The 72,089-nt window shown below is 34.7% G+C and overlaps 2 protein-coding genes, 1 long non-coding RNA gene and 2 pseudogenes across 3 annotated transcripts; 1 reads left to right on the top strand and 4 right to left on the bottom strand.

The window, feature by feature from the left end:
• Positions 1–14,941: 14,941 nt before the first annotated feature.
• Positions 14,942–17,153, top strand: LOC143576207 (uncharacterized). The gene is made up of 3 exons (XR_013142905.1): positions 14,942–15,090; positions 15,276–15,474; positions 16,005–17,153. It is a non-coding gene; the product is annotated as an uncharacterized LOC143576207 (long non-coding RNA).
• A 123-nt stretch (positions 17,154–17,276) lies between these two features.
• On the bottom strand, positions 17,277–21,023 carry LOC143576197 (uncharacterized). The gene is made up of 5 exons (XM_077060347.1): positions 20,441–21,023; positions 19,855–20,349; positions 18,960–19,094; positions 18,388–18,872; positions 17,277–18,067 (listed from the first exon to the last, which is right to left on the bottom strand). The coding sequence occupies exons 1-5, from the start codon at positions 20,676–20,678 to the stop codon at positions 17,423–17,425; spliced, it is 1,998 nt and encodes a 665-aa protein (XP_076916462.1). The 5' UTR covers positions 20,679–21,023; the 3' UTR covers positions 17,277–17,422.
• Positions 21,024–36,152: 15,129 nt separating this feature from the next.
• LOC143576198 (uncharacterized) lies at positions 36,153–45,277 on the bottom strand. Its single transcript, XM_077060348.1, has 5 exons — positions 44,617–45,277; positions 44,029–44,523; positions 43,328–43,462; positions 37,873–38,357; positions 36,153–37,202 (listed from the first exon to the last, which is right to left on the bottom strand). The coding sequence occupies exons 1-5, from the start codon at positions 44,810–44,812 to the stop codon at positions 36,558–36,560; spliced, it is 1,956 nt and encodes a 651-aa protein (XP_076916463.1). The 5' UTR covers positions 44,813–45,277; the 3' UTR covers positions 36,153–36,557.
• A 1,144-nt stretch (positions 45,278–46,421) lies between these two features.
• On the bottom strand, positions 46,422–47,042 carry LOC143576203 (secreted RxLR effector protein 161 pseudogene; annotated as a pseudogene).
• Positions 47,043–54,407: 7,365 nt separating this feature from the next.
• Positions 54,408–55,920, bottom strand: LOC143576206 (alkane hydroxylase MAH1 pseudogene; annotated as a pseudogene).
• Between the last annotated feature and the right edge of the window lie 16,169 nt (positions 55,921–72,089).

The raw sequence follows: 72,089 nt of genomic DNA, 5'->3' as shown, positions 1-72,089 counted from the left end.
TCATTAGTATACATCACGATCGAATCAAGCCATCAATCTAATCTTGAACAAATTTAGGATCTTGATTATTTTTCCTTTTTATTTGAACAAAAGTTTAGTATCCGATTATTTTTGATATTTTGAGGTGGCCAAGAAGAGACAATGGTAGAAGCAGACGCCAAACAACTTCAAGAAGCTGTACTAGCTTCTCAAAATTCGACACGTAGATCATCTTCGAGTTCATTGTTGAAGCGAGTGATGTGCGAAATCTGCTTTGAGGACCGCGAGTCATGTCAAATGTTCAAGAACTCAACCTGCTCTCACTCGTTTTGTAACATTTGCACTTCCAAACACGCAACAGCCAAAATCAAAACCATTGCATGCCCTAGGATTAATTGCAACTCCATACTGGATTCCAAATCCTTGAGACTAATCATTCCTAAACAGACTCTCATCAAATGGGATGAGTATTTATGTGATTCCGCAATTCCCGAATCCCAAAAGCTCTACTGTCCTTTTACTAATTGTTCGGCATTACTAATTAATAAAAGGAGTTTTCTACAGTCTGTCTGGTCATTCATAGGCAATAGCGCTAGAAAACTCGACTGCCCAGTACGGTCATTTTGTATGGTTTGTCAAGTCCCATGGCATTCAAAGTTTAGCTGCAGAGAGTTTAGGAGGAAACTGAAGAAAGATAAAACAGGTGATAAGATGGCCGTGGCGCTTGCGAAGAAGAACAAGTGGAAGAAATGCCCGAAGTGCAAGTTCTTTGTGGAGAAGGTAGACGGGTGTCCGCATATAATTTGCAGGTGTATGTATGAGTTTTGCTATGCGTGTGGAGCCAAATGGAAAGATAAACATAATCGGTGGTGCATACGCCGTATCATTTAGCAGTAAGAATCGTGTCACTAAATGTATTTAATTTGTTCTTCAGCTTATACATCTTTTATTCATATTGAGATGACTTTAATTATTGCTAGTAGATTGATTTAATTTGTTAATACAGAAAACAAGCAATCACTCTGGGTTTGGGTTGATTTAATTAGTTACATGTTTGATAAGAATAAGAATGAGTGTTGTGGTTGTATTAATCAAGTATGGAGCAAAGATTTCAGGGAAACACACACCTATTCGTCTTAAATTAACTCAACCAAAAAAGTAACACAAGTTGTCATTAAACACACACCTGTTCAGTTTCTAGATCAAATTGGTTTTTGTTTAAGAACATCCCAAACCGGTTTTAAGAGCATCTATAATAACAAACTAACACAAGCTGCCACGTCACATTTCAAATTGTTCTTAAAAACCCAACTCTCTCACAACAACAAACCTCCACAAACCTAATAAATAATATTAAATGTGTGTGTGTATATATATATATATAATATGTATGTACGTGTGTATGTGAAGGAGGTTGCCACATCATCGTTTGTTGCAAGTTTGCAGCAACAAACTTCTTAATGCAAACTTGGCTCCACAATGATGTAGATTGTGATGTTGTTGTTTGCTGCAGTGTCACATCATTCAACCGCGGGAAATGGTGCATGTTGTGGATGCTCTAATCTACACCTCTACTCTCATTAGGCACTTTTGGTTAATGTGGGCCCGGGTTTGCACAAGTTGGTTTTGCGTTTTGGAAGTTATTGTTTTGGTTTTTTCAGGGTTCGATTGTGGTATTTTTGGTTTACCATTTGGGTTTGAAAATATTGGATCAAAATAAAATTGTCTAAAACACTGAATATGAAATGAAAAGTTATTTTTTTCGGTTCATTCAGTTTTTGTTCAGAGTAAAATAGGACCCGAACTGGAAATTATGATTTTTTTAACATAAAATCAAACCCCGATTTTTTTAATCCTTGTTCCATAAACCATACCCGCCTCTCTCAGGGTGGACTAAGTGGGCCCGGACGGGTTTGGGGTTCGATACTGACAAAAACACCACCTCGCCCATCTCAGTTCTGATTTAATCTCTTCTCGATCGACGTAGTGAAGCCGGTCATCCCTAAATGCAATTTGTAGATCTTTTGTAATTTTGACCACTATATTATTATTATATTGTAATTATTACTATTATTATATTGTTATTATTATTGTTTTATTTTTATTTATATGTATTATTGTTATCAAGATAATATATTTTTAAAACGACCTAATTTACATTTATCTTTTTTCAGTTTGAACTTTGAAGTGAGCATATTTTACAAAACTCGAATAATTTGAAATTATTTTTTTTTCCCATTTAACTCATCTAAATCAAGGTGTATTCAAAATATAAAATATACTGTCTTTTGCTCGTACACGGCTTTCGTTCGGATTTGATTACAATACTTTATATATCGTTCGGTTTGATTACAATACTTTATATATGTACTAGTTTTAGTGCCCGTGTAACACACGGAATGATGTAAATACTTAAGTTACAAATAAAGCAATACATAATGTATATAGAAAAATGTGGTACATCTATTCTTGTATCATTATATAATTTCGACGAATACTTCTCATATAATATCAGGTTTGAACTACACCATGAAAAACATTTTGATACGTTTGAGGGGCTTTCCGACTTTTCTAGTTGACAAAAAAACAAAACAGGTTAACACGTTCAATTTTGTGAATGTTTTGCTTCACTTGAGCATAATTTTGTACGACATGTTTCACATACAACATTCTGATCACTATTCAATTAAAGTCAATATTGACACAAATGTTTTTAATTTGATAAAAGTTAGAATCATTAATAGGCCAAGAGGTGGCATGTCAGAAGTGTTTGTAATTTTTTCTTAAATTTTAGTAGCTATGGGAAAAATACTCAATGTCCATAATCCCGAATCTTTTGATTATTTCCAAATATGTCCTTAAAAATAAATTTGAAACTCAGTCACATTTAAAATTCTAACTTTCATTTATTTTACATTTTCAAGTCAAAACTTTGAACCCATATTAAATTTGACGATAAATCTATCTATTTGCATTCTCAAATATTAAAATATTTAGATTACCCATTTTTACCTGTAATAAATTTGAGCCAAATATAGTTAATTTGTATCTATTTACCAACTTATAACCAATAACAATCAAATTTAAGTTCCACAAAAACCCGAAGCAATCCATGATAAAAAACCCAAGAAACTAAATTTGATAAACTTTATTATATTCGAAAATGATTGGTATGCAATCATTACAATTTAACACATATATGTATAGTTTTATTAAATTAAGCGAAAAATAAATAGATAGATCTAAATCATATATTTATAATTTATAAATTTATATGACAATTTACAAAAAACCCAATAGATAAATGGATTATTTTAAAAAGATGGACCAACTTTTAAGCATATATTTATAATTTAATGATTAAAAAAATTACTTCGTGTATTAAAAGCATATTAGAGTTTTTTTTTTAATTTACAATATTCAACAATATACATTGTATAATATGCTAATAATAACATTTAAAATCATATTCTTTTCAATATTTAATGAATACGGTTTGTTGTTGTTTTTGGATTTCACCAAGTATGTTGTAAAATATATTCTTACAATGTGCAGTAGTATAATATGTAAATATTTATTTTAATAAAAGTGTATAGATATAATACAAATAGAGTTTAAAGAAAAATGAATAATATAAATGAATTGTAAAAGTAAAATGAATAATTATTGATTTTACGTATATTAGTTTTGAAGGGAAAAAATTATAAGGATTAACCACAAACTAACACGTGTCTATAATTATTTTACTTTATTAGAATAGATAGATTATGCTGTAGTTTTTAATTTGTTAAAAGAATTTTAATTCTAATAATAATGTTAACTTAGTTTAATGTTATATGTTTTATATAAAAAAATTAGCATGTCTTGCATTTTTATTATTTAAAAGAATGTTATTTTTATTTTATCGTAAGTTTTTTATATTTGAAAACATCCTAGTAAATATACTTGTTTAAAATATATATTGAAAATAGAAAATGAGATGAAATTGTGAAATCGTTATGCCTATTGTAAGCAGAGAAGGCTTAGATAGTTTGGGATGGAATGGCCATCATCGACCTTTATTAAGAGGGTGTTTGGTTAAAGTTTTAGCCTTGTAGTAAGCGCTTATTTGCTTATTGAATTTTCAAAAAACCAATAACCTGATAACCCATTTAACACTTTCAAAATTCAAAAGCAAATAAAAAAAGCCATAAATCAATGAACATTTCTGAAAAAGTTAATCAAAATTCAAAACACCTTTCTAAAACTTATTTTGAGAAAGCCGTAAGTCAATAAAAATTATGAAAAAAAAAAAACTTTTGAATTAAATAAGCTTACCCAGACAACCAATAAAAAAATAAGAAAATTAAATTTTAATAATCCAAACTATTAACGATTGGCCAATAACAATACCAACTAATAATCTAACAGTGATAATCCCAACTTTCAACTTTGTTATCAATAACGATCCAAACTAACAAACTACTAACTCCGTTAATTTATCATGACATGGCATGTTATGTGGCAACTACTTGGAAATGACATGGGTTTCTTCATTTTATATAAATATAATAGTTATAGTAAAATGTAGTGAAATGACGAATATACCCCCTACTATGTGTTTGTCAATTTATAAGTTACAGACACTTAAAATTAGACCCACAACCAACACCATTGATCTTTCTTCTCCCCCGTCGTACCACCTCTAACCACCACCTGCAACCACCGCCAAACACCAGTCACCGCCGCAACACCTCTACCAAAATCTATAACCACTGTAATTATCTCCCTTAAACGCCATCACCATCTCCACCATTCGGCCACCACCACCATCTTTGTTTCATGCCATATTCACCACCACCATCTCCAGCCACCGTTTGCAACTTTTTATTTATCTCGTTATCTCTCTCTCTCTCTCTCTCTCTCTCTATCCCTCTCTCTTCCTCCCTGTTACTCTATACCTTCACTGTTTTCGGCGACCATCACCATCTCCAGCCACCGTTTGCAGCTTTTTATTTATCTCTTTCTCTCTCTCCCTGTTACTCTATCCATTTCTCTTTTTGTTTTCCAAATTCGGCCGGAAAATATCGGCTAAACATTCTGGCAAGTCTCCTTTCTCTGCGACTCAATCTATTTCTCACCAAATTTGAAATGTAATTGCTATCTATGTTTGATTGGTCCACGCTGGAAGACAACGAGTGGGAATGAATACAAGGAGGTTGTGGCCGATGAATTTTAGGTGATGGTTTTGTGGTCCGATCGGGTGACGATGATGGTAGCCGGAGAAGATGACGACGACAATTATGGTGCTCGTTGGAGGATTTGGTTTCCGGACAATGATGGACTTGATTTGGCCGAGGACTTTATCAAGTGGTGGGGAGGAGGATGGTGGAAGATGGTCATGAATTAATGGTTTTTTAAAGTTTAAATTTAAACATGTATTTTAAGTGCAAACATCACATAATATCAAAACTTCTAATCTTCAGATGCCGGCTTCTTTATTCATCTGCCATGTGTACTCCTCAAGCCATCTGTCTCATCCAATTTGCCTGCGTATGTTGCATACTAAAAGTCAGATATGATGAGTGAGTTCTAGTTAATCAGACAACATATATTACCTTTCGTTCATACACATACTTTCATATTTTCATATTTTCCTTCTTTCTTGCTTTATCTGTAGCGCCCCATTTTGTTATTAGTCTTTTGTATTTACTTATGTTATAAACGTTGCATCTTAGTTAACTCGTCGATTTATTTCCTTTGTATGTTTAGGCATTAGGTTATGTAATCAAAGCCCATTTGTGCCCATATATGGAAATGATGCATGATATGCTCAAACCTATATAAGGTTGAGCATACTCGTGCATACAACAACCTTTTAAAACACATCTTATCCATACTCACCAACTCTCTCCCCCTCATACTTTCTTCTTAACCTTTTCGGGTAAATAACATACCAAACAAGATCCGAGATCTCGGTTCCTCACTAGTGATTTCCGCTAGCTAGTGTTGAGATTGATCCAAGTAAACTAGTGTTTTGTTGTTTGATCGATCCAAAGGACTTACAATTGGTATCAGAGCTTTCGGGCTCTACTAGTTGTGGCTCATGGGTCTCAATCTTGGATTTTGATCTTGTTTGTGTGATAAAGACGGTTTTTCAAGCGTTTTGTGGGTTTACGGGTTCATAAAGTTGAAGATAGTTCTTTTACAAGCTTAAAAGTACAAGTGTTCTTGCTTTGGGTTTGAATTTGTGTTTGTTTGTGTGAATTTGTGGTGATTAAAAGGTGTATATTACAATATTAAAATGGTTAAAAGCTTCAAAATGGATGTTTCTTAGATCTACAAGTGTTGATGTGACTGAGGTGATTTTCCTCAAAAGGAACGGTGTGAAAAGAAGTGTGGAAAGTACAATCCATACTTTCCTGAAAAGTAATCTAATCGAGTCTCAAACTACTCTGATCAGATTCTCAAAAGTATTCTAATCGAGTTATACAAACAACTCTAACTGAATCTTCAAAATGATTCTAATCAAATCCCTAAGTATTATAATCGAATCCTTAAAGTATTCTAATCGAATCCTGAAAAGTATTTAAAAGAATTTCACAAACCATTCTGATCGAATTTCCATTCGATTAGATTATTTTATTTGATTAGATTAGTTTTCTATTTAGACTAGATTAGTTTCTCTATTCGATTAGATTACCTTGTCATTCGATTCCTTTAGCTATTCAATTAGATTAAAACTGCCATTATGTTAGTTTAAACTTACAATCTTTCATAGAATATGTTTGGTCACTCGATTACTTTGCCAATCAATTACTTTGGACTTTAAACCTTGGTTAAGCCATGACAACTGAAAACGAAGCAATAAAGAACTACATGTTCTTTAAGAATGAGGCTGGGACAACTAGTAAGCCTCCTAAGCTGCTTAAATGGGACAATGACTTTGAAGAATTCAAATGACGTTTTAAGAACCACATTACAATCGCTGATTATGGGCTTCTTAGACCCATTAAGATTGGTCCACATTTTCCCATGATTACCACTGCTGATGGCCAAGTTCCCAAGCATGTGATTTCATATGACGATGAAGACAAGAGGATGTTAAGTGAAGATCAAAAAGCCAGCGGTGTACTTAGTGTTTGCCTTTCACTAGAAATTTCTCAAATCTTGAGAGACCAAACCACTACAATGACTGAAAAGGAAAGATCAAAATGGGGTTCTAAGATTGAAAAGTCAAGAAATCCACCATAAAGAAAGATGAAAAGAAGTCCAAAGATTGAAAAATCTGATGATTTTGTTTTAAAACAAAAAATGAGACGATCCAAAAGGTCTTGTAAAACCAGGAAACCTGCATCTGCATGGGTTCCTAAGGATTATTCTTCTAATTCTGACACACCACGACACTTCGTAATTCGTGACAGGAAAATAAAATTTGGTAACTTTGTGGTTGATTTTCCCGAGACTACTAAGTCTTGGGAACCCGTGTCTAATTAAAATCTTAATGTGAGTAGGGTCAGTCAAGACGGCCCGTCAATAGCATTTGGTACCTAGACAGTGGCTGCACCCAACACATGACGGGAGACGAGTCCTTACTGTTTGACGTTCAACCGTTCGATGGTGGACATGTTTCTTTTGTCGGTGACATGGGAGGAAATGTCACAAAGAGAGGAAGAGTATCAAATGGAATCTTGAGTTTTTCCAGCATATCTTTCATTCCAACAGTTAAAGAGAAGCTCTAGGACGATTTTCCACCGTTCCGAAGTCTTCGGTTCATTAGTTTATCGCATGCTTTCATCCTTTCATCAGATAAGCGAATCTTTCATGATGCCGATGTTAGGCTAAAACCATTGTATTCACTTTAGGCTAGGGTTTTGTGTATCAAACTTGGATCAGATTCTATGTTTTGAATGATTATAAACTAGATTGAATGTTCTTTAATCTTGTTTTACATTACAAATTGATTGTTTAAACAGTTTGTGCTTGTGACTATCAAACTTTGCATCACTTATCTGGTTGTTTTCATCAACATTTAGGGTTACTTCTTCTGTCACTGAACCAATAATCATTAGTCATTCCTTACACTTGATTTTCATACATAAAACTGGTAATTGGGTAAACCAAGTTTATGTAACATCCTAAAATTTCAGATAATAATATTTATATTATTTGCATGACGGAAAGTTTACTTAAGGTGGTAAATAAATAACTAGTAAAATGGTAAAAAGAGAAGGAAAAGTAGGCTAATTAAATAGAAGTAATTATGGACCAAAAAGGAAAGATGGGTCTTAGGTCCATGGGCTTAAAGGAGTATAAATACCCCTTAAACCCTAATCCTTTCCATTTCCATCCATACATTCCACCATATTCTCTCTATAACACTTAAAACACACACACAAATCCTTCCATTTCGGCCGAAAGCAAGAACAAGAAACCGAGATCAAAATCAAACCTTTCATTAATAGATCTTTGGGATACAAGTTAAATACAAGGTCAAGGTTCATAACTAAAGCTAGCCGTAACCTAGAACCGTCAAAAAGGTATGTTCTTGGTCTTAAAGCTTGCTTTTTTATGAACGGTTTGCCATGAAACTTGAACATAGACTAGATCGGGTCTAGATAAATCATAAAGTTTCAAACTTGATGATTAAAAACGGACTTAATGGATATAAGGTTGTATACGGCTCATAGATGAACCCTAAATCTAGCCTAGAACGTTTTAAATGTGTAAAGGTCCAAGCTTTATGCCTAAAACGGGATAGATCTTGAAGCCGTGATAATAATGGGTGTAAAACGATTATGAATGATGATGTTAGGAGGTTTAAAAGTTCATGATTTGAACTTTAGATCTGTAACTGGGCATGTAGAAACCATAGAAATGGAATAATGAGCTGAGCTGAGAGTTCTCGGCCAGAACTAAGGGTTCTCGGCCAGAACTGAGAGTTCTCGGCCAGAACTGAGGGTTCTCGGCCAAAACTGGGGGTTCTCAGCCAACTCATGTTCTCGGCCAGGACCAGTTCTCGGTCAGACCAGAGAGTTCTCGATCAACGTGATGTTCTCGGTCAACACAAGTTCTCTGCCAAAGAGTTCTCGGCCAGTCTCTGTTGGGTTTGGGCTGAATGTACAGTTGGGCCTAAACCAACTAAGCCCACCAGAATGCTAAGCTCTTATCCTAAATTAAGACTAAGCCCATTATCTTAAGTTTAACAAACAAGCCCAATTCAGATAATTGTGGGGTAACTAAAATACCAACTTTAGTAATAATGCGGTTAATTAACGGATATATATTTAACAGTTAGCCGTGCTCAGTTAAGGAAAGGGATAACAATTAACGGCGAACGCAACAGGATCCAGGTGAGTGTCTAGCCCCATTCCTTGTTATGTTTTTTGGGGCTGTGTGCATACTCGATGTGATTAGTTAATATACTTACCTTAAGTGGTAAGTGTATGCCTATTATTATATATGTGTTGATATAAAAGAATGCTTGACGGTACATGAACAATCTTCGGATATTGCATGTACTGTCAGGGGTTAGTTAAATAAAAAGATTGCTTATGTATGTGTTATATGTATCTACGTTAAAGAATATATAAGTATGAAAGGAAGTATGTAAAATATATAAATGAAAGGGAATTGACGGATATGAAAGGAATTGACGGATATGAAGGAATTGACGGTAAAGGGTGGTAGACCCTAATAATATCTGTGAAAGGAGGGTGGCAGACCCTAATAATATCTGTGAAAGGAGGGTGGCAGACCCTAATAATATCTGTGAAAGGAGGGTGGCAAACCCTAATAATATATGTGAAAGGAGGGTGGCATACCCTAATAATATCTGTGAGGTTATAGGGCGAAAGGCTCTTTAAAACGTAGAATTATATATGTAAAGTAGGATAAAATCTGAAAGTAATAAAGAAAGAAAGTATGAAAGTAAAAATGATGGTATATACTTACGTATGTACGAAAGAAAGTAAAAGAGGTTAAGTATGTAATATAAGAACGTATTGTATGTTACTTGTATTAACTAGAACTCACTCAGCGTAGCTGACTTTTAGTATGCAGGCAGGTGAATAGATTGAGGCAGTTAGCTTGAGGGGGACACATGGCAGGATCGGACGAGGCTGGCATCTGAAGATTTGTCATGATGTTTATTACTATATTTTACGTTATGTTTTAAAAGACAAGATTTTGGATGGTTGTAACGAATGTTTTAAGTTTTATTATTTCCGCGAAATGTTTTAATTAACTCGGATATAATGAACTGCGTTTATGAGTAAATCCAACGTCCAAATGTGAGGCACCGGTAACGGGGCCTTACAGTTTAGTTGTGTGAACAATTCGGTTAAGGGATCGTTTGTCATCCCAACCCGACTATTAGGTTTTGTAATTACTGCGCAATTAATTTATATGAATATGCGATTAGTCAGTCATCACATTACCTGAACCTGAAGTGAATCATTTTCTCGTAATTTTTTACAACTCTTAAGTTATAATCATGTGTTCTTACAAATCAGTTTCTCTAAGCCGCTTGACATTGGCTATCCGCATATTTTAATAAGTAATTAATATGAGTTTTACATGCACTTTCCATTGATTTCCTGTGGAGATGACCTTACTTACCTATACTTGTTATAGGTATTTAAGTTTCATAAATACTTGTTTTTATTATAGCACGTAATCTACATCACAGAGCCCCTGGCTTGGGTTAAGACTTCATTAAAAATTCATAAGAAAAATGCATCTTCAAACGAATCGAGTCGAGTTTTACAAAGAATCAAGTCGACTTTCCAAACGAATCAAGTTGAATTTCCAAATGAATCCAGTGGAGTTTTCAAATTAATCGAGTCGAGTTTTCAAAGGAATCGAGCCGAGTTTCCAAACGAATCGAGCCGAGTTTCTACATGAATCGAGTCGAGTTTTCAAACGAATAAAGTTGGTTTTCCAAACGAGTCGAGTTTTCAAACAAACTGAGTCGAATTATAGCAATTCAATCGAATCAAATTTTCATGAAGTCGATTCGAATAAGTTTTTCCTGCTCTTTCGCTATAAACATTTTCTTTCCCCATAAGACCCCTTTTACCGACATAACGATTTTTGGGTCTTAACAACTTCACCTACCCATTCTCCCTATATCACACCCAAAAATCCGTTTGTGGAAAAGTTTGGGTTTTTCTTACATGATATGATCCGATTTGCCTTAGTATCAATTCTTATGGCAAATGGACCTCAAACATTTAACCTTTATACTAAAAACACACCTTTTGGGATTCGGTTTTGCTTCGGATTTTAGTTAACACGTGATCTAGACGGGGTTCTTGTTGTTTGGTGATGCTTAAGCACGAAATCTGCCCTCCTTTAGCTTGGATGTGGATCCGGATTTGAAGGTTAGTGTTTTTGAGTGTGTAGGGTGGCTTGGATGGTGGAAATGAGGGTTTTAGGGAGGTTTAAGGGTGTTTAAATACCCCCAAGCCCAAGAACCCTAGGCCCATATCCATTCCCAATTCCATATTTGTTTCCAAACCTGTACTCAAATTATTGTTATATAACTTAATTAAATAACTGCACACCATTAGATAGACAAAAAAATATTTTATTTATTGTGATAAAAAAACAGGATATTACATTAATTTAACCTTGATCATAAAGACATAACCCTAAAATTACAGTCACAAATGACGAATTTTAAAGAGCTAATCAAGATAAAGTGTTTAGTAGCTAACAATCAATCATATTTACATAAATTACGTACCTTACGATATCGTAATGGGTTTAGACTAATGGAGATCAAAGTGAAATATACATATTCATCTACAATCAATCAGCAGAACTCCGAATTAGAAACCCTAAAAACGAAATTAGACTAGAAGAAGATAACTACAATACATGCCTGTTGTGGTCTTCAACGATGGTCGGCGTAGAGGCGAAGAAAGACGACCGTTTCTCTATGTTTTTTAACGACAAATCCCTATCGTGAAATTGGGCAGGAAAGGGGACAATTTTGCCATAATAGGTAGGGAAGAAAGTGAAGTAGTGAGGAGAAAGATTTGTAGAGGTATTAAACAAACGGAAGAAAGGAAGGAAAGGCTGATGACTACACATGTAAATAACAAAATTAGATCAATAACTCTTATTTAAAGTTTCATGAATAATCTCTTTGTGAGTGAATGAAATGCGACATTTTAATATATATATATATATAGGGGATTACGATCATGTAAGAACCATTTTGAAATTGAGAGCTTTAATCACCACTTTGAACCACAAAAAAACTCTTTTTAAAAAAATAATAAAATTTATAAAACAAAAAAAACACGAAAATAAAATAGTAAAAAAACCAAAAAAAAATTATTGTTCATCCTGGTTTCATAAAAAAATAAAACAAACTTAAAAAAATATTGGTTTAGCAAAATTATACACATATGTATAATACTTATTTTTTTAATTTATATATGTTATTCTTTATACACATATGTACAATTAAGATAAATGATGATGTACATATGTGTACATTATGTAAAACGAGATTATATACAAATATAAATATGTGTATAATTAGGTTTTTATTTTGTTTTTTTTATAAATCTGGGATGAAAAATAAATTTTTTGGTTTTTTTACTTTTTTAAAATTTTCATTTTTTTTCGTTTATAATTTTTTTAAATATTTTTAAGAGGTTTTTTATGGCTCAAAATGGTTCTCAAAGTTCTTAATTTCAAAACGTTCTCTTAGGGTGGGGATGGTTCATGCTAGAAGTCAATTTATAACGAGAAGTACGTGCGAGAAATCAATCTGTACCGTTGATTATGTGTAATCAATGGATTCAGATAATTATGACAAACTTGTAATTATGAAGATATTAATCTACCAATATATTAATGAAGAAGTGTAGTTTGGTATTCGTTTTGTAGACTTTTCAAAGTGAAACTTAAGTAATTAATATCATTAATTATGATTATTACTAACCAATTGAAAGTTACGTATAAATTTTTTTAATTGATGTTTAATCAAACTATATAATTTTAATCAAATACTATAATATCTTCAATCATAATTTTTAAAATGTGTTAAATATTATGTATTGCCTACACAAATATATTTATTACATACACATGTATTTTCATGTATTATGTAGGTGGAATCACTAATGTGTATGTGAAAATTTTACAATTGTAGACTATTAACATGATTTGTTATATTTATTATATGTAGTTTAATGTGAAACATAAAAAAAATTATTTTGTATCGTGTAAGGTTTATATGTGTACTATTTAGGTGGTATCACGAATGTGTATGTGAAATCTTTACAAGTATAGGTTATTATCATCATCCATTATTTATTATATATAGTTTAATATAACAAAAAAGAATTATATTGTACTGTGTAGGTTCGTATATGTACGGTGTATATGATATTTCGAATTTCGTATGTGTAATTTTATCGTATGTAGTTCATTTATGTATTGTGTAAGTTCGTACATGTACTATGTATATGGTATTTCGAATTGTGTATGTGTAATTTTTATCTTGTGTAGGTTCATTTATGTATTGTGTAGGTTCATATATGTACTGTGTAAGTGGTATTTCGAATGATGCATGTGTAAATTTATCGTGTGTAGGTTCATTTATGTACTGTGTAGGTTCGTATATGTACTATGTAAGTGGTGTTTCAAATTATATACGTGTAATTTTATTCATGTGTATGTTCATTTATGTACTGTGTAAGTTTATCGACGCAATTGAATTTTAGAACTATTATCTGGATAAAAGGTATAAAATTCAAATTACGAGAATAAAAAATAATATTGATAAATCAACAAAATTGAATTTGATAACATAAAATAAAGGACAATAATCAATATAGGTTGATTTGACTATATTTTTAAATATATAAAAACAAATTATATGTAACTTCTCCATACATTGTCGCCTATCATATATGAAAAAAATGCATCTTTTACTATAACACCCTTGCCATTGAATAAATGATAAAATAAAAGAAAAAAATATGATTGGTTGGATTAAATTCTCGCACTTCTCGCGATAAGAAAATGCTTCTGAAATGAACTTAATTCTTTCATATATATAAATAATGTAGAAATCCATGTCATTGCCATGTAGTTGGGGCATAACATGCCACATCATCATAAATTAACGAAGTTAACAGTTTGTTAGTTTGGGATCATTAATGGTAACAATATTCAAAGTTTAGATTGTCATTGTTTAAATTGTTACTTGAAATTATTATTGACCAGTAGTTAATTAGGAGTGAGCAAAATAAGGGTCGGACCCTTGAAACCCGGTTACCTGAATCTTAAAACCCTTAATTAGACCCGAATAAATAATATGGGTAGGCTAAAGGGTATTTAAATTTCACCTTGAAGGGTAAAAGGGTTTCAAGGGTCCGACCCTTTTTCAAACCCTTGACCCGTTTACTAAATAGATATACATCAGATTTACGATTAATCTAAAATTTATGAGTTTGCATTTCATATATGATTCATTAGAAATTTCCCAACTACTAAGAAAAATAAAATTAAAGGGTCATACTATTGAATGGAAACATGTATATAGAAATCAGTGAATTATTCTCTACATGTAATTTGTGAATGTGAATATTGTTTGCATCAATTCAAATGGTTGATAAACTTTCGAAGTTAGACTTTACTATGTTATTAAATGAAAGTATAATTTTTCTATGATTCATATATTAAAGTCATATATGAGATATGCAACTAATAAATGCAAAAAACACAATGCGATTAATGTCTTAAAGGGTAAAGGGTTGAACCCTTGAAACCCTTATTTATACCCGACCCTTTTATTGTTTAGAGGGTAGGGTCTAGGGTCCACGTTTCTTTCTAAAAGGGTAAAGGGTCCGGGTAAAGTATTAGGTAAAAGCGTCGGGTCTTACCCTTTGAACAGTCCTATAGTTAATAATTAAATTATAAAAATCAAATTTAATAAAATATACAATAAAAAAAATACCATAATCAAATCTCAATCATTCATCACAACTTACCTACCTAAACTCCAAACTGAGAGTATAAAACGGCATGGATAGATACGACCTAATCCAAACATACTATACTTTCAGTGCGCCGCTTTCTCTACTCCAAATCTCCGAGCCAAATCAGGTAACTTCTGACAACTCTCTTGTTATCTACCTGTATCATCTGAACATACATCACTAATCAAGCCATCTAATCTTGAACCAATTTAGGATCTGTTTATTTTTCCTCTTTTGAACAAAGTATTCATTATATCTTTTCATAAAAACTGGGGATGAATTAAAAAACTTACAACACTGTGTTATGTTTAGAATCTGTAGATGCAAGTACAAAAATGGAACAGATTATGATGAGTCAGTACAAAGCTCTCATGAACATCGATGGTAGACAAGTTATTCATGATTGCCATATGATGATTGGCGATTCTTGGATTAGTCAGAATCATGTGTGGTTTCTCTTGAAATGCGTTAAATTGGACTCAGCAGAGCTGTCTCCTTCCTTGGGTCTCTGGTAAACACTATATTTTATTCTTGCTATGGTGATTGGTTTGTAACCGAGACCGATTAGTAATTGATTTGACAAGAACTAGAGCTTGTTTTAACCCGATTCGAACTGGTCAAAGCCCAGCTTCATACTAATCTAACCTGATATTTGACCTTCTTTGTAACCGGGTCCAACTCAAACTGGTTTTGACTTTGATAAACCAGATCGGAACCGGGTTCAACCTAACTGATTTGGGCGAAAAAACCGAATTTTGTATACCTTTAATTTCAGCATGCCAGTAAAATTTGATTTGATTTGGGGCATAGTTAAGTTTTCTACAACTCAATTACAAATTAATATGCTATTTTTTAGGTCATGTTAGATTGTTTTCTTTATATTTATGGATGTAATTCCATTTATGAAATATGTGTTAATGTACATAACGTTTTACGGATAAACAATATGTGACATATATGTGAATATACATGTTTATAGTTTGAGCCTTTAGGGAAAGGGTTAAAGAGTCCGCTAACATGCTTTTGTAATTTGTTTTTAAGATTATCCAAGTGTGAACTCCAAGCTTTATGCTCCACTATATGAAGCATCAATTAGACGGTGATCGATACGGTTTTCGATCACTGCAGTTGTATATACAGCGCTTCACATTGCAGCAACGTGAAGGGATATCTATATATAATGTTGCGAGGTTGTTGGAAAAGGAGACTTGGAACTTCATAGTAAGACTAACTCAACTAAACCCATAGATGGTTTTATGAAGAACCTGGTGAGTTTAGGAGAGAAGGATGGCTTGGAACTGCAAACTAAGACGGATTAGTCTATTATTTAGCAGCTGCAGCCGGAAAAATGTTGATATGGCTAAAATTATATATGGTATGTTGCTTGTCAAGCTCATACACGGTTATGTTCTCTTGAAATGCGTTATGTAATGTTACAGTTACATTTCATTATGAATAAGCATGCACTTTTTTTAATTTCTCTCTTTTTCAGATCCCTAACAAGTGGCTACACATTCGTTAATAATTAACTCATTTTAGAAGTTGTTTGCTTGGTTTGTGTCTATGCGACAGAATTGTGAAATACCTATAGTGTTCGTTTAACACTTCATACAGATTGATTATTATTATTATTTTCTGTATGGGATAGAACATTTTTTGGCAGCATCTTCATTCTTTTGCCATGAAAATGTTCAACTTCTATCCTTGCAAATTAATTTCGTTCAGATGGACATTGTTTAACCATGAACACGTGCCCTGATGCCCTTGTTTTAAGAACAAATCCATTTATAAGATCATCTCCAAAGCTACAATGCCACCATTTGGAATGGCTTGGGTTCTTGGAGTATAGTACAATCCGGGTGAAGTTCCACATAGGTAAAAGCAGGTTTTTTATATCGGGATGATCAAATTATTAAAGGTTGGGACGAAATTTGGTGAAGTGCAATTGGTTAGATCGGGATGGACGGGAACACCGTCCCCATCTGTACTTAACCAAATTGATCATCCTGAATGCATGGTTTTCATGATCCTGCTTAAGGGAATTGTATGTGGCCACATCAGTTATGAGACCTTTATTGGCTTTAAGTGGTGATTAGTTAACTTTTACCAGATACAATCAAAGCATATTAATTGTTTAAGTGTTCCTAATCAAAATCTTTTTAATTGTAATCATAACATTAATTAAATGAAGACCAGTCTATCAAATTTCTTTTCAAAACACTTAAAAAGAAAAATTCATATAAAACATTCCAATATGTATTTTTGACAATAATGTCTAGCAAACAATGTGATATACCAATATGTTAATTGGTGTAATAAGGAGATTTTCATTATAGAAATCTAATTTATTGTGAGAAAAGTAGCAAACCTACATAGTTTAACAATACATGATAAGTTATAAAACAAAATACATATAAAACTAATCAAAGGGTACATCAACATTTATTGAAAAGAGATATTCATACATAGAACGAGTTGTTAGAACTTAACCTCGGTTTTGTAGTGTAAAGGATGCGTTTCTTGGGCTTAAACAGATAATGAGAATCATACATAGAGCGAAACATATCCACCAAAAGAGGAAACTGCATTACCGCAAACACAATGACCGGTATAGAGGCAAATGCAGCAATAAAGATTGGCACCCATTTCATCCTCTTGTCATATAGCACAAAGAAACTAGCACTAAAAGTAACCATCATTGCAGCTACCGAGATGAAAAGCGTAAGAACACCTATCATTAACTTTCTGGGTAATGAAGACATGAAATCACGTTGATCGTGAGGAGATGTGAGGATAGACAAGAACACCAGGAGTGAGGTCGATGAAGAGAACAAAGAAATGGCGTCTGCAATAACAAAAACCAAAAAGGTACTGTCATGAATGAAAACTGGAATACCATTATCTTGGTTGTAGCCTCCTGGAACCGTAAACGCAACAGCAAATGCAATGGTGACGATAAGGGTGGCAACAACCATACAATCTTTCATCCATTTCAGTCCTCTGGAAAGGAGTTCTTCGTTTTCTTTGGAAAATAACTCATAGGGTGTTTGACCATCGTTGTTCCTCGCTTCCCTCATATAAGGTGGCATCATCTTCTCAACTTCCTACAACATATATACACAAAAGTTGAAGAAGCCATAATCATTACAATTTTAATAGATATATATTGTTGTATGAACGAGTTACATTCAAGATCCATGTATGAACTAAGCGAAAATTCTGAATGATTAAACTAGTAAGTGATGACAGAATAACTTATATGGATACTTTTATAGCACAACATATCACTACCACTTTACATAAATATTATTGCCTTGAACCACAATAATTCTCTTTGCATGTGGCTGAAAAATTACCTATAAAAAAGAGCTCAATAAACTCCCATAAGTAAAACAAGTATTTAATCATAAGGAATACAATATACCTTGAACCACAATAATTCTCTTTGCATTAGTAGAGATGCTCCAGATGTCTTAGAAGCCATCTCCTTTGAACTCTTCCCAACTAAATGAAGCATATTATTGCCTGACTTGTCTACAGATAGGCATATATCGTTATTCGACCCTCCTATCTCGTACAATAAGTTATAGATACCTTGATGACGATTCATAACGGCCACATGAAATAAAGTGAGCCCATCCTCATTTTCATAAAGCATAAGATCAGGGTAGGTTCGAAGCAACTCAACTATAAATCTGGTGTTGCCCATTTCTGCAGCGACAAGTAATATTCTTGAAGACTCTATTATTGTTTCATTAGCAGCGAAAGTAGGAGGCTTATCGAGCATATCCTCAATTTCATCTATGCACATTGTTCGGGTAGCATGTCCCCATATGGTTTTTAGTAATTTCAGTGCATCGTTATCCTCTTCAACATCAGGTTGTACTTTATTATGAAGAAATCTAAAAGCTGAAAACAACTACCAAGTAAGGAACAACCAAATACTCTACACTATTACCTATGAGACATCTATCTATAAACATAGTTGGTACTTACATGGTTTTATGATTCTCATGAATAAATTTTTCTTCTCTACTTTATTAATTGCATCAGGCTTCCGAGACAAAACTTCAAGTACGGACATGTTATCTTTAAGTTCTGGGTGGTCCTCCACAATTTGGAGTGCAACATCTACAGATCGAAGATATATGACACACTTTAATTAGTACGTAGGACTTCAAAACTACATGAACGACTATTGTGATCCATGTGAATTAAAAAGATTTAGCAACTAGTATATATATGTGCCCGTGCGATGTGACACATTTTTGTATTTTGCTGACATATAATTAGTAAATTGACGTTGAATTAAAATGTTCATGTTGAAATATTATTAATTAGAATGGTGAAAACGTTTAGAGCCTGTAAAAGGTACGTTTAGTAACTTGAAATAGCTCATGCCTAAAAGTGAATAGTGTTTTTCACTCACAATCAAAGTTTGCAAATCTCTAATAATAATAATAATAATAATAATAATAAAATCTCTCACATCATTTGTCTTCACGTATTTTGTTTCACCATTTTTTCTCGCATATCTCTTATTAATTAAACACACTTGTCTCTTTAACTATGATAATTTTTAAATAAAATACAAATTGTAATAAAAAAAATCATTTATTTTTATCTCTTCCTTATTTTAAGAAATTTAGGAATCTAATTATGTAACTTTTAATTATAGTCAAATAATAAATGGAAGCCGAATTACTAATGTATTTTAGAAACCTAATTATACATTAGTTTTTACATATTTTTTGATCTTTTTTAAATCATTACTATATGTTATACTTCATCTATAGGATGCACATAATATTTAATAATTTTATATATTGATATTTTTCAACCTGTGTAATACGAGTGTTCTAACCTAACGAGAAACCCAAGAATTACTTACCAAAGAAATCACGCTCCACACAATGCATTAGTGCCAAGTTCCTATCATTTTCTGTCCAATTATCACCCCTCATCTTCTGAGAATTCTCATATAAATACTTCACTATGCTGTTTGTCCCCGTCATAGCAGCGATGTGTAGTGGCATATATGCCATACCACGAATGTCCGGGAGCCTGCGATTCTTTTCCATCATAATCATAACCATTTTCATTTTTCCTTCCGCAGATGCAATCCAAAAGGCAGTATTGGAATACTGGTTTTGAAGTTCCAGCTCCTCCACCGTCATCATATTTACTAGATTCTTCACAAAATTTATCGTAACCTTGGTCTCCTCTGCTGTCACGGCCACATGAAGTGCTGTTCCAAGATTCCTACTGAGACCAACCCTTATCAATTCTCGGCGTTTGCTGAGTATACTATTTGCGGTTTCCCAATCACCAATAATGGATGCCTCATATAATGGAACAGCCAAGTTTAAGTAGTCTTCTCTATTTTCTTCAAAAGTAATTGTGAAATCATATTGTTATTAATTAGTTAATAACTTTGATGGTGAACATATATAATATGTTAGAAGTAGATATATTACCAAATAGATATGATAGAGAGCTATTCGGAGTCCAAGGAATGTCATTTGTGTGATCATGGAATTGATATGGGCGTTTGGTATTTTCTATTGAAATCGCGGTGTCAATGCTTCTCTGACTCCCTCCCTCGGTTGCTTCTGAGCTTGGACTCATCCCGGCTATTTCTTTTTCTGTCAACGGTATCATCTCTGTTGCCATCTTACTGCCTGCAGAATTACATGAACATAAAGGACATAACATAAACACTAGAATTAACACTTACCTATACAATGGAGAAACTTGCACCTGCATCTGAAAATCAATACCATTATTTATATATGGAGTAAGTCGTTATTCAAAAAAAAAAGTCAACTAACTACGTTGTTAGGACAACTAATGGTTGTCTAAAATATACATTTCTTTTGCAAATGTTGTGCCAGGTTGCTACTATACATATTTTTTCATTTGATGACAGTGAAGCTTCAAAATTAACAATTACTTTATCTAATTGATAACATGACAACGTGCAATTCTTTTATAATTTGTGTCTCTTTCATATTTATCCTAGGATTATTTTTAAGCATGGACCTGATGTAAACAAATCTAATAGTAAGGTTGTTGTTAAAGTGTCGTCATGTCCAACTTAATGCATATGCAATTGTTTGTAGGTTGCGTATAGGTTGGACCTAGCTATCGAATTGGTTAATTTTCATAACACATTTCATACGTCCTACTTGAGGATATGCTTGGTAGCTGATGTAGTGTACGCATTAGATGTGTTCGGTTTTGTGAAAGCCTTTTAGGCTTTTTTGGTTTGGGGTGGAATGACAATGTAGCTTTTTTGTTCCCTTAGTTGCTTAACCTAATTTTTCTCTATATATACCATATCATTGTACTATAATCTTGTACTTAACTAATAAAAGATGAACCCTAGTTGCAACTCATGGAAGTAGGTCAGCTTGACGGAACCACGTAAATCTCGTGTTCTTGTTTTCATTTTTTGTTTGAGTGTGTGATTATTATATTTTGTTGTGTCATTACTTTGATCGATACCTAACAAGTGTCATTAGATAGTTGAAGGTTCGATATTCTAAAAGTAGTAAAACTCGGAAGAATGTGAGTTGTCAGACTTGCAACGAGGTGGCACATGCTAAAAGTTGGGCGACGTCCTAAGGAAGAAAATGTTAAAAAGGAAGTACACACTAAAGAAGTTGTTGTAGAAGATGATACTTTGGTTTGCAATGTTGAAAGAAGTGTTGACTCTTGGATTATGGATTAATATGGGGCTCCACTCCACGCCAAGGATACCGGGAAATGACAGGGAATATAAAACAAGGAGATTTTGGAAAGTTGGCCTTGCTAATGACGAGAATTTGAGGTAACGGACACGGGGAACATTGATCTAGTCACTTCATTGGGAACTACTTAGAAACCTTAAGAATGTTAGGGTGATTCTAGGTCAGAAAAGAAAGTTAATATGTTGGTCTAATTGATGAACAAGGATTGGAAGTAAGGTTTGGTGGTGATAAATGGAAGGTGATCATTGGAAATATGGTGATTGCTCGTGGGGTGAAGAATGATTCGTTAAACATGGTTGAGGTGACAATCCTAGTTAAGCTTGATACAATCTAGTTCAATAATTATGGAGCTAAAAGCGTTCAACTTGCAAACATGAATTCTGGAGTTTGGGTGTTAGTTGAACGAGCCCAAAAGTCTAATCCATAGGGGATTCAAGTACAGTGGGAGCATGTGGCGTGTTTTGGGAAAGGATCGGTCATTGACAGGTTTCGTCACGACTGAATTGGAGATTAGGGAGCTTCAACTGGTCCCTTAATTACTTGATGACAGGGGCGATTGCAACTAGGAGGATATGTTTTTATTGTTGAAGTCTAGTTTGTTTATAGAACTGGAGGCTTGGAAAACTTGTTTTAAAAAATACTTATTATTATTATTATTATTATTATTATTACAACATGTTGCTATCCCCCACCTTCACCACAAACCACCATTAACACCACCATTTCGATATTCGCTACACTCTGTTGCCAGACCTACAACAAGGAGACTGTTGACGTGACTCCAAAGGGTTCAGATTAGAGTAACTTATAGATAGTCGATAGTGGTTGCGTCGGCGGTGGTAGAGAGGAGGCCGATTAGACTACAGTTCTCCAACAAGGAAATCAAATCAAACTAATTGGCTTGGACACCACAAATGCGGAGATTAACAAACTCGTTGGATAATGCTAAATGTACGAATCCGGTGGTGTGAGTGGAGTTAAAACAGTTGGACAACGACTCAGTTGGTGATGGTGGCGGGCGATTCCATCGGTGTTGAGGTCCCGTGGTTTTGTTAGTGGCGTGTAGCATCTGGAATTTTATATATATACACTTTTGGGAGGATTTTGACTTTCAAAGTTGTACATCTTGCTTCACATGTTGTACCACCTTCTAGCTCTCTTTGACTTCCATGTTTATAATATTTTTTCATTTAATCTAACTTTTTTTTTTGCTTTTGATTCCTGTACTTTTCATAGTTTACAAGTATTTCATAAAATATTTTTAAGTTTAACCCCCTCAACATTTTTTCACTTTCAACTTTGGTATCCTAATTACTTTTCATCTTTTATTTTGGTTAACGTTTCGGTCTAAATTAACGAGTTAACACGCTCCAACGCGTGTGTGTGGTTCAACATTTGTATGCCTATTGTTTCCCTCCGAATCAACTAGTTTTGAAATAATATTAAAAGTTTTTAATTACTAAAGTCTTAAAAAGTGATTAATTATGGACTTTTAATCGATGAGCTTCCTTATCGCCTTGTTCTTGAGTTTTTTAACTAAGGAAAGAAAAGGAAAGGAAAGGGAAGGATAAGAAAGGAAAGGGAAGAGAATGAAATTTTTTTTAATTAGGTGTTTTCTTGAGTTGGAAGGAAATTAAAGGAAACGAAATGATAAGTATGTTAAAGAATAGTTATCCTTAGTAATCATCCCATTTTAGGGAGGATAACTTATTGGGAAAATACATTAATTTAATCCCTCCTAACTCCTCCTACTCATTTCCTTTCTATCCTTAAAAAAAACTCAAGAACACCCATTTTTTAACTATCCTTAGTTTTCATTTCCTTTCCCTCATTTAAAAAAACTCAAGAACAGGGCGTATGAGTCTAGGGAAGACTATTAGTATAAATACCAAAATCCTTGTTTATGGAAAATCCTTAGACCATAATTACAACATTAAAACACACACTCAAACTATTTTCACACACTCAAGAAATACCATACCAATGTATAGATCTCGTTATTTTAACAAGAAAGTGTCAAAGGGCCAAATCCTAACAACATCAACATCATCTGGATCTAGGTCATGTTAATTCAAGGTATGTTTTATTTAAAAAGGCTTGTCTTGATTGAAAATGTACGAAAACTTGTAGGGTAGTAGATCGAGCCTAGCTTGTAGAACTGTAAAGTAACAAACCTAATCATGAAATCGGACTTAGAACCTTGTTCGCACAAAAAAATGGGATAGGCTTAATGAGATCGCATTTGCAAAAGAGTAGGGTCGCAAATAGTTGGGTTTGCAATAGTGACAGTGAATAGTGTGACATTTGTCAACTTTTAAGCCCGGAAATCCGACTTGTTTTAAATATTTTTATACAGGTATTTAATACGTGAAATCATTATATGGTATACGAATCTTTTGAGTTAATAAGAAATTTTCATTTTTTTAAAAGAAAAAAATACCTCTATGAAAGTTAAAGGGTTATTTTTGAAAATTTAAGTTAGAGTTTACATATAAAACAATTCTAAGATCAGGGGGCAAAGTGTAACTTTTTAAGCAAGCAACTAGTGACTGAAACAAGAAATTGATTATGGCGGTTAACTAAGGATACCCGGTCGAACATCGCGCCACTTTTATCTAACTTCCTATTTAAGTTTGAATCACCAATTATTTGATAGAATATCAAGGGAGTTACCAAATTTGGGTAACGTGTTTTAAATCTGTATAAATACAGACGACTTTGTTCGTTTTCGAACCACGCCTAACTCGAAAACCATTCCCCTCCCTTGAAATCACCGTTCTGTTACCAATTATTGATTCAGTCGTCATCGCGTCTAGAATTCCGGCAAACTGCCATTCATCGAATCCCGCGTCAATCAAGGTAAGTTATATTCACCTTTCGTCTAGTTTCTTTGTTCCGAATAAAAGCCCTCACATATGATGCTATTATATCTATACTTACTATATATAAAGCATGAGTGTGTAAACTCTTAGTTTTAAGATGCAGCAAACTTGTTACTTTAATACTAACCATAATACTTAAGATTGAGACACTTTAAGGCAATTTTGTCTTTAATTTATTCAAAAATAATTACAAGTTTGATTCTTTAACTTTAATCACCTTTTTTTAGTTTATAGAATAATTACATATATACCCTTTATTTTAACCCAACTAACCCCATGACATTTAAATGTTTATTACGTTTTCACGCGTTATGTATTTTCTTTAAAACATTATATCATAAAAATGAGTATTCTATTATCTTTAATTTGAGTATGATATTGTTATATTTTTTTCATTTTAAAAACTTAATGTGTTATGCGATTACCATTAATGACCGGCAAACGGGTTGGGCAGGTTCGGGTCATAGGTCTAAAATTTTAAGTTTGGAATGGGACGATATAAAAGAGGTAATTTAATTTGGTTTGGGTCGGGATGGATTCTGGTTGAAAGGGGTCAAGTTAGAACGGATTTCGGGTTAGAACAATGTTAGGCAGAACGGGTTGTGGGTTAAGACGCGTTGAATGTAGCATTACGTGCGTACGGACACCTAATTGCACACGTACATTCGTTGTGTGATGTGCTTTCTAACACCGATTAAGCTTCCAATGCCGCATTACGAGCATATTATCGTCGAGTTAGCCACAGACTGTTGTGAAGTCACGCACGTATTGAAACGGTAACACCGATTACGCGTTCGATGTCATGCTTGCGTACCCTACTGCATCGCACGGGCATCAAACACAAATTTTAAAGCGAACTTAAGGAAGGTTTAAGGTTTAATGGTCTATTCATTTACAGTTAGTCATTTACTAATATTTTCCTTTTAAAATCGAACTCTCCATGGCATCACAAAATCACCTTTCTAAAGGAAATGGTTTTACAAATTAATAATGTATACTACATAAATAGTTTTACAAATTATTATCATTATTATTATTATTATTATTATTATTATAACATATTTAATAAAAAGAAAATAAAGCTCCGTGTTATTTTAATGGTTTTATAAGAACCGAAATAATTTTATGTGATCCACAATTTCATATTTATTAATTATTAACTTGGTTATAAATTGAAGGATTTTTAATTACTTCATAAATTTCGAGTTAACATTTCGTTACAAACCGACCTTTTTCTTCTCTCTTAAACATTCTTTTTAAATAAACCTAAAAATGTTCATAAGTCTGTTGATAAAATTGTGTCCACCGTACATCATCTTCCTCCGTCACGACTTATTCACAAGTCAGTTGATGAAATTGACCAATTGAAAATGAAATTGTTGAACTAATTGATCAATTAAACTTCGAAATTTGTCCAATTAATCATCAATTTGAAGTTTCAATTGATCAATTTTGAGTTTTGAATGATGGGTTTTAATTGAACGTTTAAAGTTTTAAGCGCCATTTGCAGAAACCCAGTTACAGACGTTCCATATTTTGTTCATATGATCTAATCGATGATCAAATTGACGGTCGATTTATATTTGTTTGATGATTACGAGATTATATGAAGTGATTTCAGTGTTCAATTTCATGTTACAGATGTTTAATTTTTTTTGTTAGTTTAGAAGTTCTGTTTAGAAGTTCATTTTTCTTGTTAATTTAGAAGTTCTGTTTAAAAGTTCAGAACTTCTAAACTTTTTTTAAACACCCAGAACTTCCTATAATGTATTAGAACTGATGTGCTACAAGTAGTTATATAAAAACACTCTAATCTAGACACTAAGTAATAAATTCTAGACTCTTAGACTTAACTAAAACTACTAACCGACAAGTGAACCGGTCGACTCTAGTACAACTAAGTAAGTCCGGATATCAAACCCACGAGACTTTTTTAATTACGTAACTAGTTAAATTAGACTCTACAAACTGACGCGACTATTTATTTTATATATTAAGGGGGGTTTATTATAATACTATTAATTAAACTAATATTAAAATCTAATTAATAAAAAACAAGTAAAAACGAAAAGAATATTTTTATGAATATAAATCAGATGACAATGAAAAACCATCTAAGCTAGAATCCCCAAAGTTTCAGTTATCAATTAGTTGGAAAATAATAGTTATGGAACTGTGATCGTAAAATAAACACTTAAAAGAAAACCCGAACAGGACCCTTGACACTTTAAGAAGACGCCTATGGATTTCTAACAAGTTTTAAGACTCACCAGTTTTATGAATTAAACTTCCTTACGGTTATTTAATTAATTATGATAGAGTACCTTCAAAGTGAAATCCTACCTTACAGCGCGGAAATCAAAGGTAATTTGACGGACTTAATTAACTCGCTAGACAAAATTAATTAATCAAACCTAGACGGACTCCTTACGAAGAACTAAATCTAGCAATCTCAATCAACAAAGATCTAGCAATAACCTATCACCTTACAGCTTTTTAGGTTAGCAGCACACTTTTATTCGTTTGACTAATAATACTATTCCTATGATCTTATTCAAATTCAATCATAAACTAGTCAAAAACACACAGTAGATGACTTAACAAAATCCTATCATATGAAACAATCACCAAGGATAATGTGGAATAATAAAACTAGAACAAGCAAAACCAAGTGCACCTACACATCAATCAAATAAAATCAAATAGTTTACTGAATCATAAAACCATAACGAAAAGCAAATTCCAAATAAAATAAAACTTCAACAATGGTTCATCACAAGCCTAGACAGTCTAATAAGTTTAGCCTAGCATCTTAAAATCAAAGAAACAAAAATAACTAAGTTCAACAACCAAGCTCATAAGTAAAATAATAAATTCAAACCGAATATTGATGATGCTTGGTTGAGTAGGTGTTAAACCCAAACGCTCTCCGCTCGAACCAACGGCCTTCTCTCTTTCTTTCTTCTTATTGCGACTCTCTCTGTTTTTTTTTTTTGAACCCTTATGTAGATCTCTTCTTATTTTCGTCCGTAGGGTTTTGTCCAATTCAGCTGGCCCACTCCATTGGCCCATCAATGCTTGATTTAAGTTTCTTTGTTTCCTGTGGTATTTCGTTAAAACACGATTTCTTTAATGTCTCACTCAAGTCAATGTTTTGCTCCTTTTTAGTTTTGGTGACAATCATTGAACAAACCAACGTTACTTCTAATTCTCATATTAAATTCAAATATCAAAGTCTAGATTGAGTCTTAGCTTTCTTTTACTCTCACCATCTTATATATTAAATATAGACATTTAATTTTAATTTATGCAACTTAAGTTTAAACAAATATTTAGTAAATTTTGTGCGAGTATCACTCGTCGGTCTCAAGTATTGTAAAACATCAATTTTAGCTATTTATCTCTTAGAAACTTAAAACTCCATATATGAACCAATTATGAATGATATTCAATAAAAACATGGCTTAAAAGTATAGGGAATATTTATAATATTTATAGGTTCATATCAAATATATCCCCACACTTAAACATTTTCCGTCCCTGAAAAAGTCTAATGCAATGGAATCAGAATCGGAATATATGGTCTTAAAAACATATAGATTTAATTTAAAGTTTAGAAAAACGCAAAAATCGTGATCACCGATATTGTTATCCACTTAAACCCATGTCTTGATCTTTACCAGAACAAATAAGATCCAACAATTATATTACTCAGTGGTTTACACAATTAAGACCCGCTTATTTTCAGCTTTTACCGGACCAGACCACCCCAACTTGACTTAAACCTCAAAATTAGCAGATTAAAAACTTTTGTTGCTCTATTTTTTTTATGAATAGTTAAGACGATTAAGGGTATTGTTTATCCACCTAAGCTTAAGCATCAAAGTCTGCAAGCAGCCATTAGATATGATTAGAGTTTAATTAATTTATAGCTAGTGTTCCCCACAACATGGCATACCCCCGTTATCAAGCAATACACCGAATCATTACCATAGGTGAGTATGCAAAATTTCATCTGTAGGGCTTACATGTGGCGTGTCCCTTGTGGTCCGTTTCTTAATGATAATGAGACGCGAGTAAGGGGACCCCACATGACTAACAGCGTGGATGATCAAGTCTGTAATGCGTTTGTACTTTTGTACTTTTTGTGATCATGTTTAAAGACGTAAGTGGCAGAAAACTGCGTGTTTGCTCTTTTTAGCTTTATTTTAAATATTCACAACCCTATTTGGAATTGTGAATACCCAGATAAATAGTCGGCATACAGACCCATGGTCTCCGGACCCGGGGCATCCCATCAATACAAGATTTAAGGTTATAAACCATACGCCAATAATGTGTAAAACACTAAAACTAGCAGTTTAATATTTATATCACAGGCTACACGGCATATTCTAACGTTAAACCTACCCAAGCATCATATGATAACGTATTCAATTTTTTAAACTTTATGATTTTTCCACGTTTTCATACTAAGAATTGAGGCTTGAGTACGGCTGACCTTTCATTACTTATTTTCTACGGACAAAACGCTTTACCCACAAAAGATTTCCAACCCATTTTATCAAATTGCCCTTTTATTTTCAAGGCTGAGCCTACCGACACATCCCAAGTTAAGTGCGTTTTCTTTTATTTATCTCATATTATTAGTAGTTTAAAAAACCAATTTTTGATTTTTCTTTTATCATCTCCCACTTTAACGCAAAAAACTAACTTCAAGGGACATTTTTCAATTTTTAAAATTTTTTTTATTGTTTTCAATTTTTTTTCCCTTAATTTATAGCAAAATTAAACTACGACTCAAATATCCTATCTCCACACTTAAATTTTGCATTGTCCTCAATGCAAGGATACTGACGACTCAAAATAAAAATAAAATTAAAAATAAAGTCGGACTATAAAAAACTAAAAACTAAAAAACAAAAGCAAAATAAAAATAAAAAGTTAACAAGCTAGATAATGGAAAAGACTTAGCTGGTAATATGCGCATGAAATATGATGCCAAAGTCTTCTTCCATGAATGCCCTCCAACTATGAACGTGCTCAGCAAATGATAACTCCTTCTTTCATGAACGTAAGCGGCAAAAACAAAACAAACATATCTAAAAACATATCTTATCATAATGATAGATATTAAGTAATTAAAGTACTTCACATCAACCGACAAATAAATTATGAATAATTAGCAGAAAATAATAAATAAAACATAAAGTATACGGCTCAACTGCTCCATCATCCCCACACTTGTTTAAACCCATATCTCACCAATCATCTCATAAGTAACCCGGGAACAACCTGCACGTAAGAGAAGAAACACCCGGCAGAGCAAAGAAGTAAAAAAAAAACAAAATAGAAATAAAAATAGAATAAAAAGATAGTACCGGGTTGCCTCCCAGGAAGCGCTAAGTTTACTAAAAGTCTTCTGCCAGACTTAGTCCCGAAACCTCAATCAGGAAGCTTCTCTTTGATCCTCTTCCCATCGGTGCTCTTTAACACTCCCATCTTAAAATCAGTTGGGAAGAAACTATTTTCCAAATACATGTAGGCCCAAAAATACGCATTTAGCTTGATCCATCTATTATCAAAATTCTGAGAATATGACCAATTCGGCACACAATGATTCCTGAGCCCAAATATCTTCCTTCTTGCTCTTGATTTACGTGGCGATCCACGAACAACTATTTTTAAAACCATATCCGCTTTACCGTGTAGACGTGGATGTTCTTTCACAACGAGATGCAATTCTTTACTCTTCAATTCTTCAGGTATCTCTTGTTATTCCTCTTTGACATTTTGTTTCTTAACTGGCTCCCCGAATAAAAAAATTCAAGCTCCTCAATATCTCTTTCGGGGTTAAAATCTCTCTCATCCACATCGACTGGACCCACCAAATCTTCACCAAATTCATCCCTAAACTCGTCTTCCCAAGAGGGAACACGATCCTCTGTCTTATCCTGCAAACTAACATCCTCAAACTTGATCGTCAGCTCATAAAATTGTATTTGATACTTTAAGCCTCGCCGAAAATCATCCATTATATCTGAAAGTGGTGCTTTTAGATTAATGCTATGGGTGACACATAAAATATTGTATAATATCTCTTCTGGATGTGGTATGTGATCCATCATTGCACCAGATGAGTCTTTACAACCAATAATATTCCCCATCTTATCATACACCACGCAGAATCTGGGCTGGTAGCTGTTTTTATCTAGGTGGTCCATAATTGCTTGTATTTCTGACTCTCATATGCTTAAACCACTTTGATCTTTATGACGATTTTCTTCATCTCTGGCCCCGTAGTAACAATCCATGAAGACCACTGCAAAGATAAACTTAAACAAAAAAGGATCACGAACACCAAATAGTAGTAATAAAAAATATATATATATATTGAAGAAAACTACGGGAGGCTTCTCTTTGATCCTCTTCCCATCGGTGCTCTTTAACACTCTCATCTTAAAATCAGTTGGGAAGAAACTAATTTCCAAATACATATAGGCCCAAAAATACGCATTTAGCTCGATCCATCCATTATAAAAATTATGAGAATATGACCAATTCGGCACACATTGATTCCTGAGCCCAAATATCTTCCTTCTTGCTCTTGATTTACGTGGCGATCCACGAACAACTATTTTTAAAACCATATCCGCTTTACCGTGTAGACGTGGATGTTCTTTCACAACGAGATGCAATTCTTTACTCTTCAATTCTTCAGATATCTCTTGTGATTCCTCTTTGACATTTTGTTTCTTAACTGGCTCCCCGAATAAAAAAATTCAAGCTCCTCAATATCTCTTTCGGGGTTAAAATCTCTCTCATCCACATCGACTGGACCCACCAAATCTTCACCAAATTCATCCCTAAACTCGTCTTCCCAAGAGGGAACACGATCCTCTGTCTTATCCTGCAAACTAACATCCTCAAACTTGATCGTCGGCTCATAAAATTGTATTTGATACTTTAAGCCTCTCCGAAAATCATGCATTATATCTGAAAGTGGTGCTTTTGGAATAATGCTATGGGTGACACATAAAATATCGTATAATATCTCTTCTGGATGTGGTATGTGATCCATCATTGCACCAGATGAGTCTTTACAACCAATAATATTCTCCATCTTATCATACACCACGCAGAATCTGGGCTGGTAACTGTTTTTATCTAGGTGGTCCATTATTGCTTGTATTTCTGACTCTCATATGCTTAAACCTCTTTGATCTTTATGACGATTTTCTTCATCTCTGGCCCCGTAGTAACAATCCATGAAGACAACTGCAAAGATAAACTTAAACAAAAAAGGATCACGAACACCAAATAGTAGTAATAAAAAATATATATATATATATTAAAGAAAACTACGGGAGGCTTCTCTTTGATCCTCTTCCCATCGGTGCTCTTTAACACTCTCATCTTAAAATCAGTTGGGAAGAAACTAATTTCCAAATACATGTAGGCCCAAAAATACGCATTTAGCTCGATCCATCCATTATCAAAATTCTGAGAATATGACCAATTCGGCACACATTGATTCCTGAGCCCAAATATCTTCCTTCTTGCTCTTGATTTACGTGGCGATCCACGAACAACTATTTTTAAAACCATATCCGCTTTACCGTGTAGACGTGGATGTTCTTTAACAACAAGATGCAATTCTTTACTCTTCAATTCTTCAGATATCTCTTGTGATTCCTCTTTGACATTTTGTTTCTTAACTGGCTCCCCGAATAAAAAAATTCAAGCTCCTCAATATCTCTTTCGGGGTTAAAATCTCTCTCATCCACATCGGCTGGACCCACCAAATCTTCACCAAATTCATCCCTAAACTCGTCTTCCCAAGAGGGAACACGATCCTCTGTCTTATCCTGCAAACTAACATCCTCAAACTTGATCGTCGGCTCATAAAATTGTATTTGATACTTTAAGCCTCTCCGAAAATCATCCATTATATCTGAAAGTGGTGCTTTTAGATTAATGCTATGGGTGACACATAAAATATCGTATAATATCTCTTCTGGATGTGGTATGTGATCCATCATTGCACCAGATGAGTCTTTACAACCAATAATATTCCCCATCCTATCATACACCACACAGAATCTAGGCTGGTAGCTGTTTTTATCTAGGTGGTCCATTATTGCTTGTATTTCTGACTCTCATATGCTTAAACCTCTTTGATCTTTATGACGATTTTCTTCATCTGGCCCCGTAGTAACAATCCATGAAGACCACTGCAAAGATAAACTTAAACAAAAAAGGATCACGAACACCAAATAGTAGTAATAAAAAATATATATATATTAAAGAAAACTACGGGAAGCTTCTCTTTGATCCTCTTCCCATCGGTGCTCTTTAACACTCTCATCTTAAAATAAGTTGGGAAGAAACTAATTTCCAAATACATGTAGGCCCAAAAATACGCATTTAGCTCGATCCATCCATTATCAAAATTCTGCGAATATGACCAATTCGGCCAACATTGATTCCTGAGCCCAAATATCTCCTTCTTGCTCTTGATTTACGTGGCGATCCACGAACAACTATTTTTAAAACCATATCCGCTTTACCGTGTAGACGTGGATGTTATTTCACAACGAGATGCAATTCTTTACTCTTCAATTCTTCAGATATCTCTTGTGATTCCTCTTTGACATTTTGTTTCTTAACTGGCTCCCCGAATACAAAAATTCAAGCTCCTCAATATCTCTTTCGGGGTTAAAATCTCTCTCATCCACATCGGCTGAACCCACCAAATCTTCACCAAATTCATCCCTAAACTCGTCTTCCCAAGAGGGAACACGATCCTCTGTCTTATCCTGCAAACGAACGTCCTCAAACTTGATCGTCGGCTCATAAAATTGTATTTGATACTTTAAGCCTCGCCGAAAATCATCCATTATATCTGAAAGTGGTGCTTTTGGATTAATGCTATGGGTGACACATAAAATATCGTATAATATCTTTTCTGGATGTGGTATGTGATCCATCATTGCACCAGATGAGTCTTTACAACTAATAATATTCCCCATCTTATCATACACCACGCAGAATCTGGGCTGGTAGCTGTTTTTATCTAGGTGGTCCATAATTGCTTGTATTTCTGACTCTCATATGCTTAAACCTCTTTGATCTTTATGACGTTTTCCGTGTGATATATGTAGGTTTGTATTTTTGAAATTGTAAATACATTAACCTGCTATGAATTTAGTATGTAGGGGATACTAAGCCATTCACTAGATAAAGTAGATTAATGGATTTTTTTTATGAAAAATATGCAATAAAAGGTTTTAAATTGTGTAGTTTCTCCATGCTTCTTTTTTACACCAAACGTTGAGTAATTAACTTATCTAAATTTATATATAAATGATTTTTATATCATGCATGTTGATAGCAGTTTGGTAAGCCTTGAAGTGCTTCAACCTACCAGAGAAATGTATACAAAATATTTTCCTTTCCATATTGAATATTACCATCTTATACCAAATCCTGCACTTTTTTAATTATGTTCATCACACAATTCTACATTTCAATCATAGATTAGGAGATCTATTAAGTTCTTTTTGGATAATTCACTATATAACTCACCAGATTGGGAGCAAACTTTGATTGCAATAGGAGATTTATGTGTTTTATCAACACTAAAGAGTACCCTTTAATATATATATTATTTTTGCTTTGTTTTTATTCATGATATTGCCATATTTTTGGTTAACTAACTCTAGGCTTTTCGTAATTCTGTAGGAACAAGAACAGAACTGATCGCCAATACTGCTGAAGGAGATATAGAATATGTTAATCGTGCAGCCCAAAACATTCGATTTGGGCCCATGACCTAGAATGACCCCTTAAGTAATTATTTGGCTATTCTTTCTATTAAATGTTTTTTTTTTCTTTTTCTTTTTTGGAATCATTTTGTTCCTTTTTTATATATTAAAAGGAAAGATCAAGAATATTATTGAGATATTCATATTTGGTTATGCTAATGTAATAACAGCTCTTCAAGTTTGGGACAATGGGAAACCATATTGTGGACTTAAATTTCATATTGTGGATTATGCAAACAGCAAAGAATCTACATCTATTATTGTTGTCCACGCCAACAATAGAGATCCAGGTTCTTTCTGTTGTGGTATTCATTCATGGACTTGATCTTGCATTTCACCTATTTTTTATTCGTTTTAATTTTGTTTATTTACTCCATATAGATTTGTAGTCATACACATGGATTGGTTAGTTAAAGCACCTCCTTTCATGCAGGGAACTTTGGAAGTGTAAGTTATCTTTTTAATTTGCAATTTATTAGTGTAATATTGAGTACGATAGCTTTGCTACATCTTACCCTCCTCAGACCCTACCATAGCTTTGCTATTGGTGGGATATACTGAGTACGATGATGATGATGATGATGATGAATTTATTAGTGTAATGTATTGTTGAGTTCTTTAGAATCCAATATTTTAAAAATATACTCAGTCTTCTTTTTTTTTCTTTTTATGGAATTTTATGATGTGATACGGTAAATTTTCTTTTTAGGACTTGCAGTGTTTAGAAAAGTCAACTACAAGGTAATTCTAACATTTATGGTTATATTTTTGCAGGGTATATTTAATAGTGACAGACTGACAGTGTGCAAGCTTGGAACTTGTATTTCGAGTCACTGTATATAGTAAAGGTCATTAGTTTGACTTTCTGAAAGTCAAAATATGCAGATTTGTTTTAGTCAAATACGAACTATTTCGGTCCGATACCAGTCGTATTAACTTCACCTTGCTATAGAAAATTAATGGCCTCAAAGGTATTCGTAAGTTAACTATTTCACTCTAATGCGCCATGTCATTTTGTATTATTATGTACTTTCAGTTTGTTAATCTATAAGAAACAAAAATTTAAAGTGATCTTATTTATGATTTTAAAGTGATATGATGACGCATATTTGGATGTGAACATTGTGAAGCTCAAAGCTTCATAATTTGAAGTTAATTAGATAGTTCAAAACCCCAACATTCGTTTTGTTATATTTATACATGTAAATATGAACAAGTCAGTTTCAATGTAGAAAGTTGCCTAATTTGACCTTAAGTTAGTCCAAGCTAGATCTTCAAGCTGAAAACTAACTTTTACTTATTTTTTAATGATTCAGGTGACATCACGCATGACGATAACTGCATTCATAACTCACTTCCAGTCAACGATAGGAGATGGTGGCGGTAGGGGTGGAGTAAGTGTGGAGAAGAATATGGTTATCAAGGAACAAGGCACTTTTGTGACAAAAATAGAAGATTAAGAAATCAAGAAGTGAAATCGTTGGAGAAAATTTTTGAAGACGATTAACGGATATTGTTTTCGTTTAGAATGTTAAAAGAGTAGTTATGACATCACGACATTAAGCAACCCGTCCGGTACGGGTATAAAACACGTTAATTAAGATTTTGAATAATGAAGAAATCTAATAGAAACCAAATAACTGAATTGTAATTTTGTTAGTAAAAACAATGCCTGACTGCATTGATTTTAAAATAAATATTCGTCAGTCTTCTTATCATGAGAATAGATCCCAATATCCACAAACGAACACACCAAGCACACCAATGGCCGCTTCACTCACTTTCTCTGTTACATGCTCATTCAATTCCTTGAGTCTTCGATATTTATAATTTCAGGTTTTTTTTCTTGTCAAATTCACCGATAAACTTACAACGACAAAAGATGTAGCGGCTAAACAAAGTGAACATTTTATTAGAGATTAACCTAAACCGAAAACACCTCCCAAACCTTTTGAGCGCAATATGAGTTCATAATCAACAATGCAAACAATCATATACTAATTTAACGGAACAGTTGATGATGATGAATCCAGATATCAAAGAAAGACGAAAAATAACAAACCAGACTAACACAATGAAACCCTAATACAAATTAGACAAACTAAATGCAAGCTGACTTGAAGATAGTGTGAATCAAACACAGAGCGAGCTGTTAGAACGTAACCTTGGTTTTGTAGTGTAAAGGATGTGTTTGTTGGGCTTAAATAGATAATGAGAATCATAAATCGAGCGAAACATATCCACCAGAAGAGGAAATTGCATTATTGCAAACACGATGACCGGTATAGAGGAAAATGCAGCAATCAAGATTGGTACCCATTTCATCTTCTTGTCATATAGCACAAAAAAACTAGCACTGAAAGTAACCATCATTGCAGCCACCGAGATGAAAAGTGTCAGAACACCTATCATTAACTTTCTGGGTAATGAATACAAGAAATCACGTTGATCGTGAGGAGATGTGAGGATACACAAGAACACTAGAAGTGAGGTCGAGGAAGAGAACAAAGAAATGGAGTCTGCAATAACAAAAACCAAAAAGGTGTAATCATGGATGAAAATGGGAATACCATCCTCTTGGTGGTAGCCTCCTGGGACCGTAAAAGCAACAGCAAATGCAATGGTGACGATAAGGGTGGCAACAACCATACAGTCTCTCATCCATTTTAGTCCCCTGGAAAGAAGTTCTTCGTTTTCTTTGGAGAATAACTCATATGGTGTTTGACCATCGTTGTTCAACGCTTCTCTCATAAAAGGTGGCATCATCTTCTCAACTTCCTACAACATACACAAAAGTTAAAGACGCGATAATCATTACAATTTGTATAATAATTCTGTCTATTGTTGTGCTAAACGAGTTACATTCAAGATGCATGTGTGCTTCATGAACAATCTCAATATTATTCCAATAACCAGGTGATAATTCTGAATGATTAAACTAATAAGTAATGACAAAATAACTTATATGGGTACTTTAATAACACAACATAATTAATAGCTATATGAATTTCAAGAGCTCATCAATTTTCTCATTTCCACATAGATCTTTAAGTTAAAGTGACATATACAAGGCGTGAATAAGAGGAGAGGCTTGTTAGCTAACTGAGATCAGATCATTAAAAAGCTTAAACTAAGGCGAGCTTAAACGAGCAATTAAGTGCCCGAACTCGAGCTTATATTGGGCTCATTTGCTAAACAAGCTTGAGCTTGAGCTTCAAATATCAAGATTTACTAGGCTAATAAGGCTAAACGAGACTATTATTTATATAATTTTTATTTAATACATCAAATATATATATTAATATAGTACATGTTTATTACTATACAAAAAGTATAAAATTACGGTAAAACAATTTCAATATTGTATATCATGTTACATAAATCTACTAAATTATAAACATATCTTCAAACAATTACTTATGGAGTACGGGGACATTTAAATTTATACCTTGAACCACAATAATTCTCTTTGCATTAGGAGAGATGCTCCGGATTTCTTAGCTACCATCTCCTTCGAACTCTTCCCAACTAAATGAAGCATATTATTGCCTGACATGTCTCTATATAGGCATATATCATGATTGGACCCCCCTATCTCATACAATAGGTTGTAGATATCTTGATGACGATGCATAACAGCCACATGAAATAAAGTGAGCCCATCCGCATTTGCATAAAGCATAAGATCGGGGTAGGTTCGAAGCAACTCAACGATAAATCTTGTGTTGCCCATTTTTGCAGCAACAAGTAATATTCTTGAAGATTCTCTTATTGTTTCATTAGCAGCGAAAGTAGGAGGCTTATTGAGCATATCCACAATTTCATCTATGCACGTTGTTTGGGTAGCATGTCCCCAAATGGCTTTCAGTAATGTAAGTGCATCGTTACCCTCTTCATCATTAGGTTGTACAGTAATGCCAAAAAATATAAAACCTGAAAGCAACTACCAAATAAGGATCAACCAACTACTCCACACTATTATTTTAGAAATATCTGTTATAAACACAATTAGTATAGTAGTACTTTGTAACGAATTAAAGCAAAGAATACAAAACTGGAACAGTCAAGAACGAAAACGGATGAAGAACTCAATTGATTATTTATAAATTATACTGAATCAATATTACAGAGAAAACAAATTGAAAGAATTGTTACAAATCAGTTGTTAACAACTCTAACGGATCAATTTGCTTAATAACACTTGAACCCTGTTGGTTTTGGGCTCAAGAGATATCAGTAGAAGAGAACTTCGGTTTCGGTCTATGTGGTTTCTCTAAATTATCAATTGTAGTCAAACAATTTATTTTAATCTTTTATGATATTTCATTTTACTATAAAGTTAGCCTCACATGAGGGGCTGTTTTTGTCATTTTAAACTGTGAGTGGCTTTTTTGTCATTTTAATCTATCACTTTTAATAATCATAAGTAAACCCTAGTAAATGAGATGTGTTATTCATACACCCTTTATAGGGTGTATATAAAGATAATATGTGTGTTAAGAGGGCGTGTGAACAACCAAAAAGGATGTGTGAATAATTATTGCCTAAATATATCATCATCGACACTTTCGGATACAAACTGAAGTGGATGACCAGGATCAAGCTACTGATCACGAGCCTGATCCATGAAAACCCAAGACTGCAGGACCCACCTAGAGCCGTTTTGAAACTTTATCCAGTTATCTTAATTTACCTAAGTTCTTTCTTTATTTGACTTTGTTGGTTTGAATTTATCCTTTTTGTTTGTTAGCTAGTTTCAAGGATTTTTTTTTTCTAATCAACGATGGTATGTATTTTTTTTCCTATCGAAAACAATTTGTTGCTTTGATCTTGCTTGAAACATTCTGGATCAATTTGATTGCTAAGAAATGTTGCGTCACAAACAAAGAAAGCAGAACTTTCAACAACATATATTTAGAAACAAAATGACAACTCGAAACAAAATTAATGACCTTTACAACAGTTTGGGTCATTTTGGTACGAAAGACATCGAAATAAACAACTATGTAGGTCCCAAAGCGACCATCGAAGGGTTTTGCTCTCGATAAACGTGTCGAGACGGGTGCGGTAAATCAAACGACCGAACAAAATATAAAGATAAACACAAGATATGAACGATCTCGTTATCGGTTGAAATATTTGATATATTAAGAACGAACCGACCCACCCAAGATGAGATCCCTAGGGTGGTGATTTACATCTTACTAAACACACATACAAAGACATAAATATGACATATTTATAGCCTAACACAACACAAATTATAAACTAGAAGATCTCCCCGTTGAAGTTAAACGCGTGTCGAAGCTCTCATCTTGGATCCGGTTTTGCTCGCCGACATTAATAATTATCTTGACCAAAATATATAACGAGTTTCATCACTTGATATCGCAAGTCACTAAAATTGGCCTTACAAACTATCAAGTCATAATTTTAACAAAAGACATCAAAGCGAAAATCAAACTAAGTACTAAAGAAAACTTCAGCCTTCAATTTTGAACTTGATAATTGCTCCCATATCTCAGTCTATGGATAATTTCAACAGCTCTTTGACATATGGGAAGATGGGCCCAACAAACCCACAACTTGATCCATGTGATGTATGTCGATGATGATGTATGTATTAGGGTTTACTTATGGTTATTAAAAGAAAGAGAGGTTAAATGACAAAAATAAAAAAAAAAAACCCCTTACAGTTAAAAAAAAAACATAAAAAAACCCTCAAGTGAGGTTAACCAATGATCTGGTGGATGGAGCTAAGGGTCTGGACTAAAATTGATAGTAAAATGAAACTATTAACATAAAAGTCTAAAATAAACCATTGGACTATAACTGATAGTTTAAGTAACCATAAGGACCAAAACCAAAGTTCTCTCATTCCGTAAACAAGCTTTGTATTTGTATGTGCATTGAAGGAAACTAATTAATTAAATAGATAGTCTTACATGACTCCATAAAAAATGGAGTCAAAACTAAGACTCAACAACCTAAAACTAAACCCATTCTCTCCTACATTGCAGCCATGTTATCATGTATACTAGGTTGTAACATGTTCGTGTTTGGATACAGGTACACGATAAGTTTTCGTGTCGTGTACTGGTATACACATTTCGAGTTCGTGCCTTATCGTGTACGGGTATACATAATATGCTAGCACTACCGATCCTAAACAATAATCACATAATATGTTAATTTTTTAAAGTTAAAGAAGTATAACAATACCATACTCAAATTAAGAATTAAAGAGAATAAAATGTTTGTTTTAATTATGCAATTTTTTTAAAAAATATTGATGTGTGAAAAAGTTCCTCTTAAAAAGTCATGGGGTAATCGGTTTTGAATAGGGTTAAATGATTAGCAAAATGTGATGGAAGTTCAAGTACCAAAATTTTAAAATTAGATATACTCAAAGCTTGTAGTTTTTTCTAAATACTACTAGTTGGAGCTTTTAGCTTCAAGCTTTTTCTCCTAACCTAAAAGCTTTAGGCTACTCCAACTGAACAAGACTTTTCAAATAAATATGACTTTTTTGTTAAAAGCTTGTAGCTTAAAGCTCCAAAAAGCTCTTTGCCAAACATACCGTAGCTGTTGGTTGAAATCTGGTGGCTGGTGGTTGAATGCTAGTAGCTGAAAGTTGTAGCTGTAGCTGGTATTTGTAGCTTTTTAGATATATTAGATGTCTAGCAGAGTAGGAGCTTTTAATAAAACTAATTGGGTGCCCGCACGGTACGATGGTGTGGGTGTGCAACATGACATCAACCTCATAATCATTGTCGATGCAGATTCACCCAATGACAGTGCACACATAACCCAATATATAGAGGTTTAATTCGTGTAAAGGTAGTATGCGTGTAATAGGTGGTGAAAATCATGAAGCAAAGCTAAAATATATGTAAGGCCCAAAACTTATGACTTGCGATATCAAATTATGAAATCCGTTACATATTAACGGTCACGTTAATAATTAAAGCCGACGAGGAAACTGGACATGAAACCAGAGCTTCGGGACGCACATTTAACTTCAATGGGATAAAGCTTCTAGTGTATTAGGCTATAAATGTCTTTTATATGTGTGTTTTACCATGGTGTAAATCATCCACCCAATGGGAGCTTACCTTAGGTAGGTTGGTTTTTTGTTTAATATATCAATCTTTTAACCGGCAACGAGATCGTTCATATATCTTGTCTTTATGTTTTATTTATGTTCGATCCTTTGATTTACCACACCCATCTTGACACTTTGTATCAAAAGCAAAACTGTTCGTATGGTCGCTTTGGGACCTACGATTGGTATCAGAGTAGGGTCGAAGTTTATGATTCAACTTTGCTCTTGATATTCGGGTTCTATTCGCTATTACCTGAACCGAGACGTTAAAATGCGTTGAAGTTTGAAAATAAAGTTTCTAGATCCGAAACTAAAGTTGAAAATAAATTGGGAAATAAGCGTGTTTGAAGCTTTTCCTTGTAGATCTGGATGTTCAGGATCTACAAGTGCCCGATCCAGGCGTTTCGGGAACCATTCCGCTATACGCCGAAAATTCGGTGACCATACGGTTCTTCCCGGCGACGAGTTCGAAGTTGAAGATGTAAAACATCAAACTCCGATACAGGAGTGCTGGTTATTTCGGGTCGTTGCAACTGTTGGATGAAGATGTGACTGACGGGTTTGCCGGTAACTGCTTGCGGTGATAGATGTTGGCTGTCCGGGTTTCAAGTTAAAAAAATGAATCGAATCGAACTTGATACGATTCGAATCGAATCGAACTCCACTCGATTCGATTCAAATCGAATAGTTTTCCGACAAAATGTTTTTCCGGCAAAGAAAGGAAGAAAGAGAGAAAGAAATAAAGAGTAGAGAAGGGTGGTTTTTGATTTTCTGGCGGGAAATAAAGAATGAATGAAGAAGAAGTTGACGCTGTGACAGGTGGTAGGAGTGGCGGCAGCGAAAACATGGCGGCGGTAGTGGCCGGAGACCGTTTTCCCGACGGTGATGAGGATCAGCGACAGAAGTGGGTTGGGAAAGGAAGACGATTTCTCGTAGGCGTCTCGACATTTTGTATCAAGAGCAAAACCGTTCGTATGGTCGGTTTGGGACCTACAATATACAGCAGTTTGAAATAGAAAACCTTTTCTTATAATCTGAATCCCGTTATGATCCGACATTGTTTTAATCCGAGACATGTTTTTAACTGACCCCTTTCGACTCAAAACAGTACCGACACGAACCAAACTACATAATATTTTTTGTAACGACTCGTTATGGCCCTAATTTGGTCTTACAAATGGCCCGAGCTCGCCTGACTCGACTTGTTACCGATCCTAATCGATAATCACTTAATGTGCTAATTTTTTAAAGTTAAAAAAGTATCGCAATACCATACTCAAATTAAAGAGTATAAATGCTTGTTTTTATGATGTATTTTTTTTTAAAAATATTAACGCGTGAAAAAGTTATGGCCTCTAAAAAAGTCGTGGGATATTGGTTTTGAATAAGAGCTAAATGTATAACTATTATATGAATTTACAAAAATGGAACCCTAATAATAGGAGCTTTGAAAATTAGAGTTAAAAACCCTTAAAAGCTTCTAAAAGTTTCTTATTAAACATACCATTAATATATTTTAATTGGGTTTGTGGAGGTTTGTTGTTGCGGAAAAAAGTGAGTTTTTGTGAAAAAATTGGAATCGGATGTTGCGATAATGTGTCGGTTTGTATTAGTTTGTTGTTGTAGATGATCTAAACCGACGCGCCAAGATCAAACCCAACAATCCCCTAGGAGTTTCAATGATTTATCACTGTTGACCCAAAACTGTCAACTAAAGAAGAACGACAAATCTAGTCCTGGACTTTAACAAACGCTTTATTAAACCATGAGATATGACTTAAGCTACTAGCATACTTACATGGTTTTATGATTCTCATGAATAAATGATTCTTCGTTACTTTATTTATTGCATCAGGCTTCCGAGACAAAACTTCAAGTACAGACATGTTACCAGCAAGTTCTGGATGATCCTCCACAATTTGTAGCGCAACATCTATACAAAATTATGGCAATCACTTCAGTACTTATTTTGAAACTTTATGTAACTAAGACTGTTGTGATCACTGTCATTTATTAATTTGCATGTGCAAAATAACCATTGGCGTAGCTTTAGTTGGGCTAGGTGGCCCCGGCCCCCTCTGTTTTTTCGCTCGGTAATATAAAATTATTCTTTTTCGGCCGAAATTTTTTATACATATTGTAAATTTGCTCGTTTTCGACCGAAATTTTGAGCCGCCCCCCTCGGTTTTTTAATCAGTAGTGTAAATTTATCCACTTTTTGCCCAAAAAAATTTATACATAGTGTAAATTTATTCGTTTCCGATCGAAATTTTGAGCCGGCCTACTTTTTTTCACTCGGCAGTGTAAATTTATCTTTTTTCAGCCGAAAATTTTTATACATGGTATAAATTCACCCGTTTCCGACTGAAATTTTGAGCCCGCCCCTCTCTAGTCTAGGAATTTTTTATACATATTGAGTCCGGCCCCCTTGACGTGTATATCCAAGCTTCGCCACTGAAAATAACTATTATTTGAGAAATTAAGACAAGAATTACTTACCAAAGAAATCACGCTCCACACAATGCATGAGTGTCAAATTCCTATCATTATCTGTCCAATGATCACCATTCATCTTCTGAGATTTCTCATACAAATATTTCACTATGGTGTTTGTCACCTTCATAGCTGCAATGGTCAGTGGCAGATATGCCATACCACGGATATCCGGGAGTCTACGATTCTTCTCCATCATAATCATAGCCATTTTCATTTTCCCTTCAGAAGATGCTATCCAAAAGGCAGTATTGAAATATTGGTTTTGAATTTCCAACACCTCTACCGTCATCACATTTACTAGATTCTTCACAAAAGTTATCGTAACCTTGGTTTCTTCTGCTGTCGCTGCCACATGAAGTGATGTCCCAAGATTCTTGCTGAGACAAATCCTTACCAAATCTGGGCGTTTATTAAAGATGATCTTTGCAGTTTCCCAGTCACCAATGATAGATGCCTCATATAATGGAACAACCAAATTTAAGTAGTCTTCTGTATTTCCTACAGATTAATTGCATGTGAAATCATACTGTTATTACTTAATACCATTGATGGTGAACATATATATAATAGGCTAGAAAAAAGATATATTACCGAATAGATATGATACAGTGCTATTATAAGTATAGGTAATCTCATTTTTGTGATCGTGGAATAGATATACACGTTTGGTATTATCTGTAGAATTCGCGGTGTTAATGCTTCTCTGGCTCTCCCCGTCGGTTGCTTCTGAGCTTGGACTCTCTCCGGCTATTTCTTTTCCCGTCAACGGCTCCATCTCTGCTGCCATTTATAATTTATTGCCTGCAGAATCACCTGATTTCGCTATACATATAGACAGATATTACAACGTGATTTTGCTATGACATCTTAAATGGTTTGTACCGGTGCATAGTGATTTCATTTAGTAGCCATTTATTTGTATCTGCTGTCAAAAATTGATTGTGCTGGCTCTTGAAAATAATTCGTATGTGCTGTCAAGAATCAATTGTGGGTGCAGTCAAAATCAACTGTAGGTTATGTCGGAAATGGGCCTTCACGTTTTGAAAAGAAGTTCACATGACAATGTGGGCGTCTTTTTCTTTTTCAGGGAGTTATCAATAATGAATGGCTACAAATGAAAAGCCATATGCTATGGCCTCTTTAAAGTAGTTGGATATGATTCACCATCATATAATGGAATTTCTTTCTTTATATGTAAATTGCATTATTGAACTACCTGTAACTGATTGAAAGAATCGATATGTATTAGATTTTTGTGTGATGTCATTAATTAGGGTTACAATAATGCATGGGCCTTTGTATGATGTCAATTCTAATATACTGGATCCAACAGTTTAGAAAGTGGCAATTTTAGGTATTTTTGGCTTAAATGAGATATAAAGCGAAGGACTGTTGTTGGTTAAACTCGACCTAAAGCTCGACTTGTTTCAAGTACTACTTCTAAAGCTCGAGTTTGGCTTGTGATAAGTGTTTTTTCAAGCTCGAGCCCAGCTCAGTTTTTATTTTGTTAATTAATTTATACCTTTTTCGTAAACTTTATAGTTATAAATTTTCATATACATAATATTTATTATATAATTATACTTAATTACTATATCAAAAATATAAATTTATAAATATAATAATATTTAGATAACTATAAAATGAAAATTACATAATTTAAAGGCTTGTTTAGGCGCATAAGCCGGCTCGAGCTCAATAGGTGAAGCTCGGACTTGGTTTTGTTTATTAAACAAGTTGTTTATTTTTAGGCACGGGCTCGGGCTCAAGCTCGTTTAAGCTAGGTGTTATTGGTTATGCGGAATTAATCAAGAACACACAAAGAACAAAACGAAACCCTAGCAGTTTAATCTTTTATAGAAACGAAATCAAACTGTACAATTGAGTTAGGGTTTACAATCTCGAACAAGAAACAAACAAAATTACAAAAGAATTATATCCCGAAAACAGAATTGATCAGAGCATACTATAACCGTCATCTTCAACGCTTTATATAACTAACTCCACTGTAGCAACAAATCAGTTTTCCACTTTGTCACTTTACACCCCCTGAACTTGTTAACCACCAATTAACATCCATTTAACCGAACTAACAGATGTAATGTATGAAAGATTATTGATTGAACCATGATCACATCTAACAATCTCCACCTTGATCTTGGATCAACCAATATTAAGCAAATCCAAACATAAGTCAAACTTTGACCCTGGAACTGATTTAGTCAACATATCAGCTGCATTTGCCTCAGTCTCAATGTAATCAATCTTTACCTCCTTAGACTGAACTATATCTCTGATAAAATGCAATCTAACATTAATATGTTTGGACCTTTCATGAAAGACTTGATTTTTAGACAGTTGTATAGCTCCTTGATTGTCACATTTAATCACAGCCTCTATACATCTTCTATTCCAAGTTCTTTCACAAATCCCTTCAACCATATAGCCTCCTTAACAGCCTCTGTAAGAGCCATATATTCAGCTTCTGTAGTTGACAAAGCCACCACATGCTGCAATGTAGCTTTCCAACTAAGAATACCACCCAAAACCTTAAATGCATAACCTGTTATAGACCTCCCGTTGTCTAAATCTTTGGCAAAATCTGAGTCCACATAACCATGAATCAGACTTTCGTTTTCATCTATCTTACCAAACATTAGACCCACCTCCTTAGTTCCACTCAAATACCTAAGGATCCACCTAACAGCCAACCAATGCATTTGACCAGGATTAGCTAAAAATCTACTAACCACACTCACCGCATATCCTATATCAGGTCTAGTACAGACCATAAGATACATCAAACTACCAACTGCACTAGCATATGGTACATTCTCCATTTTTTCTTTTTCTTCATCTGATGTAGAAGAATCTAATCCAGATAACTTGAACTGTTGTCTAATTGGTGTAATTACTGATTTGCCCTTTTCCATAAAAAAACTATTCAACACTTTCTTTATGTAGGAACTTTGTGTTAACTTCAACAACCTTTTATTCCTATCTCTGCAAATCTCCATACCAAGTATCTTTGTAACATCGTGAAATTTTCGAGTTCAAAGAATCAACTTTCCAAAGTCTAGGGACTAAAATTGCCAAATTCCAAAGTTGAGGGACTAAAATGTAAATTCTGAATTTCCTGACCCATCGCGGTACGCGACAGGTCAGAAGAAACACCCATCGCGGTACGCGATGGGATGTCTGACAATTTGTGACACGTGTGCCACGTGGCACACGGTGGCACTAGGTGCTGCCACGTGTCACCACGTGGCAACACTGCCGCCACGTGTCGCCACGTGTAGCGGTGCCTGCCACGTGTCGACACGTGGCAGGTCTACACCTCTGCGTCATCAACCCTACGTCGCGGTACGCGACGGGTTCCCAGGAGGTCGGGTGCGGTACGCGATGGGACCCAAAAGTTGGTCTATAAATAGCGGCCAAGGGCAGCTCATTTATGCACACCAAAACCTGCTCTCTAACCTCTCTCTAGATAATCACTCTCTCTCTCTAAAAATACTCGTAAAACGTGCCATGATTTCCTCGATAAGCGTGCCTCGAAACCCTCAAATGTGCATCAACGTTTCCTTGAAAGTTTATACCACTTCCCACCCACATACAACCAAGATGGTGTTGGTTCTTAAAGTTCGTATCCACAAGTATTGAGAATTTGGCATACCTCGATTCGCGTGACGAAAAGAGTAAAGCGGTATAGGAGTGCTGCTCAAGTCCCTAGAGTTTCCATATGCCACTAAGGTTAGGCGTAATGATGAATTCAATATAATTAAATATTATATTCAAGGCTTAGGCCTAAAGTCGAGGATATACTCGATACCTCGATAAAAGAAAAGAAATGCAAAACATAACATAGAAAAGAATAAAGAAATACTATAGACAAACATATATATGTGTGTAAGTATATATGTATATATTCTTTGTTATGAATTTATTATTTATTGAATAATGAGTATTCTTAAATAATAAAAGAAAGAATTACGTTTCTTGGAGAAGAAGAAACGTCGGGTTTTCATATAAACTAAAGGTTTATAATTCACTTTTAAACAAGAGGTTTTCAAGTAAATAAGAATTGAACTAAAGGTTCAATCGAGGATTGAGATATAAGACTAAAGGTCTTAAGCCGGATCGTGTATCCGACTAACAAATATTTATACTCGTAACTATAGGTTCGAGATAAAGTAAGGGAAAGACCCTTGGACGGTAAGTGAAGCTGATCCTAAAGAGACAAGGTGAATACGCCCCCAAACTTTTAAACTTGTTTTCAAAATGAGTCAACTTGTTATATGAAATTGTTTACAAGGAACTATGTGTTCCTAAAACCATTATGACTATGGGTATGAACCTAGCCTTCAAGCTGTGGTATACATATGTCTGGATCCTTTCATAGGTGGTACTATGCGATGTATGGGCATGATCGCACCACCCTTGGTCGTAGGACGCTCTCCTGCAGGGAGTACGACCGTTGTGTATATTTACGGGTGCTTAACTAAGTCGAACGCTGCAGTGTTCGTGAGGTGACCTAGTGTAGAGGCTCTAGTTTATAATGTGTTATTTGACTTGGTTATTCCTAAGCCACGTTGGGACGAGGGGTAATTAAGTAAAAGAAAGTATTTTTGCGTCAGCGTGTTCACCAACATTCGTTGCTGACGTATTTTATTACATTTTTGCAGGTGAACAAGTTTAGCACTTGGAATGACGAAGTGCTTTGATAAATCCGATGGCTCGGATTATTTTGTAATAAACTTAACATGGTGGTTTGTAAATATAAAACATATAATCTTTTGTAACAACTTAACGGATGTTTTAAACACCGTCTTTTATATAATTTACATTTTCGATCCTTAAAGTTTATAAGTCTTCCGCAAATAAACGTAACTCTGATCTATTTACAAACACAATACCAAACTTACGGGTCACACTCCTAGGCCCTAGAACGGGGTGTGACAATCTTCTTGGCATTTTCCAATTCCTTCATCTCAAATTCTTTCATCAACAATTCCTTTGTAGCTGCAATTTCACTTTTATCCTTGCATGCTACCAACATGTCATCTGGATAAAGAAGTAAATAAACCATGTTCCCACTATCACACTCCCTAAAGTAAACACAACTGTCATATTTACTTCTAGAAAATTCATGTGATACCATATATTCATCAAATCTTTTATACCATTGCCTAGGAAATTGCTTAAGCCCATACAATGATCTTTTAAGCAAGCATACCTTATTATCTTGCTTCTCCACCTCAAAACCAGGTGGTTGTCTCATGAATATCTCCTCTTCAAGGCTTCCATGTAAAAAGGTTGTTTTACATCAAGCTGCTCAAGCTCCAAATCAAGAGATGCCACTAATGACAGGATTACCCTTATTGAAGTATGTTTCACCACTGGAGAAAATATTTCATTATAATCAATCCCAGCCCTTTGTGTGAAACCTTTAGCAAGCAATCTCTTCCTTTAAATCTTGGTGCTTCAACCCCTGCAATACCCTCTTTCACTTTGAAAATCCATTTGCAGTCTACTAACTTCTGATTCTCAGGCTTATTGACCAAAACTCAAGTTTCATTCTTCATTAGGGATTCCATCTCTTCTTTCATTGCTTGTTACCATAAGTCTTTATTTTTAGACTTGATTGCTTCATTGTAAGTAAGGGGTTCCAAAGTGTCTTCTTGTTCAGCAGCCATGAAAACATAAGCTGATATGTCATCATTGCCCCTGTACTTGAGTGGAGGTTGAATGACCCTTCTTGTTCTGCATCTGGTTCTGGCTAAACCAGGGCTACTTTGAACTTCACTAGAAGGTCCTGCCTGATCTGAACTTGTAACTGTCTCAGAATTACCCTCAGACTCAAGCTCCACCTCAAACCGAACATCAACATTGCCTGTATCACTACTGTCTTTCTTACTCACAACATTACAGTACATTATGTCTTCTTTGAACACCACATCTCTACTTACAATCTCCTTTGGACTACCACCATCAATTCTCCAAAGTCTATATCCTTTTACTCATTCAGGATACCCCAAGAACACACACTTTATAACTCTTGGCTCAAGTTTACCTTGGTTTATATGTGAATAGGCTAGGCACCCAAAAACCCTTAGATTCCCACAATCAGTCTTTTTTCCAGACTTCAACTCCATAGGAGTCATCATGTCTCTTGCAGAAGTAGGAGATCTATTTACCAGGTAACAGGCAGTTGTGACTGCTTCTGCCCAAAATTCCCTTGGCATCCCATAATTAGACAACATACATCTAACCTTTTCCAACAAAGTCCTATTCATTCTTTCAACCAAACCATTTTGTTGTGGAGTACCTACCACAGTCAAGTGTCATGCAATTCCCATTTCTTTACAATACCAATTGAACAAATTATTGCAGAATTCTAAACCATTATCAGTTCTTAACTTTTTGAGCTTCTTCTCAGTTTGGTTTTCAACTAAAACTTTCCACTCCTTAAAATTTTCAAAAGTTTCATCCTTAGTTCTAATTACATAAACCCAAACTCTTCTTGAATAGTCGTCTATTATGGATAAAAAATACCTTCCTCCACCAAGTGATGCAACCTTTACATGGCCCCATAAATTAGCATGAACATAATCCAAAATCTCTTTTGTGCTATGATTGCCTTGGTTGAATGACACCCTTTTGGCTTTTCCCATGACACAATGTTCACAATGATCTATTTCACAACCTTTTAGATCACCAATGTCTTGTTGTTATTTAACTCTACCAACCCTTGAACACTGATATGGCCAAGCCTCCTATGCCATAATTCAGCTTGACTGACCATTTTACCCTCAACCAATGACACAGTTCCTGCAACTACTTCTCCATCAAAAAAGTAGATATTATTACCCTTCCTAGTACCAGATAACACAACCATGGATCCCCTTATCACTTTAATTTTCCCATTTCTTATACTAACATGACAACCTGTTCTTTCTAATGAACCAATTGATATCAAATTCCTTTTTAGAGCAGGAATGTACCTTACATTGTCAAGTTGATACTCAACTCCATTGTCAAGATTGAATGTAACAGTACCATACCCAAGAATCTTACATGGCCTATCATCACCCAATTTAACAACTCCAAGATCTTCATTTCTTAACATACTAAACAGATCTTTGTTTGGAGTCATATGATATGAGCACCCTGAATCAAGAATCCATTCTTTGTTATCCTCTCCACTAGAGACCACCATTACATCAGAACTATCATACCCTTCCTGTCTAAAATTACCATTCTGCCCTTTTGAACTACTTGGTTCTCCCTTCTTCTTTTTTCTTTCTGGACAATCTTTCTTAAAATGTTTCTCAGAATTGCAAATATAACACCTTCTTTTACCCTTTGACTTTGATCTTGAACCACCTTTTGACTTGTGATTTCTTTGTTCTTGTCTACCTCTCACATACAGTCCCTCTGCACCATCATCCCTTGTTTCTCCCCTCTTTTTTAGTTCTTTTGAATTTAATGCAGCCAATACATCTTCCATTGAAAGTGTTTCTCTACCATACATCAATGTATCCATAAAGTGTTTATATGATGATGGTAGAGATGAGAGAAAGATTATAGCCTGATCTTCCTCATCTAATTCCACTTCAATATTCTCTAAATCCAATATCAATTTGTTGAATTCATCAGTATGATCATCTAAAGTTTTACCTGATGTCATCTGAAAAGTATAGAGACGTTTCTTGAGATATAGTCTATTGGCTAATGACTTGGTCATGTATAGCGATTCAAGCTTTGACCAGACTCCAGTAGCGGTAAGTTCTTTTGATACTTCTCTCAATACCCGATCACCTAAACTAAGAATAATCGCTGAATGAGCTTTTTCTAAAATATCCTCTCTCTTTGTCGTTGAGAGTTTCCGGCATGTTTGGCTCTCCCAACAAGGCATCGGAGATACCTTGATGAACCAATAATGCCCTCATCTTGACCCGCCACAAACTGAAATCATTCTTCCCGTCAAACTTCTCCAAATCAAACTTTGCATTCACCATTCTTTAATTCAAACTCACAGGGGATCCATTTCTTCGCAATTGAACAGAGCAACCAATTAACCACCAATTAACAAATCAGTTTTCCACTTTGTCACTTTACACCCCCCTGAACTTGTTAACCACCAATTAACATCCATTTAACCGAACTAATAGATGTAATGTATGAAAGATTATTGATTGAACCATGATCACATCTAACACTAGGGTTGAGTCAAGCTTTATGCGAGTCGATCATGAGCAGCTCGCAAGTTATTCTCGTGGGTAGAACAACATTCTAGCCCACATTCGTTTCTGTTGAGGTGTTTGTATCCCGATTCTCATCACCCGTGAATCAAGTTTCCAGCTTATTCTCCAAGGCCGTGCGTGTAACATCAACTTTCCCTTCAAACCCGTTCAAATCCAAGTCCATTGGAGCCCATCCCGGCGTCGGCAGAGTTGTTGGAACCATATGCGATTTCCAAGTGACGGCACAGAAGCACAAGAACGGCCCGTAACAGTCACAACCGCCGACAAATACAACAGGATTTTGTGGTGTGTGCGTTGCCGACCAAAAAATGAAAACACAGTTAAGAATACTTTTGTGTTGTTTGGGAATGTGAAGTCTCGTTTGCAGAATAAAATTTTACATCTTCTTCCTTTTAAAGTGTTTCATAATGATTTTCATTGATTTAATATTTTTTTGGTTAGAGGTATGAGCTTCCGGGCATAAATATGAAGGTTTGGAACATTGATTGTGTAATGTAGGATGATTGGATAAATAAGGATATAGAACGAAAAAGTATAAATGTCTTTGTATTATGACTTGGACCATATGTGGTCATAAGCTGAGAATTGGGCTTCTTCGGGTTATAATTCGGGTTATAAAGAACTGTGGGCCAGTAGTTGCAATGTGACCCGTTTTAGACCGTAGTTTGAATAGTTCGCGAGCGGCTTTGCTCGTTTACACTTCTAGTGTTGATCAGGGGCAGACTTATCCTTATGGTACGGGTCAGCCGTCCCCTGTAAAAAAAAATAACTAGTACTATTATAGTGTTAAAATCCCGATCAAACCCCGTATTCATCTAACATACTACTGATTAGTATTATTTATACTAAAAAAAATATCTTTTTAAATCAACTCTGTTTTTAATAAAATTTATACCCATGTGTTCATGAAAAAAACTTAGCAAGATTGTGTTCTTTTAGGTATAAAAAAAACTTAACTGTTAAAAGTTTTTAGAAAAAATAATATTATAGTTAAGACTAATTAGTGTGATTAAAGAATAAAAAAGAGAAATTAAAAGAAAACGATACACTTGTTGACATGTGGTATTCAAAGTGATTAAGAATGGTTTGCAATCTAGTTTGAGTAATGATCCATTTGCTACATTTCATTATTCTTTTAAGTTTTTCTTCGAATAGTGGAAAACCCATTCAAGGTTTTCGAATGAGAGTGGACTTGTCATCTGTTATGTTTATTAGATTATGTGATATTTTTGTAACTTAATTCAATACAAAAAAATATTAAACCAAATATTAATCATTGTAAATGTCTATTTTAGAGTTAGCAACTTAAAATCGGTTAAGTAGTTGTATATCAACCAGAAAAATATTATATATGCAACTAGGAATTATATTATATATTGTTTTTAGATGACTGACTGGAACTACTGAATCAAACCAAAAATATTTATATATTGATTTGACCAAATCCAAATGGCCGAACCTGCAGAATGAAAATTTCTTTTGTATAACCGATTATTGACTCAAGACATTTTTGATCTATGTAAAAAAATTTCCTAGGTTAGTCAGTGGGTTGATGCTTGAGTTTGAATTCTTTTATTCTTTTTACAAGAATTGTTTGGGTGGCCTCACATTTATAAAAAAAGATGATGTTAAAGCTATTTGTAGTGGAGGGGCTACAAAATGGGACATTTTTGTGTTATGTGCGTCCAGTCAGTAAAGAGAGGGTTTTTGTTTTATGAGTGTAATGGTGTTGTAGCCCAATATATATATATATTTATATATATATATGTATGTATATATATCACACACATATACTAATATAATATTATTAAATCTCAAACCCACACCGGTGACAAAAACTCCTCGCCCCCGCCCTCGTCGCCCGGGGGCGGTGTTCCTGCCCCTTGTCACCTCTTATCGTCTAGATTTATTGCCCATTACATGTGTCCTAATAGAATTTGCGTATGTATATATTTGCACAGTGTACTATGGCGGCTACTGTGATGTAATATGTTATTTCCAAATCTAGTATACATAGATAATGTTATCATATTCTATTTTAGTTCGATCACTTTATTGTCATTCTTACTTCAAAACCCAGTACATATTGCGCTAATGAAATTCCATTTGACTAGAATTTTAGTTTAATTCACTCCTATTCAATCTAACCTTGAGACCATGCTTCATTTGAAGTACAATAGAATCGGTTGGAAGCACAAGATGAGCTTCGACCACCTGAATGTGGTAATGATGAATGATGATGGTTGACACTATCTTTAGCTGAGAAAAAGCCATATTCCTGCCTATACAAGTTCTTGGTCCAGCATTGAATGTTGAGAACTTGTATGATGGCTCATGTTTGATTCCCCTACTACTAGAAATCCATCTTTCAGGCTTAAACTCCATGCAATCCTCTCCCCATATCGATCTCATCCTTGCCATAGAATAAAAAGAAAGAATAACGTTGGTGTTTTGATCAACTCGGTGACCACTTGGAAGGGTTTCTGGTTGCAATGCAGATTTCTGGTTGAAAGGGAGAGGGGGGTATAATCTTAAGGATTCACATAAAGCTCCATGAAGGTAAACCATTTTGTCCAATGCTTTCGTATTCCATCTTCTACATGCATTGGCCTCCAAATGTGTTTGGATCTCTTCTAGAATCTTATCTTCTACGTTCGGGTTTTTGGCAAGAAGATAAAAAAACCAAGATAGAGCACTACTAATGGTATCTTTTCCTGCAACCATGAGATTAACTAAGGTGTCTCTTAGAAATTTTGTGGGATCCACAGAAATGCCACTCTGGTCTCTAACCGCTCTCATGATCGCTCTGAAGAACAGGAATTCTTCCGTGTCATTGTCCATGTTATTGTAGTATTTTTGGTTATGAGCCAAACCTTTGTATATGAATTGATCAAGATTTGTCCATGCGTCACTCAACTTCTTCTCTTTACCCACTCTAAGAATTTGCTGCAGCTTCCAAAGGAAATGGGGTGTAGCAAGCCTAAACAAAATAGCTTCTTCACTATCTGAGAAGTCTTTTGAATATGGGATGTAAGGAAAATCAAGAGACAAGCTTTTGGGGTCAATATCAAAGAGTAATTCGCAAACGTTGTCAAACGCAAACCTTTGAAATATATCTTGCAAATCAATCTCGGTTCCACACCCACATATAGATTCTAGCATAGGCAGAAGCCCATTTTCCACTTTGTTCCAGATAATGGTTTCCATCTTACTCTGAATTTGGGATGCTTGAGTATAGAAACAATGACCTTGCGGTTGATCTCCCACATCTTACCATCAGAATTGAGAATTCCATCTCCTAGGATATCAAAGATCTTAAGAATTTTGTCTCCTTTGGGATAATTTCCGAAGTTTTTGTTTAGAATGTGGTGGATGTTTAAAGGATCGGTGGTAACACATCCATCTTAGCAAACCAAGGGCCTTTGAACATGACTGTACCGTGACTTTGTATCAGAATTTCGGTGGTGTAGTCATGGAGTCGGTGAGCATTTACAAGAATCCCTGGTAACATACCAAGAATTGGCCAGTTTGTTGGGATAAAAGTTCTTTGTTTATGATGCACATATATAAATGCTAAAATTGAAACAATGAAAAGTAATGAGAGAAAGAACAAGTATTCAAGAAAAGCCATGGTGAAAAAAACGTATGAAATAAGGTTCGGCTGTTGGATTACTATGAGTGACTCTTTGTCAGTCATTTAAATAAGCCACAAATTTTCTTCCTGCACCTATATCTTTATGATCTAATTAATGTAGCACATTCACTCAGTTTTTTTCTGGCATTAAATTCCCATTACTACCCACGCGTAAGGTGACGAGTAGTGTCAGCGCCGGCCTTGGTGGTGAGCGAGCCGCCCCCTCACTGAGGCTCATTTTTACTGGAGGCCTAAAATTTAGTATTTCTAGATCCAATATTTATTTATACGATTTCTTTTTTTAAACATATATTATGAGTATGTTTGGCATGAAACTTTTAGGAGCTTCAAGCTTTTAAGAAAAAACTCCTACTCAATTAAAAGTCTTGTTTGGTTCAAGAAGCTTGAAGCTTTTAGGTCAGCAGAAAAAGCTTAAAGCTTCTACTAGTAGCGTTTAGAAAGAGCTACAAGCTTTTAGGATTTTAATTTACTTAAATAACATTTCAAAATAAATACATTTACTATTATTGTTTTTAGTTATGCCCATTTTAGTAATTTTACACGTTTTATTAAAAGCTCTAACTACTCTGCCAAACATCTAAATATATCAAAAACTACAGCTACCAGTTACAGCTTCTAGCCACCAGTTAGTAGCCTCCAGCTACAGCTACAAGCTAGTTTTGCCAAACATACCCTATGTTTAAAAAAAGAAATCGTATAAATAAATATTGGATCTAGAAATACGTTATAATTATTGCGCCCAAACTAAAATTAAAAAGAATAAAAATAAAAAAGTAATACAAAAAAGAAACTGCCGGCATGACCAAGAAAAGAGACAGCCAACACGACCAGTTCAACGACCACCAAGGCCACCAACGTGAGCCACCGTTGACCACCGTGACCTCCAATTGCCCACCTTTGACTACCAAGGTAAGCTTTATTTTAATTTTTATATCAATTTTTTGATGGACTCAGTTTAGCAATAATTTATAATTTATAATTTAGCCCTATGTTGGGTGTTTTGTTAATTATTGAGCCTTAAATTAGCTGTATATTTATCAATTATGCCTCCTAAACTAGCAAATATAATTTATCAGCAATTGTTGTTTATTAAAATTAGTTAATATTACTCGTTAGGGCCTAAAGGTATTTTTCTTTCAACTCGGTCAAGACATTTAAATCTTTGATACCGACCTCGAGTAGGGTGTTTTTGCATCCTAGATGTTTACTTCAAAAATATGTATAAAGGGATCACATCAAATATTGTTGTTCATTTACCTTCCATATTAATAGTGATGTTTGAAGTATATTGAAGATTTTATACGTTAAAAGTTTGAATTGCAACTTGCAAATAGTTTATACAACGCATATGTTTACGAATAAACAACTGAAATCCTTAATCCATGTGACCCTTGCTTTGAAAATGCAAATGGATGGAGTGTTTATCCTATCCCTAATCATCTTTCATTATATTTGTTTTTTATATTAGCGACATATTATTCTATCTCATGTCATCTTTCAATCACGAAAATGCTTATCTTTCACCCCAAGCCACTTTTCACTCATTTTGTATTTTTTTTTTCTTTTTCAAAACCGACATTAACTAAATCATTTTCAGATTAAAAAAATAGAATAAAATAAAAATAACATTTATTAATTAAAAAACAAGAACTAAAAAAAAACCATATATATAATTAAATAACATAAATAAAAAATAGATGAAAAAGGAAAATTCTCAAATTGACCATTTAAAGAGAGAGAAAATAGAAATGACCCACTAATCTCCAATATTCTCAAAGTGGACCAAGAAATTTGGACCGGGTCGACGAGATTCAAACAGATTTGAATTTCGTTTGCTCCGTCCAAATTTAAAGTGAATCCCGTCTTTTCCGTCCAAATTTTAAGTAATTTCGTCTTTCGAGTCCAATTTTTGAGAAAAAAAATTTTGTTCTCTTCTCCAACATTTTTTTATCTCTCGTTCAACATCTCTCTTCTTTTTTTTTCTTTCTCATCATCATCATCATCATCATCATCATCATTTTCTTCTTCTTCTTCTTCTTCTTCTTCTTCTCCGATGAGTTCTAGCTTTGACGAGTCCGAGGAGAAAGATTTCGACGAAAACATAGTGGCTTCATCATCAATTTCGCCAACTTCATCATTGTTACATAAATTATAGAAATAATCATCGATCATCGATGAAAAATCTTGGAACTTGATCGTTTTTCGGTGATGGGTTGTCTTTTTCTTGCCGGTGATGAAGAAGATGAGAAAGAAAAAAAGTAGATAAAGGTTGTAGGAGAGAAAAAAAATGCTAGAGAAGATGACAAAAATTTTTTTCTAAAAATTTGGACTCGAAAGACTAAATTAGTTAAAATTTGAACACAAAAGAAAGGATTCACTTTAAATTTAGACGGAGCAGACGAGATTCAAATCTTTTTGAATCCCGTCGCCCCAGTCCAAATTTCTTGGTCCATTTTGAGTATATTGAAAATAAGTGGGTTATTTTCATTTTCTCTCTTTTTAAATAGTCCATTTAGGGAATTTTTCAAAATATATATATATATATATATATATATATATATATATATATATATATATATATATATATATATATATATATAATAGGTAAAGGATGGAATACGAAAATCCTTTATCGTACAATAGGTACGCGACATTCTCAAACGTCCATCTTCAATAACCATCCTAACCTAAAATCACAAATACGCGAGCCGGCCTCCGTCGTCGATTCCGTCCACCTTTGCCATCGCCATTCAACGATTCCGTCCACCATCCACCTTCGCGACCACCATCTTCTTCCGACACAACCATCGATCGTTGCTCACATGTCAGTTGATAAAATTGCCCTATTGAAATTGAATTTGTTTAACTAATTGATCAATTAAACTTTGAAATTGATCCAATTAATCATCAATTTGAAGTTTCAATTAATCAATTTTGAGTTTTTGCAGAAACCCAGTTGCAGACGTTCAATATTTTGTTCATATGGTCGAATCAATGATCAAATTAACAGTCGATTGATGATTGTTTGATGATTATGAGTTATATGAAGTGATTTCAGTGTTCAATTTCATGTTTACATGTGTTTAATTTTTTTTTTGTTAGTTTTAGAAGTTCTGAACAGCCAGAACTTCTTAGAACTTCTAAACTTTTTTATCAGAACTTCTAAACTTTTTTGAACACCCATAACTTCTTAGAACTTCTAAACTTTATCAGAACTTCTAAACTTTATTAAACAACCTGAACTTCTTAGAACGTATTAAAATGTTTAAAGATGTTCATTTTTTTTGAACACCCAGTGCTTCGTTGAATGTATTAGAACGTTTAAAGATGTTCTTTTTTGGTCAGAATGTATGAAGGTATTCAGTTTTGTTTCAGAACGTTTAAACATAATATTTTGAACCCTAATCAGAGCTCGATTGAGTGCGTTATTTCTGCAATTCCATAATTGACTGATGAATCTAAATGATTCTAAGCATCAATTCGATTGATTAAATCATCAATTTGGTGTTTATTTTGGTCAGAACGTTTAAACTTTGAGCAGAATGTTTAAACATGAACCCTAATCAGAGCTCAATTAAGTGTGTTAATTTGTATTTTCATAATCGATTGATGATTCTAAAGCCTCTTACACATCAATTCGATTGATTAAATCATCAATTTTTGATCAATTTGAAGATTTTTAATGTTCAGTGACGTTCTTTTCAATTTTGGGTTTTGACGTTGAGATTTCATATTGTAAGTTGTGATTAGAGTTTAGAAATTGGATGAGATAGATTAAGGAAATCTGAATTTGGATCGGAATCGATTTTAAATCGATGAATTTGATCGCGAACTACTGTTTGGGTTATTTACCAAACTGCCACCGCGTGAAATTGAAATCGATGACCAGTAGTGTCGCGTACGTAATGTATGATAAGTCATTATTGTACAATAACTCACACCTATATATATATATATATATATATATATATATATATATATATATATATATATATATATATTTCATCCCTAATATTTAGCGAGTTCTATTTTTTCTTCTAAAATAGCTTTTTTACCAGCTCGGGCAAGTCATCATGGGATTTACACATTAAATCTAAATCTGCTTTCCTCTTGCTAACAATGCCCGAAGTTTTTCTAAACGATTTGTGAAACTTTGTTTTTCGTGAATTCAGTTTTCCATATTTAATTGTTTCTATATCAAGCCTAGTCGATATTTCCTTGTGATAATCACAATGTGAAGTTGGTTATCACTTATATCAATTTTTTATCACCGCTTGAGAATGCTTGTTTTTTCACTTTACGAGTCAGTATTACCGACTATGGTGGGAAAGGGTCTTGCGGGAGAGGATTTGGGAAGAAAGGCTCTTGCGAAAAAAGGGTCGACATCTCCATCGACATCCAACTTTATGTTGATGTTTGGATATATGGCCACCCAAGATGTTGTGTAAGTGTTGGAAGTCGATGTCTTTTAGATGATTGGCTCATCGAAAAGTCATCTCTCATTTTCAGGACTAGACTCCATATCATACGAGTCCTAACAACCTCCAACAATTTTAAATATGGAAAACCTTTCTTGTTGTTTTTCTTCCTATACTCGGTAAGTGACAACATCAGGATATCCTTCTCATATTTGTCACTCCTTCAACCCGAAAACTCTTGGTTTTGGCAGTAGTTAGAATAGTTTGGGTGTCGATATTGTTGCGGGTGTTGTTGTTGTGGGTGTTGGAATTGTTGGGGGTGTTGAAAATTTAGCAGTTCCTACAGGTCGAATATATAAAGTTCGCCAAAAGGAGGCTTATCTATAGATTGGTTCGGTGGGATTGTTATTGGTTGCGTGTTCTGGAATTGGGATTGGAACGACACTTGTTGATTTGATTTGGGATTATGAGAACTGCCATCTCTCTTTTTCTTTAGAACTCATTTTATTGAACGATCTATATTTTTTTAGAAGACTTAGATGTGTAAAGAGAATAGAGGTTGAATTTTATCTTTTATGAAATTATTATTTTAATTATGTTTTTTTTGTCAATTATGTAAATTTTATTTATTGTGAGAAAAAAAGTCCGCTTGGGATGTTCTTAAACATCATCATGTGTTTAATGCTTCGGTCGCGGATGCGATTACGGCTCAAAGTTCCGACTCCGACAACGATGAATCCGAGAGTAATAATTTTATATTTTACTAATTTAATATTTTATGTTTTATTTTTGTATAAACGATGTAATGCTTTTTATTATGAATTTTATATTATCTTAATTTTATTTAATTATTTTATATGATTTTAATTTGAATATAGTTAGTTATTTTAGTTAAATAAAAAATATAAAAATGTTTGAAAGATGGATTGTGATGAAACTAATGCAAGGGTTAAGAGCTTTCACAGCCCTTCTCATAGCTTCAAATATAAACTTACGTACAATTAAAATCACTATACTTTCTTTCTCATTACTAGTTAAAAAAAAATATTGTTCTATCTATTTATCATTATATTTTTTGTTTCATTCACTCACAACCAATCTAAAAAAATACTAAAAAGTTAATAGGGTGGAACCCTAATATTTCAAATATACATAAAAATCGCTATATTTTCTCTGTTCTCGACTCACAACACTCTAACTCACTCTCTACATTTTAAAAACTTACTTAAAGAAAATATGGGGTAGTTAGGGACAGAATGACGAGGTGCAGACATAAAGGAGAGAAAACGTGAGGGGTGAAGTGTAGTGGGATTATCCAACGTAGCATACATCTAGGCTTTTAGAGCATTCACAACTCATCCATCAAACTCTTTCTTGTTTTTAAAATAAATAAATAGAATCTTCTAAAAGCACACTTCATTACATTCTCCATTTAACTTCTATAACTCTAAATTCAGTAGCTTTTCATATATGAAATGTTATTATTCATTAATATTTAAATTATTGTTGAAGTATAAAACGAGAAATATAAAAAATAAGTGTTCGTGATTAATATAAAGATAAAAATTGTGGATAAGATATGAAAGAGAGCAATTTTGAAAAGTTTAATTTTTAGTTAAATTAGACCATGTGTAATAATAATGCCCCATCCCTGGGCATTATGCGCTATGTGGCGTCCAGTAACAGTTTTGGTTTTTTGAGAAAAGACGGTGTAGTCATAACTCTCTACCGTTGGGCATTTTGTGTCATGTGGCGCCCAGTCATTTTTGTTTTTTGTTTGTTATGTTTTTTAAATAATAATTCATTAAATAATTAAATATTAAATTAAAAAAACTACATTAAAATAAAAATAAATACATTAAATTTAAAAATAAAACAACATTAAAAAAAATACATTAAATTTAAAACAAATTACAATAATAATAATAACATAAGACTAAATGTTGTATTTTTCAAAAAATTTGTTTTGCCGAATTGCTTTTAGAGATTGGACTCTCAGTCGTCTTCGGATAACTCGTTTGTTAAAACCTTGATGTCGTTGTCCAATTCCTTCATTTTAAGTACTTCGACAACGTCCATATATACATGATGACTTTGAGCTCCAAGTTCCTGTATACGTTTGAGTCGGATGTTCATTTATTTGAAATGACTTTTCATTTTGGCATTCGAACCCATTGACGCCGACGACGCGACCCTTTTCTCTTTCCCTAGCTTATTCTACCCGGCGGTCGAGGGATCTCGGCAACATCTGCATAGGGATTCTCGTCTTCATTATCGCTTAAGTTGATGTTTCGAGCATCTGACATTGGCGTTTCAGGATCAATCGAGCACGATGTTTTAGACCTTTTGTTAGGCCAAAAACTTTCGATGTTGGCGGGCCCAACAGGGGCCCACTTAGGGTGAAACCTCAGTTGGTTTTTCCAACAGTTCATGTAACCGAAGTTCCCCACCTTCAGTTGATACTCTACCAACACCCTTTCCATGATATCCGCGTCATAGACACCGCACCCCACGTTTGAACCATTCGAGAGTGAATCGAATGGTAAGCCATGCATTTGGAGTTTATATCAGCCCATTTCAACATTACAGAATCTTTTTCTTGACGCGAGTCCCTGCTAAGTTCATGGAACAATTCTTTAGTTTGTTCAAAAATACGCCAATTTCTTAATAGTTCGCTAAAAAAATAAAAATATTACACTTTTAGTGTTTATTTTGTAACAACACCTAAACTACCCTATTAGAATTTAGACTTTTAACGGTCGGTCATATTGGTTTGAAAATTGTGTAATTTAAGCGTTTTCTTCAAAACGCCGCTCCAAAACGGCCTGGGGGCGGCGTTATCACCCTCCAAAACGCCATAACGTCGGCCATTAAGGATGGTTTTATAGAGTAGAATATGATGGAGATGATATAAATGCTCTTGTATTGGTAATGGCAATTGGCATCAAAATCTGAACCATCATTCCGTAGAAAATTCTAATAGGTAATATTGCCATCAATATCCATTAATGTAGTGCAGCTAATTTATTGCATGCTACATTTTAGCCTTTCGTGTGTGTACATATATATACGTATTGGATTATTTCAGAAGTTTTTTTACAGGGAGAAGTGAAGGTGTAACTCCATTAATCCCTATTTTCACTCCCTTTTTTATTGTGTAGGTGCGCATGTACGTGTGTAGGTACGTATTTTTGTATATATGTATGTATGTTTGTATGTGTGTAGGTAGGTTTGAATGTGTGTAGGTACGCATGTATATGTGTGTAGGTATGTTTGAATGTGTGTAGCTAAGACATAAATACAACCAACCTACATTCAAGTAGGTAACATCATAGAAAGGGAGTGAAATTAGGGATTAATGGAGTTACACCTTCACTTCTCGCTGTAATATCACCTCTCGCAAGATCCATCCCCTATATATATATATATATATGAGAACTCTTTCTTAAAGAGAGAACTAATAAAGAAATATTTTTAAATTAATTAAAAAAAATATTTCTAAAACTTTTTTTTTTCTTTTATCCTTCTTATATGTTGTTACTCTTCACCGGAAAAACATAATAAAATATAATAATAGAAAAAACTCGCTGTAGTGCACATATGCGATACATTGACTTTTTTTTATTGCATATGTGCACTAGTATGCTTTTTTATTTGTGCAATGGTATTGAATATCTTATATGCAATTGTTTGTTTTGTATTGTATATGTACAATAGTGTAATTTTATATGAAAATAAAAAATAGTATAGTGCATATGTGCATTAGTGTTGTGTTATATATACGTAATAGTGTGTATTGCATACAAGCAATAGTGTTGTATTTACATATATTCAATAGCATGTATTGTATAATGTAATTGTATTGTACTGTATTATATGCAATAAAAAACTATTGTATATGTAAAATGCACATATGCACTACATCGACAGTTATTTTTTTTATTATTTTTTAAGAAACTATTTCAACTTATTAGAAGGATGAAAGAATAAAAAATTACAAAATATTTTTTTAATAAAAAGTTAGATAATTCTTTATTAGTTCTCTCTTTAAGAGGAGTTTTCTTTAGATCCTACACACACACACACACACACACACACACACACATATATATATATAAGGGTGGGATCTAGAGAGAACTAGTGAACTAGTAAATAATTATTTTTAACTATTTTTAAAAAAATATTTTATGATTTTTTAATTTTTCCTTCTAATAAAATGAAATTGTTCCTTAAAAAAAACCGTCGATGTAATGCGTATGTGCATTAATATGTATTGTATATATAAAATAGTGTTTTATTGCATATAATACAACACAAATACATTATCTAATACACACTATTGAATATATGCTAATACGACATTAATAATTGTATGCAAAACACATTATTGCATATATGTAATACAACACTAATGCACATATGCACTATATCGATTTTTTTTAAATTTTTGTATACAATGTAACACAATTGCAAATACACAATACAAGCAACTATATAAATGTTATTCAACACTATTTCAAATATCAAAATGCACACTATTGCACATATGCATTATAAAAAAAGTCGATGCATTGCATATATGCATACAACGGTTTTTTTTTAATTTTTTAATTTTTATATTTTTTTTGGTGAAGAATAACAACATATAAGAAGGATGAAAGAAAAAAAATTTAAAAATTTTTTTTTTAATTAAATTAAAAATACTTCATTATTAATTCTCTAGTTCTCTCCATAAAATGGAGTTCTCTCATGATCCTCTCCATATATATATATTATTTTAAAAAAAGGGCCAACAAAATTTCATCAAAACACTATCAAGAGGCTAATGAGCTGGTGGTAGAGTGGTAAGACAGAGACTTGGTATCCCATGTGACACAGGTTCGATTCTTTCCCCCAACATTTAGTTGCAGAGGCACCAGAGTGATGATGGAGACTAGGCTAGTAGGTAGTTTTCATTAGTTGGATCCGTGAAGAGCATGTTTTATCTCACCGCACTGTCGTGCCTTTGGACGAGTGTTCGCGGGTATTGGCCTTAGGTGAGGGTTTTTCCCGGATCGAAAGACGAGTGTATCTCGATGTGATAAATTTAACCAGTAGCCTAGTTAGAGGATTTGTTGGCTATTAAAAAAAACACTAGCAAGAGGTTACCACCACCAATACAAGCAAACCACAACAACTTAGCGAAACCAAGCCTCACCACCCAAAACAAAGAACAAGAATAGCCTCCTATTACAATCAAAATCTACACCAATCCACCCATGACAAAATTTTCCTCTTAGATCTATGTTTGATCCAAAGGTAATCTTGTTGGGAATTATCGAACCGGTTTCGGTGAGCTGGGCCAAACCGGGAGTTCGAGTCGTAATCAAACTCGTTCTAATATTAAGGAATAAATAAACATGTTGGTTTATCTATTTAAGTATATTAGATAAAGATAGTTTGTGTTTGAGTTTGAGTAGGATTAGGAGTCATCTAATTCTTATATATACTCATTCTTTGTAATCAGTTTTTAGAGTAGATTTTCTGATTAATAATACTATTTTGCAAGTTTGGCAATTCTGAGTTTTTGTGTTTTACTACTGATTATCGATTCATAACTTGAATTGGTATCAGAGCTTATGTTCTGATCAAGTCCTACAGTCCTGAAGAATCAATTAGGAGACGTCCGAAGTCGAAGAGAAGGAACCAGTAGCGTGACCACGTTGACGGTCACGGTCTGGATCGAGAACCACCAAAAATGAAGTCGTTTAATCAGAAGTACAGTAGAAGAGGTAAGTTTAATATGGTTGAAACAAGCTCATCATCAGGTACCGGTGGTACGAAGGAAGGTGCGACGTCGAACCTTCAGAATCCGATGTTGAACTCGTATAATTATACCGTGGCGTCTATGAAGATGAAAGCGATCTTCAACGTACACGGGGTCTGGAATGTGATCGATCCCGGAGCAGCAGATGATAGAAAGAATAGTCTGGCTATAGCTCTCTTGTATCAGGCCATTCCCGAAGATCAAGTTATTCAAGTCGGGAACATGGCTACCGCCAAGGAGATGTGGGCGGCACTTAAAACTCGTCACATGGGTGCTGATCGAGTAAAGGAGGCCAGGTTACAAACTCTAATTCAAGAGTTTGACAATATGAGAATGAAGGATATGGAAAACATTGATGAATACTCAAACAAGTTGTCCGGTATTGCATCTAAGACCGCATCACTTGGAGAAGTTGTGGACGATACAAAGTTGGTCAAGAAGTTTCTAACGAGCCTTCCCCGAAGGTTCATCCACATCGTAGCCTCGATTGAACAAACTGTTAATTTAAAGGAAGTCGGCTATAAAGATGTTGTTGGTAGATTAAAGACGTACGAAGAACGGATCGGGAATGAAGAGCTACATGGAGACAATCAAGGTAAGCTCTTATTTAATAAAACCGATTCTTACAACAACCGGGGTCGAGGTCCAGCATCCGTTTTTGGTTTATAACATCAGTTTCATCAACAAAGAAACCCTAACTCCGTTTTTGAATAATAGAGGCGATTTCCAGCAGTTCTAATAGGCGATTCCACCATCCTAGCTCGTGTCAAGTAGGGATGGCAAAAAAACCCAAACCCGATGGGGAAAACCGAAACCCGCCCCGAACGGGGCGGGTTCGGGGACACTTAATCGGGGACGGGTCCGGGTTCGGGTTTTCCCCGTTTAAGTTAATCGGGTTCGGGGCGGGTATGGTATAGCCTGTACCCGCCCCGTATACCCGCCCCGTATACCCGTTTAAAACCCGTTTAATTAAATATAATTTTTATATTTATATATAATATATTATTTATTATTTATTTTCCCAATAAGGCTGCCTAACCCATTTTCCCGTATACCCGTTTAAAACCAGTTTCCTACTTTCCCATTTGGCCATTTACCCTAACCCTAGAACAACCTCCGAGGCATATTGCCAAACTATTGAATATGATTGTGACGATGGTATTGAGGTAATACATATATATATGGTTTATCGTTTACATTTTAATATGGTTTAACATTGATTCTTATATAGTTTCCAATTAATATGTTAATGTTTGATTATCATAGCAATCCGGCGTGACAAGTGTTTGAATGGTTGAATGGGTGCGGTATGGACGTGTAAGAAGGATCAATCATGAAGTTAATTTCCGTTGTGATGGGAGAAATAAACATTTTTATGTATTAATAATGTCTTTTGTATGTGTAATGTGTTTGGATATTGAACTTTTTGTGTATTAATATTGTATTGTAATTTTGTATCATTTTCTTACAATCGGGTTTTAAACGGTGAACCCGACGGTTAAATGGGGATCCCCACGGGGAATTTAGCCCGTTTAAAAACCATTTATGCTAGACGGGTTCCCCGAATACCCGCGGTTTTCCCCGAATCCCCGATGGGGATTCCCCGTTTAGTCCCCGCGGGTTTTTAGACGGTTTTGGTAATGGGTTTTATAAACCGGGGCGGGTATGGGATTGGCATTCCCCGCCCCGAAACCGCCCCGTTGCCATCCCTAGTGTCAAGACCATATCTATGACCCATATCATCTATATTGACGATTTGACGATGTCACGGCTCGGCTAATCTCCTAGAATCGCACCCAGGATGTATAGTTTGTAACCTTTTACAGTTTTTTCTCATGTGATTAAGGATACTTATGTTTTGTTATTGAAAGATTGATATATGATTATTGATGTTTAGTATTTCTGTGTGTTCGGTCGGTTTAGGTTTACGTTGGTCTGAACGACAGGTTACCAGTTGCTAGATAATTAGTAATATTATTGTTTGGTTAGATTGAATATGATAAAACGTACAATTACCCTTAACTGAGTCACACTGGCAAGGACCATTTGATAACCAGTGCCGTGTGTAAAGTGATTGTTGACGTCTAAGGTTTTGTCTGATTGATCAGTTTTCAGTTAATCGTTAATAATAAATCTGTTAGGTTGCATGAGATACTGTTTGGTTGCTTACTTGAATTCTCGGGTGTGATTTGCTTTGTTAATTGTTTGAAATCCGTTTACTTGTTCATTGCTTAGTTCTCTATATTTACTAAAAATTGCTTGTGTGATCAGCACTAAAAACCAGTCACTTCATAATATTAAATATGTTTACACGAACTGCATTGACCACATGCTCCTGGTGGATACGATACCTTACTTATCCTATCTATATAGTTTAACTAAGTTTTTGATTTACTTGACCGACGGTCATCAAAATGGCGCCGATGCCGGGGAGTTAGCGCGCCTTTTGTTTTTCGTGTTTTATTTAATTTTCAGTTTTTAGTTTAAGTTTTATTTTATTTTATTTTATTTGTATTTTTTTCATTTTACACGGGTTGTGTTAGTTGTGCAGATTACAGGTTTATGCGCACCCGCCATTCGGGCCGACAGTCTCCGTTAGTTTACGAGCCCGAAATTGAGAGAGTAGCTTGGCAGAACCGAGTACAAACCAGAAACTCACAAATGGAAGACCAAAATCAGAATCAAAACCAGAACCAGAACCAAAACCAGAACAATACGCAAAACCAAGACCCACTTCCACGAACCAATATGTTTCACCCAGACAACATACCCGACCCACCAAACTTCAATAACCAGAATAACCAAAACAACTCAGCTCGTGCCTCCAGAACCCGAAATCAAAACCGAAATCGAAATCCTAACCGAAACCTAAACCTTGACTTTAACCAAGCCGGAGCATCCTCTCCAAACAATAACCCCAGACGCCGAGTTCGGATAAATATTGATGATATTCAATTGAGTGTTCCGACTGAAGATGAGGATGAGGGTGAAGACAATAATGGAAATGAAGGTTTTCAGGCAGCTGACGATGAGGTTGACAGATGGGTTAGAGAAAATCGGGAGGTTGAACCCGTGAACGAGGTTGGTGAACCAGAGGCTGAGGGTGATAATCAGTATGAAGAAGAAGTGGAAGAGCCGGTAATTCGAAGACGAGCTGAACCCGTTAATAGACACCGAAGGGATCGAGAAAGGGTAAATCGGGCGGAACGGCCCGAAAGAGGTCGTGGTATTCCGGTTAACCGAGGCGGTATGGGAAACCCCGGGGGGGCAAAGGAGAAATTACATAGCCCCGGCTCATGGTGTTAACAGTCGGTTTAAACCGACTATCTCAGATGGAGCATCCCCGTTGGTTTCACAGGAACGAGTGCGGGGACAGCAAACTTTTAAGTCCCGGCCATCCTACATCAACATTGTTCCTCATTTCAACGGGATGGCTTCGGAAGACCCGTATTCGCACCTAATCGATTTTTCGGTTGTTTGCGGGTCTATTGGTGATGGTACGTTCGATCAGGATGAAGTCCGGTTGCGGTTATTCCAGTTCTCGTTAAAAGACAAAGCGAAACTGTGGTTTAACTCGTTACCAACACACAGTATCAGAAACTGGGCTGAGATGCAACAAGTCTTCCTAAACGAGTTTTATTCACAGTCGAAGACTACCGAGGCCCGTTCAGACATTCGTCACTTTTCACAGTTACCAGGTGAGTTATTCCATGAAGCTTTTACCAGGTATAAGGATATGATCAGAAAATGCCCACATCACAATATAGAACTGTGAGAACTGGTAAAATGCATTGTTGATGGTTTAACATACGAGGACCGAAAGCATCTTAAGGCCTCGTGTAATAGTCAGTTGTTAAATCAGCCTGAGTAAGATGATTGGGAATATTTAGAGTTCATGTGTGAAGATTCCAAGGCAGAAGCAGCAGCTGAAAGACGAAGACGGGGTAATTCGTCCAGATTGGTTAAGTCAGTCACGAGTGAGTCTGAAAGAATTACTGAGTTGGAACGTGAACTGGCTGAGTTAAAAAAGGGTAAGAAGAAAGAGGTCGGGAAAGTTGGTGTGAAATTCCCGGTTTGTGAAGATTGTGGTGAACTCGGGCGTAAGACAGAAAATTGCCCCGAGTATTATGATGATGAGGAGGAGGATGACACCGAGGCAGTTAATTATGCATACGGGGATTCCAAAGGCCAAGGGTTAAATTCAAACACATATCACCCGGGACTGAGGAACCACGCGAATTTTCGTTACGGGAACGCGTCTTCTCAGATGAACCCGAACTTTCAGGGATCGAGTCATGACAGATCGCAGGGTAATTACCGTCAGAGTGGTAATCAGCAGGGCTCGAGTAATCAGAATCGGGGGTATAACAGAGACAGTAACCGGGGTGAAAATTTTTCGGGTAATCAGGATCAGCAGAAACGGTCCTCGGGTAATTCGGACGAGTCAGTACACTCGAAGTTGGATGCGTTATTGAAAGCCATGACTGAGTAAAAGGCCGAGACGAAGCAACAGTTCGAGCTACGGGATAAATCGTCAAAGGCAATGATGAACAAATTGGTCAGCTCTCTTTAGACATGGCGAAATTACAAAAGAATGCGGGCCAACTTCCGAGCGACACCACAGTCAACCCGAACCATCACAGCTCAAGTTCGAAAAAGCACGTCAACCAGGTAAGTATTTTACATAATTGTAAGAAATATGATAATAAGGTTGGGGGTCCACCACCATTGGTTGATGGGGTGGTGGAAGAAGTCGATGAAACTCTCGTCAGTGATGACGAACCGGAACCGATTGAATTAAATGAACCTAACAAAAGTGAAACTAAAAATAATAAATCGGTTCCGAAGGATGACACCAACAACTCTAAGGATAAGGAAAATGTGAAAACCGTTCCATATCCCGATGCTTTGTAGGCGCCATCAAATGCAAGGATGGCATCAAAACGAGGCCCGCAGCAAGAAGAAATGTGGGAAACGTTTAAACAAGTCAAAATTAACATTCCTCTTTTAGATGCCATAAAACAAATTTCCGCATATGCTAAGTATTTAAAAGAATTGTGCACACAGAAAAGGAGTCATAAGATTCCTAAACAGATTGATTTTATCGATAATGTGAGTGCAATTCTTTCGGGTGCTCTTCCACCCAAGCTACAAGATCCGGGAACGCCCATTATACCCATTCAGGTGGGTGATTTTAAAATGACTCGGGCACTTCTAGCTCTTGGAGCTAGCATCAGTATTCTCCCGGGCAGTTTATACGACCAATACGATTTTGGCCCGCTTCGCGCGGCTGCCACCACGGTTGTCTTGGCTGACCAGACACCGAAACTGCCCCGAGGAATATTGACAGACGTTATTGTCAAGGTGGAAGACTTTTACTTTCCAGTTGACTTTTTAGTTCTCGATTATGTTTCGGGTGAGAGGACTAAACAGCCTACGGTTATCCTCGGTAGACCATTTTTGGCTATCGCAAATGCCAACATTAATTGTAGAAATGGTACTGTTGACATGGCGTTCGGTAACCGTAAGCTGAGAATTAATGTTTTCACACGTGGAGATAACTCTCCGGTCGATGACGAGTGCTTTATGGCCGATGTCATTGACGAGTGCATTCCGTTATACGACTCTGTCGTCAGTTCGGATGGCACGGCGGAGACGTGTTTTTTGTTTGACAGGTTACAAGTGGAAACAGACAAGTTGCTGGAAGAGGAAGAGAAACAAATGGAGATCGCAGCTGTGCGAAGAGACCGTCCACCATGGTCAGTTCAGGTGGAACCGCTTCCCGAGAAGATTGATAACGGGTTGAAGCCGTCAATGGTGGAAGCACCGAAAGTCGAGTTGAAAGAGCTCCCAAAGCATTTAAAATATGCTTTTCTTGGAAAGAATAATACATTGCCTGTTATTATAGCTTCTAACTTATC

This window comes from Bidens hawaiensis, unplaced genomic scaffold (genome assembly GCF_021521415.1).
Source record: "Bidens hawaiensis isolate Kalapana, Puna unplaced genomic scaffold, B.hawaiensis_p1.1 tig00028024_1, whole genome shotgun sequence".
In the NCBI taxonomy this organism is placed as follows: Eukaryota; Viridiplantae; Streptophyta; class Magnoliopsida; order Asterales; family Asteraceae; genus Bidens; species Bidens hawaiensis.
Note: the sequence above shows the minus strand (reverse complement) of the source record. Positions and strands in the feature narration are given on the sequence as shown.

Bases quoted from the DNA above. Each gene is read 5' to 3' on its own strand.
- LOC143576197 (XM_077060347.1), bottom strand. From the start codon at position 20,678: ATGTTATGTCCTTTATGTTCATGTAATTCTGCAGGCAGTAAGATGGCA. The intron at 20,350-20,440 runs GTAATATATCTA...TTACTTTTGAAG, and splicing joins CTCTCTATCATATCTATTTG to AAAATAGAGAAGACTACTTA. The intron at 18,068-18,387 runs GTATATTGTATT...TATATGTTGTAG, and splicing joins GAGAATTATTGTGGTTCAAG to GAAGTTGAGAAGATGATGCC.
- LOC143576198 (XM_077060348.1), bottom strand. From the start codon at position 44,812: ATGGCAGCAGAGATGGAGCCGTTGACGGGAAAAGAAATAGCCGGAGAG. The intron at 43,463-44,028 runs GTAAGTAATTCT...AATTTTGTATAG, and splicing joins TGTGGAGCGTGATTTCTTTG to ATGTTGCGCTACAAATTGTG. The intron at 37,203-37,872 runs GTATAAATTTAA...TGTATGTTGTAG, and splicing joins GAGAATTATTGTGGTTCAAG to GAAGTTGAGAAGATGATGCC.